Source organism: Crocodylus porosus, unplaced genomic scaffold (assembly GCF_001723895.1).
Source record: "Crocodylus porosus isolate Cpor-Errol unplaced genomic scaffold, CroPor_comp1, whole genome shotgun sequence".
Lineage (NCBI taxonomy): Eukaryota > Metazoa > Chordata > Crocodylia > Crocodylidae > Crocodylus > Crocodylus porosus.
Genome location: NW_017728950.1, coordinates 12,558,632 through 12,630,720, shown reverse-complemented (window position 1 = coordinate 12,630,720; position 72,089 = coordinate 12,558,632). Strand labels below are relative to the sequence as shown.

At 42.0% G+C, this 72,089-nt stretch overlaps 1 long non-coding RNA gene across 1 annotated transcript; it reads left to right on the top strand.

Moving 5' to 3' along the window:
• The first annotated feature begins 36,679 nt into the window (after positions 1–36,679).
• LOC109323360 lies at positions 36,680–54,001 on the top strand. Its single transcript, XR_002104636.1, has 3 exons — positions 36,680–36,690; positions 38,721–38,723; positions 53,931–54,001. It is a non-coding gene; the product is annotated as an uncharacterized LOC109323360 (long non-coding RNA).
• Positions 54,002–72,089: the final 18,088 nt, after the last annotated feature.

Sequence of the window (72,089 nt, the reverse complement as noted above, 5' to 3'; positions counted from 1 at the left end):
ATTAGGCTAGTAATAAAAAAGTTGGGAGTTTAAGTCTGAGCATCGGTAAGTAATCTCTGGTATGGTTCACTTTAAGCAGTGGGTTGGACTAGATGACCCCTCACCCCTGGGTTCTCTTCCAACCCTAATTTGCTGTGATTCTATGAAGTTGGAGATATACCCATCCCTGACCTAAAACTCACATTCTGCATAGACATGAACTCTCATTACATAAAAGTCATTTCGAGAGTTTGCAACATCCTTAAACTTCTGGGGTATTTTTTTCTGTTGTTTAAAATAAAACTAGTTCCTCTCAATTTATATTTTTAAGACTCAGCTGGTTAATCTGAACACATTATTTTCCTCTCTTGCTTTCAGCCCTGAGAAAATAAGCCTGAAGGCAAATCCAGGAGAGCTTGCATGGGGAGAGCAAGTATTATAAAATTGCACTATAACGTAAACTCCATTTACAGCCCTACAATAGAAACAAATTTAAAAGTTTCTGACTAGTAGATTCATGCTTATACTGATTTATGAGTCAAACTTTTCAATGGAATTGGAAGGTAAAGAAGCTACATGGAGAGATTAATATTTCTTTGTATTTACATAAAGATTCCATCATCTTTCAGGAGCATCATCTCTTTCCTATGTTGTCTCAGATAAGTACATAAGAACAGGGAGGACAGTGACAGAAGAATCTTAAATGGAATGTAACTTTCCAACTTATGAGACAGAAGTATGAGTGATTTTCATGAGCTCTATATTGTACACATATATCTGGTAATATAGTCAAATTATTATGCAATGAGGTATATATAAAGGTATATATAAATGAGGTTTATAATAAAGCAGAATAAAAATGACCATATAAGTATACACCTTACCTAATATCATGTTTATTGACAAAAAAAAAAAGAACAGTGCTTTTGTTTAAGCACTGTAATAAGATCAAAGTTACACAGTAATGTCTTTGCTTTTTCAATACAGAACAACTGCATGCTTCAGAATATTCACAAAAGCAGCATTCATAGCTAATCTGGTATAATGAGGCAGCACATTGTATTGCAACAGGAGACCCAAGTCATAATTTCAACTTCAAAATAAATCTAGGATCAAAGCCCTGATCTTTTGGAAGCAGAAAAGGTGAACTGAGGTCTTTGGGAGATGGGGTTGATTCTGGGCCAGCAATATCTCGGTATTGCCAAAGAAAGAACAAATATAGCCACAGCCCTGCTGGAAGAGCGTCTAGCTTTGAGACCCAGGAATGAGGAAAAGAAATGCATAAAACACATAGTGGTGGTTCAGGACAATTTTAAGTGAAGGAAATTGAGGTTTGAGGGGTTTTTAACAATAAGAATTGAGATAAACTAAGTCATGGAATCATAGAAAATTAGGATTGAAAATTGGATCTCATGAGATTTCTTTTTGGTCCAATCCTCCTCTTAATCCTATCCCTACCCTCCAGTGTATCTATTGCTTCTTCAAGCTTGGCGTCATCTGCACATTTGCAGAGGGTACATGTAAAGGAGCGAGACAGAACTTAAAACACGGAGGGCCGCCAGGGTTGCAGCTGCAGCCCAGAAAGGAAGAAAAACACCCACCCAACTTCCGGATCAGCATCTCACTCAGGAATGGCAGAGGGAGGCTGCTCAAAGGTATTTCCAGCCCCGGAGAGGGGCAGAGAGGGGTCAGTTCCCTGCAGGCCGCAAGAAGAGAGGAGCGGCTGAGCATCTCAGCAGGCAGAAACTGCAGAAGGTGCCTGAGGAACGCTGCGGGAGTGACCCTGAGGCAGGTGGAGGCCTGCAAACACGCAGCTAGTGGTTATCTCTGGAGCGGAGCGGAGCTTCAGCTGAGGATCCAGAGCGAGGGAATCCACAGGGCCTGAGAAAATCTCCAGTGTGGAGTTTTCCAACAGAGGATCCAGAGGAGGGCCTGAAGGAAAAAAAATCTATAGCCACAGGTAAAGCCTTCCTGCACAGGGGGGAAACCCCAAAGAGACTATGAACATTAATGGGGTGCAGGGCAGGCTAGCACACAGCAAAGAATGGACTAAGGGATTGTTTGCCTGAATTATGGTGATTAGAAGGTTGAACACCTGATCACTAGAAAAAGGGACATTGCCAGAGCCTGACGAGAAGACTGAGAAGCAGCCAGGGTTGTTCTGTGATTTCTTTTGCTGTTTATTTTGATTTTTTTTGAGCACAGACCAAGACCGGCCCCTGGAAGGGTGTACCCAAAAGAGGCACTAGGACACCCTGGGGTAGGGGCATATAAGGTTACAACAGGCAGCACTGCAACCTGGCTGCACAAGAATATCACAAACAGCATCTGGAGAGGGTAGGCTGGGGTAAAGGGGAGGTTTGGAGCCCCACAGAAGCCCAGGGATCAAGACCAGGCAGGATCACCATGGGCATTGCCTCCCAGGAATATTGTAGAGGTCATCAAAATCCTGGCAGGCTAGAAAACATAAGATCCACTTCCTGGTAGACCTGGTGATCCAGAGTCAAGGTCTACCCTGTTGCCACCTGTAGGCAGACAAGCTCAGGACAGTACTAGCAAGCCCTATAATACCTACAGACATCACAGAGAGTCCTGTGACCAACCCCTGGGGCACTTCACTTGATACCAGCTGCCAGCTAGACATCAAGCCACTGATCACTACCCTTTGAGCCCAGTGATCCAGCCAGTTTTCTATCCACCTTACAGTCTTACTTCATCCAACCCATACCTCCTTAGCTTGCTTGCAAGAATGTTGAAAGAGAGCATATTACAAGCCCTGCTAAAGTCAAGGCACATCATGTCAACTGCTCTCCCTTCATCAAGAGACAGTCATCTCATCATAGAAGGCAATCAGGCTGATCTGGCATGACTTGCCCTTAGTGAATCCATGCTGACTGTTCCAAATCACCTTCTCCTCTGAATGCTTAAAAATAGATGCCTTGAGGACCTGCTCCACAGTTTTTCCAGAAAGTGAGGTCTGTAGTTCCCTGGATCCTCCTTCTTCCCTCTCAAAGATGGGCACTAGATTCGTCCTTTTCTAGTCATCTAGAACCTGTCCTGATTACCATGACTTTTCAAAGATGATGGCCAGTGGCTCTGCAATCACATCTACCAACTCCCTCAATACCCTCAGATGCACTGTGTCTGGTCCCATAGACTTGTACATGTCCAGCTCTTCTAAATAGTCCCTAACCTGTTCTTTCACCACTGTTGGCTCCTCACTTCCTCCCCAAACTGTGCTACCAGGTGCAGTAGTCTTGCCTATGAAGACAGAGGTGAAAAAGTCATTGAGTACTTCACCCTTTTCCACATCATCTGTCACTAGGTTGCCTTCCACACTCAGTAAGGGATCTACACTGACATACTTCTTGTTGCTGACATACTTGTAGAAACCCTTTTTGTTATTCTTCACATAGCTTGCCAGCTGCAAGTCCAGTTGCACTTTGGCCTTCCTGGTCTCATCCCTGCATGCCTGAACAATACTCTTATACTCCCTAGTCATTTGTCCATGTTTCCACTTCTTGTATGCTTCCTTTTTGTGTTTTAGCTCACTGAAGAGTTCCCTGCTAAGCCAAGCTGGTCTTCTGCAATATTTGCTAGTCTTCTTGCACCTTGGGATGATTTGTTCCTTCACCCTCAGTAAGATTTCTTTAAAGTACAACCAGCGCTTCTGGACTCCTTTCTCCTTCAGACTGGCCTCCCAGGGGATTCTGCCCATCAGTTTCTTGAGTCAAAATCTGCTTTTCTGAAGTCTATAGTCCTTACTCTGCTGCTCTCCTTCCTTCCTTTCCTCAGGATCCTGAACTCAACCATCTTGTGGTCGCTGCTGCCCAAGTTCCTATCCACTTCAACATTCCCCACCAATTCTTCCCGGTTTGTGAGTACCAGGTGAAGAAGACCATGTTCCTAGTTGGCCTCAAACCCCTGCACTGGAAAGTTGTCTCAGACAATCTCCAAAAGCTTTCTGGATTGCCTGTGCACTGCTGTATTGCCCTCTCAGCAAGTGTCAGGTAGACTAAAGCCCCCCCCATGAAAACCAGGGCCTATGATCGAGAACCTTCCACTACATGTTTGAAAAAAGCCTCCTCCTGGCCTTGTCATCTATAGCAGACACTTAAGCTTTATTTTCTCAGCATCCTCAGTCAAAAAATATAAAAACTATCACTGAGCTTCAGAATCCAATATTCCACAGTAAAATGAGATGATTTTTCAAAATGGATCAAATGTTTATCAGCTTATTTGTTCAGTAAAAGCACTAGCAATCTAAGCATCTCTTACTAAATAAATATGAATTTTATTGTTTAGAATCATAGGACAGTGGGACAGGAAGGGATCTCATGTGGTCATCTAGTTCAGCCCCCTGTTCAAAGCAGCAGCATCCTTGACTAACCATCCTAGGCCAGTGTCTGCTTAACCCTCATCCATTCTCATGAAACCATAACCACTGTCGTTTTCATGAGGTAACTCATTATCCCACAATTCAACATTGTTGGTCTCATGAGTAACTCGTTACCCCACCTGCATGAGCAAAATGGAACCACTGACAACAGTATAAATGTACCAAAAACTATTTATTAAACATACAGATTGTTTGAAAGAGTATGTATGACTATTTGAACTCAAAATATTAAATAATTAGAACTATGAACAAAATTTAAACTTTTTTTTTTTTTTTTTTGGGAGTTTCAAAACGTGAATGAACGATTTCCTAAATCTGCAGTTCACATTGTTTTCAAACTAACAATTACTTCCAAAAACATTTCTTAACTGTTTTAACTAAATATTGCATTCCTCACAAAGTAGCCGTGATGTACTGTGGTGCACACAAGCAAATCGCTTACAATCTTTGCATTGTTTCCAGGTTTTGTGGTCATCTGTCCTTGGACAAAAAGCATAAGGTCCGCTTGTGCTTGCAGACAGTTCTTTTGGGGTGCGTTGTGGCAATTTGTAATTTAGGGCAATCATACCAAACTTGACAGCTTAGACAGATTACTCGCGTCCATCATTCTTCATTTTGTTTATCCGTCAATCAACTGTTCTCCAAGCTCTGCAGAAAAAGCACTGTCTTCTTAAATATGGTCTTTGTTTCCAGTTTGCATTGTGGCCTAGCCAAATGATGAGGCTGGCAATGGCAGCCACATCCACTGTATTGAAAAATAGTGTCATTGGCCACTATTGGTCATTGGCAACCTGTTGATTTTCTATCTGCAGGTAGTCATATGGACTAAGTGGTCATATGGACTAAGTGGTACCCGGGAGCATGGCCACTTCCCCTTGTAGGGCCTGCTCCCTACTGGGGTCTGAGGAAGATCCACATAGTCAACCAAAGACTGCAGGGCTGGTGTCATTGGGAAGAGTTTGGCTTCCATGACCACAATCTGCTCTTTGGAGAGAGAGAGAGAGGCATTGAGCTGTTGGGAAGGGACGGCGTCCACCTCTCTCCATTGGGGAGGAGGCTCTTCTCAGCTAGACTGGCTGACCTGCTCCACCAGGCTTTAAACTAAGCCCACCGGGGGATAGGTGGACCACTGCCACTGCTTGCCCACTGAGTGGCCCTTGCAAAGCTAGCAGGCCAAGGCACATAAGGGATCCCACCCCTACCCCAGCCCTGGAACAAAATGTAGGCAAGGCAAGAGTCCCTAAGGGGACACTTGGGTGTCTATACACATATGTTCATAGCCTGAGGAATAAACAGGAGAAACTTCTTTTCCTCCTAAATGCAAATAACTATGATGTCATTGGGATAATGGAGACCTGTTGGGACTCCACCCATGACTGGACCATAAGTAGAGATGGCTATACCCTGTACAGGAGGGACTGAGTGGACAAAAGGGGCGGGGGCGTAGCTCTTTATGTCAAGGAAAGCTACACATCCCTGCAAGCTGACCTTGGCACCCACAGTGGATGACTTGAGACCCTCTGGATTAAAATCCATGGGGAACACGGTGCAGGGGATACTATGGTGGGGGTCTACTACAGACCCCCAACCCAGAGTTAGGACCTCAACTAGGAGTTCACCAGGGAATTGGCTGAGGCCGCACAATCCTGGTGTATGGTTGTCACAGGAGACTTTAAGTACCCAGACATCTCCTGGGAGGAGCACTCGGCCAAATCCGAGCGGTCGCAAAGCTTTCTCTCACGCATGGATGACCTCTATCTGATGCAGGAAGTGCATCATTTTGCAAGGCTGACAAGAGGTAAAGCACTGCTCGACCTCATGCTGGCCACCGGGGATGACCTAATTGGCAACCTAACAATCAAAGGGAAGCTGGGTGACAGTGTTCATGAACTGATCACCTTCACCATCTGCCATAAAGCTGGCGAGTCAGTCAGGTGTACAGAAGTCCTCGACTTCAGGAAAGCCGACTTTGACAAGTTAAGGAGTTTTGTCAGAGAGGCCCTAAAAGGCCACAACCCAATGGAGAGGGGAGTTCAGGATGAGTGGTTGCTCCTCAAGGGAGCAATCCTGGATGCGCAAGCAAAGTCCATCCCGTCTCAGAGGAAAGGCAGCAAAAGGGCACAGCAGCCCCCTTGGCTCTCCAGAGAACTGGCGGACCTCCTGCATCTTAAAAGGAGGACCTATAAAGGATGGAGGACTGGAATGCCACCCAGGAGGAATACTCTGCTTTAGTCCAGACTTGCAGAGAGCAAATCAGGAAAGCCAAGACCGCGATGGAACTCCAGCTAGCTACAAATATCAAGGAAAATGAAGTCCCTTTTTAGATATGTGGGGAGCTGGAGGAAAACCAAGGGCAGCATCGGACCCCTGATAAACCAGACGGGGCAACTGACAACTGACACCCAGGAAAAAGCAAACTTGCTAAACGTGTACTTTGTGTCAGTTTTTCATCAGCCCATGGGATGGCCCTGCCCACTATGGGTCAGGGGGCCCAGGCGAGGGAGATTCCTTGCCCTCCATTGAAGCTGACCTCATGAAGGAACACCTTGACAGGCTAGATACCTTCAAGTCAGCCGGCCCTGATGGGTTACACCCAAGGGTACTCAGGGAGCTGGCGAGCATCATAGCTCAGCCCCTGGAATGGATCTTTGAGAATTCTTGGTGCTCTGGTGATTTGCCCGATGATTGGAAGAGGGCCAATGTTGTGCCTATCTTCAAGAAAGGGAAGAAAGTAGATCCAGCAAACTACAGGCCTATCCCTCTATCCTGGGGAAGGTCTTGGAAAAGATTATCAAGGCGGCCATTCTTAACAGACTAGCTGAAGGCAATATCCTGAGGGATACCCAGCATAGGTTTGTTGCGGGTCAGTCTTGCTTGACCAATCTCATTTCCTTTTATGACCAGGTGACATATCACCTGGACAAGGGGGAAGAGATTGACATTGTATACCTCAACTTTAAAACAGCCTTCAATCTGGTATCCCATGATCACCTCTTAGTTAAACTGGCTAACTGCAGCCTTAACATCACCATGATCCGCTGGCTGGGAAACTGGCTCCACAGTAGGTCCCAGAGGTTGGTGGTCGATGGGAGTCAATCGTCTTGGTGCGCTGTGACCAGTGGGGTCGCACAAGGCTCTGTCCTAGGACCTATACTGTTTAACATCTTCATCTTCATCAATGATGTGGACGTTGGTATGAGAAGCGGACTGGCCAAGTTCACCGACAACACCAAACTCTGAGGTAAAGCATCCACACCTGAGGATAGGTTATCCAGGCAGATACAGACAGACTCATGGAATGGGCGGACAAGAACCTGATGGTGTTCAACACCGAAAAATGCAAGGTTCTCCACCTTGGGAGGAAAAACCTGCACCATGCTTATAGGCTCGGTAGTGCTACGCTGTTTAGCACTACAGATGAAAGGGACTTGGGGGTCATGGGTGACCACAAGATGAACATGAGCCTTCAGTGTGATGCTGCGGCTAGTAAAGTAAGCAAAATGCTGGCTTGCATCCATAGATGCTTCTCAAGCAGATCCCGGGACATCATTCTTCCGCTGTACTCTGCCTTGGTGAGGCCACAGCTGGAGTATTGCATCCAGTTTTGGGTTCCACAATTCAAAAAGGATGTGAAGAAGCTTGAGAGAGTGCAGAGGACAGGCATGATCAGAGGTCAGGAAAACAGACCTTATGACAGCAGGCTGAGAGCAATGGGGCACTTAGGCTGGAAAAGCGCAGGCTCAGGGGTGATCCAATGGCCACCTATAAGTTCATCAGGGGTGCTCATCAGGATCTGGGGGAACCACTGTTCACCAGAGCCCCCCAAGGGATGACAAGATTGAACAGTCACAAACTCCACTGTTACCAGTTCAGGCCGGACATAAGAAAAAACTTCTTCACTCTCTGGGCCCCCAAGGTTTGGAACAGACTGCCACCTGAGGCGGTCTAAGCACCCCCTTTGAACACCTTCAAAATACATTTGGATGCTTATTTTGCTGGGATCCTATGACCCCTGCTGACTTCCTGCCCCCGGGGCAGGGAGCTGGACTCGATGATCCTCCAGGGTCCCTTCCAACCCAAATGTCTATGGAATCTATGAAGATTATCCACCCCACACTTGTTTTTATTGTAGTCATGGATGATGTCCATCTTTCTTTGCTTTCCACCCCCTGACAGGTCATGGTGCATGTTTGGCAGCAACAGCACAACCTTGGACTTCTTTGGAACATAGGAAACTAGGGTGAGTTCCCCATCAAAAGCAAAAATGGATGAAAAACGTTTCCCTACTTCAATTTTCTTGCATTTCATTTGGGACATCGGCCTTTTTTTTCTGAATTGTACCCACAAACTGCTACAGCAGGACTTGAACTTTCTGCCAGGTCAAGAAAGAAATTGTCACCCACAATATTCCTTCCTGTCTTGTACCAGGGATGAAACACTTTTTCAATGAACCACTTTTTCAACAACCTGAGTACCAATATTACCTTGGCTGGAACTTCTGGTTGCTTGCCCAGGTAGATGTCTCCAGACAGGGGGAACAATGTTGCTGCATCACAGCACCACCAAATTTTCAATCCATATTTGGCATATTTGCTGGGTGTATACTGTCTGAAGGGACAGCAACCCCTGAACGCAATGACCTGCTCATCAACCATCAGGTATATTCCTGGAATATACCATTTCCTGAGCTGCTCCACAAATTGTGTCCAAATATTTCTGAAGGCAGCAAGCTTGTCCACAGCTGTTCTTTCCTCATGTGTCAGTTTGTTGTCAAATCTCAGATAGCTGGTGATTTAACAGAACCATTTTAAACTCATGGTGGCATGGAAGCAAAAATACCCACAACTACTCCAGTGCCTTGTGATCACCATGGAATAGACCACTCAGCAGTAGGAGGCCAATGTAGGCTTTCAGCTCTGTTTTGTCCAGCTTTTTCCACTACTTTATATTTTCAGGATGGCTATCATTCTACTCCCTGAATCTTCTTTCTGCCTCTCCATTTAGCTTATGATAACAGTCAGGATATCTTGTGAGAGAAACAGGTGGAACATTTCTGCCACTGTGCCTTTATTACTTTCTCTTGTTGGCCCAGCACTTTCATGGACTATGTCTTTGGCTGTTCTCCGATGATGCATTAGCGGTGGACTTTTTCCCTCCACACTCTGCCATTCCTTCCTCTAAAGAGGTCATCATCTGCAATGTTTTCTGGGGGTAGTGGCAGTGGTTCTGCTCCACTTCCTGCTGTACCACTCTTTGGTCTTCCACAGCAGCCCTGGGCTGGTCCTCTTCCCTTTCCCATGGGAAGTGCTGGCATCAGTTCAGCTTGTGACACCAACTCCTCCTCCATGGATACCTGAAGTGGATATGAATCGGGTGTGAATGAATGCCTTTCAGACGCATCCACCCAAAGTGGCCAAACAGGTCTAGGCCTGTCATTTATACAGAAATTGCATTACAAGTTACTCCAATGCCTTAACATGGGCTTGGGGTAAGCTGTTACCCCATATGGAAAAATACATTCCCACCTGGGGTAACATGTTACCCTGGGCAGTTTTTCACCCACAGAGAGAAAACCATTCATGTAAGCTGGCTGTTCTTTGAGGATATTGTGCACTGTGGTGCTAGTGACAATGTCCTAAAAAGAAAAATTTTTAGAATTAACTTTAAGATACTCACAAAATATGCATTTGGGGTAGGATATTACCCCATGGGAATGTATGAAGGTTAAATTGTTCTTGAAAACATCCAAACATGGAGATTCCACAATTTGAGTCTCAACATGCTCGACCACCCTCATAGTCAGAAAGTTCCTTCTAAACTACAATCTAAATATTCTCCACTGAATCTTGAAAACATAGTCCCTAGCCCTGTCCTTTACAGTCACAGAGAAAACTGCAAATCCATCCCATCTATAATCACCTTTCAGGTATTTGAAGACTATCCCCCTCAAACATCCCCTTGGTCTTTTCTTCTCCAAACTAAATGTACCCACAAGTTAAACAAATAACCCCACAGTAACCCCAGGTCCTTCTTTACATTATTACAAATCATTCCCCAGTCTGTATTCACATATGCAAATATTCTATCCCAAGTGCAGGTCTTTGCACTTGTTCCTGTTGAATCTCATCCAATTAATTGCAAACCATTTTATTTAAAAAGGTTGAGTTTCTGTGCTTAAGAAAATTATGAAAATAGGCACAGAGCTATTAAGCTGCTTAAGGTGTATGGTCAAGGAAAAATAATAGGAATTTATTATGGCACCATTAGTTCATCTTTATTTACACACTTACATAAATTCTCCATTATTTTCTATACACACATCAGTGCCTTTCTGATCTGCTTTACTCAGTACTAAATTCCACATTAGAAAGAAGGTAAGTGCAGAGGAAATTTAGAGTTTAGTATCAGTTAATGTGAGAATTATGACCCAGGAGTAGATAGACTAAAATATTTAGGGATTTTTACATGAATTGGTTTATTAACTATTATTGAAAGGAATGTCTATTGCCTAATCGACAGAGCCTAGAGAAGGGATTTGAGAGACAGGGTGCAGCTGTTACCATTGACTATTCACATAGGATAAATACATTTAAAATGCCTCAGCATTACATTTAGTAAATAGAGTAATAATATATACCTTTTTCCCAAAAAATGTTTTAGAAAACAAATAAGTGCTACAAGAATTCAAATTTTTTCTCCAACATGCCTAGGCACACATTAGATCTGAAGGATCCAGTCCTATTCAGTGGGATAGCAAAAAAAAGACTCATTCATGATGCCAGAATTAATCTACTGCCATATTTCAAGTTCCTACACAACACATTTAGGTATTAGAACCCCTCAACAAAATGGTTATAAGAATTTGTGTTAATGGACAGCAAGTGTATGTTTCTTTATTCTTGTTTTCAGAAACAACTGAACTATTTTATATTCTCCCCACAAAATCAACCTGAGGAAGACAACTGGCAACCAGCTGGTAAAGAATGCACACAATAAAAGTAAGGATATTTTGTATTGCCAGCTATTTATGTGACCTTTTTTACAAGTAAAAAAACTCAGTGACCATGGATGCCTGACTGAAAATTTCTGATTGGCTATAAGAAGTACATGCAAATGGTAGTTTCTAGGAAAGTTACTTTGGCTAGGCACAGCATGAGGTTTTGCATAATTTAAAATATAAACTGCAAGTCTTCAAGATTTGATTTGGTTTAAAAAATATGCAAGATATTCTGTACCAAACTACTTAATGATTTATATTAGCCTACAGTGCATGAATATTTACCAGCTGGTCCTTTTCCAGTACAAACTTTCTAGCTCACTAAATCTAAAAAGAAAAATTTAAATGAGTCATTATGGCACACATTTTCAACACAGTGGGTGATGAATAAAAAGTCCCATTACTGTTAATATGAGTTGTAGTATAGATCTAATTCCCAAAGACACAGGGAATTTATCATTTGCATTTTAAAAGTTAATGCATTTCTCATCAATACAACTTTTTTGCATTACCTTCTGTGACACCTAAAAAGTTGCTCATTTTTTTAAATAAAAGGTGTTTTCCTTTACTTCTGCTGAAAGCCACATATTTATTAAAAACACACTAGAATGCCTATACTCATCTAACCTTTCCAAAAACGTGAAGGTAAATTATTTTTCCAAAGTTGCCTTCCTTTGAAAAGTTTGCCATTTTCTGTATATGGTAACTAGCCTTTTATACTTGGCCTCCAAAATGTATATTAAATAGGTTTGGTAAGAAAAAAAATGTTGACAACTGTGCAATAATTTAAAACAACACAAAAATGTACAGAGAACTAGTTAGAGGCAGAATTATTATTTGTTACAGTATTTATGGTAAACCACAATAACTTAATTCCACTGTACTAAACCAAATATGTAAATTACTTGATGACAAAAAACATTCCCTATATCTAGAGATATCCAAAAGCCACAAGAGTTTTGATATACAAAGCCTACACAGTTTAGTTTTAAAAAAGACAAATTGAGTCAAAAAATCAAGTAATCCAGGAGAAAGATGTAATGCAATGAAGAAATTCTACTGACAGCTTACAAACCTACAGTGGCTTCTCTTCCATTTGCAAATAATCAAGGCTTTTATTAAATACCATCAGTCATTCTTCTTTCTTCATGCCAAACCTGATATTAAATGACATACTTTCATGTGCTATATATAATGCATGGTATTACAAATGCTATTAGTAGTAAGACTTCTCTGTGTGTGAAATTTTAGGTGGAGTAATTAGAATTGGAAAATGCACGCTGTTAAAAAGGAAGATCTGTTTTGCAAGAACAGAATATTTACAGCCCATAAGCAGGAACACACTGCTGCATGGAAAACAAATTAAAAATTAACCAAGGCCTCTGTCATCTAAGATCATGAAAGTACAAGAATATCTAGAAATAGACCAAACTGATTCACATGCCAGAAGCAGCTTATGCTATAATTTATTACATGCCACAATCAGACCATTTTCTCCTACATCCGGGATATGAGAGAATTGTCCTCAAATCCTACTGGTTACAGAATGAGTTGCTTGTGCTCTAAGATCAGGAAGTTAAAGCTGCTTCAGACTAGATCCCCAAAAGTTGATGCAATACTAAACACAGTAGTGCCTAAATTTTAGGTGCTTTGAAAAATCCAAGCTCCAAATTTGGTTCCTACATTCTCTATGGAGTGGCCAAGGAAGACTCATGCAATTAAGAATAAGATCTGCAAGAACCTTCATACTGAACATGGAGCTGAATAAAAGCAAAAGGAAACACTGAGAAGAGATGCATCTCAAACTCAATTCTCTCTGGTATTTAGTATGCTATATCAGATTTCAAGGAAGCCCCTCTCTTCAGTTGGCATTCAGAGGCTTGAACCTCATCCTGGAATCAACCAGTTTTTCCTCATGAAACCTACCTGGAGAGTGCAAGGGAGGGAGTGTAATGAGGGGCTAGTTCAGGGCCTGGTCTCAAGCTGGCCTGCCCACCTATCTCTGCCATGACTTTACTATTACAATAATCTGGTGGTAAATGAGGTAGGCTGCCTGCTACATGCCCCACTGCCAGGGGGCGCTATCCATGGCTCCATACCTCCCCTACACCATGGCCCATGCCTCCCAGGTGGCATCCCAAGATGTTATCATACTCCCAGCCACAAGCCAAACTAACCTAGTCCTCGGCTAGGTCTCTCTCTCTCTCTCTCACTCTCACACACACACACACACACACACACACACCCCTCCCCCCCCACAGGGTCTCTTGCTCACTGCACTATACTGTGCCCCTTCCACTCCGCCCTACTCTCTCGAGTGACCTTTCTGGCCCTCAGACTTATCTGAATCACGCCTTGGCTGGTGACATGCAGTCTCTTGGGCCTGTTTCATGACCCTCACCCAGGTAAGTGCCAACCAATTCACCAAATGGAGGGATAACTTCACCCTAGCTCTTCACCAGGCCTCTTACACCTACAAACCTGATCTTGTGAGGATTGGCCCACGTGCTGCCCTTCTGGCCATCTTTTAGCAATATGCCCCCTAGGGCTGCTCTTTAGGCCATCCCTTCAGCCCTACTCAACTCTCAAATTACACACAGTCCTTCAGGCCATAAAGACGAACCCTACTCTGTGCAGACCCACCAACATAGTTACCTTTCCAGGGTCTCCACAACTGCCATCGCTCTAGGGCTATATGACCTCTGGGGTCTTGCACCCCTGTGGGTTCAGGTGGCCACAGCCATGCCTGGCCCCACTCTTGCATCTTAGTAACCCACCCAAAGGACAGGGCTGGGGTTTAAGTTCCCTGACCCACCTTACACAGGGGAGGGTCACAGTCCTGGTACTTAAGTGGGGCTGCCACCCCACTGGCAGTCCCACCAGGCCTCCCTATCCCAGCAGGGTACAGTTTCAGGTCATGTCCAGGACCAGTTAAGCCATCTCCGTCCCCATAGCCTCACTCTTCTCTCCAAAGTGTTCCAGGAGTAGCTCAACCCGATGTTGCCTCCTTGGCTGCTCGACACAGACTGATAACTCTCTGGCCTATGTTTGAAAATGGCCACCCTCATCAGGCACCTGGTGGCTGGCTGCTTCTGCCCTTAAAGTGCTAAGCACCAAAGGGCAAATTGATCCAAAGGCTCACTATTTAGAGCATTCATTCAGAACTTAGGTGACCCAAGTTAACTTCTGCCAAATTCTCTTCCATCTGGAGAGAAAATGGGATCACCATTCTTGGGTGCCTAATGCTTCCCAGGCACTAGGTCAGGACCTAGGTATGTAATACAGGGCTCTGGATTTCACACTGTGGGCCAGGTGCCTGTGCTATAGACACCAAAAATATCCTTGTGGTGGGCATGCAGCAACCCAGTGAACATGTTCTTTACCAAAAAGAGGTCAGTTATGGGGTAGATGAGGGAAACAAACTCTAATATATGCACCGCAATGAAAATATTATGGGATCAAATTATACTGGTACTCCTAAAAGACAGGCTCCTTTCTTTTTATTTACATGAAGTTTTTCCATCATTTTCAATTTTGGCATGAAACAAGCAACATTTTCACATGTACTATATTGAGCAAATGGATATACCAATGTCATTATAGGTATATATTATACCTATTTAATGTATCTGGCTACATACTTAGGATATAAACCCTGGTACAAGTCAAAGAAACCTCTCCCACTGGTCTCCTATACATTAGTATTTAATATATTCCTTCACAACTATTTGAAAACAAGATCGTAGTAATGGTGCAAATTAAGGAGTGGAAATAAGCTTGACCAACAAGATAAGTGAATCCCTTAAGGTCTTCACATTGGATCATTCTGTTTCATCCACTTATCTGAAAAGTCAGTAAGCCCAAAGAAGACATAGTTTATTCACTTGTCTCAGAGATTAATAATTTTAGAAACAGAAAAGGATAAAGTGTCTTCAAAATCCTCAAAATGAGCCTATTAATGAGGAAAGAATGCGATACTATTGAATAATGCAGTGATTAATTGAAAAAAGGAATGTGGAAAGAGAGAAGTGAAGAGGACAGTGGGAACAGCCCTACATGATTCATTTTTATAAAAACACAACAGCATCAGTGACACTATTAGACGTGATGTGATTCCAAGCAGCACAAACCTATTGTAAATGCTAACCTCATTGTTGGAGAAAACCTAACTTGTTACTATGACAGCATGCTTTGACTATGACATTCAGAAAGGATAAATCATTTCAATTTAGTCTGTCCAGTTGCTTTGTTATTAAAGCTGACAAGGAAGCAACAACGAGCATCACCAGAGAAATCACAGCAATATACATCTGTCACATCATAATATGAAAGGATCAGAGATCATCCAGGGGTGTCATAATTGTAATTTCAGAAAACCAAATACTGTTTATGTGATAACATCCACCTGTATCTCTTTAGCTTGTATTTCCAATTTGCTGCCTGTTTGCATCTATTCAGAAATGAAGTATTGCATGTCATTAAATGCAGTGTAAATAAGTTAGGCCTGACTGTGAAAGATCAGCATGAAATGAGAAGCTACAAGGTAAACTGCAGTGGTTGAGATAGTAAGTCCTTCCATGCACATGGTCTATGAAGCATACTCTGCATTCTGTAATATCAGTGTTCAAGTTTTATAGAGATTTATAAAATAGATTTTCCCAGTAAATGGAAACATAATGGATAAAGATGTGAGATTGCTTTAAATGTTAATTTAAAGATTTAATAAAGAATTACACTATACTTTCAAAGTAATTACACTATACTTTCAGTAAGTGCTCACTGAATTTGCCAGCAATGTTAACACTTCTGGCCTCACCCTAGGTTCACCAAAAAAATGTCAACAAGGTAACTTTCTTCTAATAACTGGCATAACTAAGCATTAGAAAGGAGAAGCAGGAATGGAAAAAGAATAGTTCTGGAAGTTGCTCTGTGATTCTGTTACTAACAGTGTTCCTTCTGCATTGACACCCACACATGCACATGCCAGGTTCAGACATTACACATAAGCTGGTATAAGTGGCCAAAATCCAGTCTAGACCCGTAATAGTACAGAATTTCGACACAAATAGACCAATTTAAAAATGGCAGAACCCAGTTTAAGATACACCTGTATGGATGTAGCATCAGATATAATCAGTTTAGGTTAGACCATTCTACGAGGCTGGGGGCTGTGCTGACAGCCAGTCACAGGCAAGGGGGTGGAGCTGGACAGAAGGGCCATGCTGGCTGCTCAGCTAAGCTTGGCATTGTCTAGCATCCTTCTGGGAGGCATGCGGGAGTGTCCCTAACCTGCTGGCCTGGCCAGGGCATGCATCCTGCATGTTCTCCCCTCCCACACCAAAGGGCAGGAAGGGCGAGTATCTGTTCTGTCCATTCCTGACCTAATCTAAGGTCCTTAGAATAAAGTGCAAAACTTAGACTTCCTCTGCCCCAGGCTTTTTGAATATCTGTACTTAGCCACACACACACACATACACACACACACACACACACACTATAAACTACTCCATTGCCTTTATCTCCTAAACGTACTTATTGTGATAGCAATATTGTAATTAACACTTTGTTTGCATACAACATATACCTTTTTTCCAAAATTCAGCTGCTGGAAAGTGGTGTGTGCATTATAGTAACAATAGTGTCTGACACTTAAGCAGCCACCAGAGGAAAGCAAATGTAAAAATGCATGTGCTGTATGCTGGGTTCCTTAGGTAGTGGCTGTGGACACTTTCTCTTTCTCCCTTGCTTTTCCTGCCACCACAGCAAAATTTTTGAAAGTCAGAACGAAGAAAAAAGATAAGGTGCATATTTTATTCTGAGGTATGTTATATGCAGGAAAATACAGTATTCTAACTTGCAGTAAATCCGTCAATGTTTTCATGGTGGTGTATATTAGTTTGTTTGTTTCCCTCATCTATCCCATAACTAACCTCTTCTTGGCAGCTGGTTTGGTCAAGCCCCAGCCCTATATGGTTCATCTTTGTGCCTAGTTTTTTGCATCTAATACTTATGTTTTAAGAAATGGACACAGCGAGTATATAACTAGGGAGCCTTTAGCTAGCTAACAGTGACTGTACCATGCATGGGATAGTTCCATCCTAATTGCAGGACTTTGCATTTTTCCTTATTGAACCTCATGAGATTTCTTTTGGCCTAATCCTCCAATTTGCCTAGGTCACTCTGAATCCTAGCCGTACCCTCCAGCAGATCTACTACTCCCACAAGCGTGGTGTCATCTGCAAACTTGCTGCGGGTGCTCTCTATGCCATCATCCAGGTCATTGATGAAGACATTGAACAAAACCAGACCCAGGACCAAACCTGCTTGATACTGGCTGCCAACTAGACATAGATCCATTGATTACTACCCTCTGAACTCGATGAACCAGCCATGTTTCTATCCACCTTACACTCCATTCATCTAGCCTATACTTTCTTCACTTGCTTGCAAGAATGTTGTGGGACATCATATAAAACACCTTGCTAAAGTCAAGGTATGCCACATCCACTCATCTCCCTGCATCCAAAGAACCAATCTTCTCACCATAGAAGGCAATCAGATTAGTCAGGCATGACTTGTCCCTGGTGAATCCAGCTGACTGTTCCTAATCAACTTCTTCTCCTCAAAGTGCTTAGAAATGCATTCCTTGAGGATCTGCTCCATGATTTTCCAGGGACTGGCTGAGGTGAGGCTGACTGGTCTGAGGTTCCCTGTATCCTTCTTTTTCCCTTTCTTGAATATGGGCACTATGTTTGCCCTTCATCCAGGACCTCTCCCAATCGCCATGAGTTTTCAGATGATGGCCAGTGGCTCTGTCACATCAGTCAACTCCCTCAGCAGCATCCCATACAGCCCCATGGACTTTTATATGCCCAGCTTTTCTAAATAGTCCCCAACCTGTTCTTTTTCCACTGTTGGCTGCTTATGTCCTCCCCAGGCTCTGCTGCCAGGTACAACAGTCTGGGAGATGATCTTGCCTGTGAAGACTGAGATGGAAATGGCATTTAGTACTTCAGCCTTTCATGCATCCTTTGTCATTAGGTTACCTCCCCCCGTTCAGTAAGGGACCACACTTTCCCTGATCTTCCTCCTGTTACTGACATACTTGTAGAAACCCTTCTTGTTACCTTTTACATCCCTTGCTACTGCAACTCCAATTGAGCTTTGGCATTCCTGACTTCACCCCTGCATGCCCGAGCAAGACTCTTATACTCCTCCCAAGTTGTTTGTCCAAGTTTCCACTTCTTATAAGTTTCCTTCTTGTGATTTAGTTCACTGAAGAGTTCCCTGCTAAGCCACGCTGGTCTTCTGCCATATTTCCTAGTCTTCCTGCACATCAGGATGGTTTGTTCCTGCACTCTCAGCAAGGCTTCTTTAAAGTACAGACCCCACAGCGTACGGGGGGGATATCGGAGACCGTCTGCTGAAGGCAGAAGCGACGGCCCCAACCCAGGGAGGCCCCTAGCTATAGCATTTGTGTTGATCTGTACATTTCCTTCATGGACAATCTGTGTGGTCTATGGACACATGGCTGAGCCACATAGGCAGCCACCTCCCAGTGGAACAGGTGAGGGTGTAGGGGTGGCGGAGCCCTCATCAACACGGGACCCGCGGGACGCTGAGGAGTCTCATATTTGGATGACACGCGCCGGACCATCTGAACCAACTCTAATATCATCAAAGTCGTGGCAGGAGAGGCAAGCATGTATAAAATGCCCAACCCAAGGTGAGCCAACACTTGGTGACCGGTAAGCGACCCCAACGCGGGGAGGCGGTCGTGGCCGTACCCTGACAGCTTTGCCTTTAAGTGCCCATGGCCCCTAGCTATAAGGGCCTGCCTATCTGCCCTCCTCACCTTCACCCCTTCCTTCAGGGCAAACATACAAAAGGAAAGGTAAACTTTCAGAAGCTTCTCTTCAACTTCGGTCCCCGGGATACATGCCCCTTTCTCTGGGGTGACTAAATAAATGGACCGACAAAATGCAGAATACCAGGTCACTCCCTACCCTCTTACTAGCCTACCCCAGACACTCCTTTGGGTTTCACTCTGGTCCACCCCAGACCAGTCACCTCCAGCATTCTTCTCTTCTGCTCGTCACTCCATATGGGACTGGCAACGATGCCCGCCCCGACTGCACCCCCTCAGGGCTCTTCCGGGGTCTTCCCTCCCTGGCGTGGCCTTCTCTGTGCCCCATAGTCCCAGCACCCCACCTGTGGGTCATGTTGCTCCTGGATGCCACTCCAGCCGTGTCTTTGGATACCGTGCCTGCTGCTCCCACGTTGTCCGATGTGGACTCCTGTTGGGATGTTTTGCCTCACGCCATCAGTGTCCTTGCCAGCTTGCCAGGCTCCATGGATCCTGTGGTGAAAGTTCCTCCTGTCGCCAATGGCAGCTGCAGCTCCTCGCCCATGCTGTCCGCCCTCTCTGCAGCAGCGGCTGCCATTTTTATTTCCGTCGGCTGGCGTCCAATGCTGATGTCATCAGCTGGCTATAATTGAACAAAAAGTTGGCTAACGAGCCGCACGGGTTCCTCCTTCCGCCCCATGTGCGTCCCATCCTGAGCTGCTGGTAAGTGCCACTTGTTATTTTGACTCCCGGGACACTGAGATTAAAACAGTCTTAGCTTCCAGGCTCCATCTATAACCACTATAATAGAGGATTTCCAAAAACAGCACTACTTTATTCCAATTTTTACTATGTCATTAAAATATTCAAACTTCATGCTTTGTATTTGGCAGTTTATGTTTCTTTCTACATTGCTATTACCATTCCAGGGTGGATTTTTGTTAAATATAGTAATTGTCTTGTGATGCTTACATGTTGTTGTTGAACACTTTCCCTTGGCAAGAGTGTTCAGAAAATTAAAATCATCCCCATGATTTCTGAACAACAACACACACAAAGCACTGACCAGAGCAAGATTACTTTTCTAGTACAAGCACAGCACTAAGTAAATTTAAAGAGGAAGAGGAGGAAAAAGAGGGGGAAGAAGATGTATGAAGTTGCAACAAGTCAACAACTGAAATTCCAACAGTATGAAGTATTATTTACATCACTCTGGTAACCAACCACGGGTTTAACTCGTGTAACAGAATTCGGAGGTTAGGGAAACTGACATGACACCTTCTCAAGGAAAAGAAACTCTAAGGTTAATATATCCCAAATGTTTGAAACATAAGATGTTTTCACTGTGGTAATGTCCTTTTTTTCACTATGTTATTTTTAGCCTGTCCTAAAACATTACATGATGCATAAAGGCAACTGCTATATTTTTATGACCAAACCATCTGTGTGAAGATAAGGTGTGATGAATTGGCATCAGTAAAAGAAGTAAAAGGACCTTTTTAAAAAGAGGAAACATTATGGTTTTTTTAATTAAAAACATGATGAAGTAGAGCCTGCTACTCCAAAAACAAGCAGCGGATCCAACATCAAGCCCTGACTAAGTCTACTAATGTCAAGCAAGACACAAAGCATGCTGTAATAAAGTACGAGTCCCACTTAAAATTAAATTACTCACTCTGTTAATGCTAAAGATATTTTAGACTTAGGGAACTCGATCTCAAGGAAAACAAGGCAAAGTAATAATATTTTGTGTTCATAATTTAAAGGTTAGTCTGCACATATTTATTTTCTCTCTTTTTTTTTTTTTTTAAAGAATTTGTAAAAAAAATCTAAAAACCACAATAGCCAAATTCAGTACTAAATATTTGTGTCCCCTTTTGTGAAATGTTTCCCAAGACTAGGCTATATCAAACCCAAATTCCCTTAAAATTTATTTACCCACAAAAATAAAAAGAATGTAATTTTCCTATATATAATTCTCACCAGGAGAATTCTCATACCTTCCTGTTACGGGATGCACACATTCAGCTAGAAATACATCATCCTTCCAAAGTCTGGTGATTAACTTCTAGGACCACTTTTATAGGTTTAACTCATAACAAGGCCTGTGGTTTATATACCAATGATAACATTTCTTGTCCATCTTTGAACATGCATGTACTACAGTTGTATTTGAATCTTCTGTCTCTGATTTCCTTATAAATCCCCGTTTCATTAGCTTATTTTTGCCAGATTTTTCTGTTAGAGCTAAAGTTTTCCAGGATAAGAAAAAGTCTATTTATTATCTGATCAAATGATATAGTGTGCACGAAACGTTCATACCCAACCGATGTGCACAAAGTGGAATGTGTACAAATAGATATCCAAAGGGGGCCTTTTCCAAAGCTCAACCCTGGAGAAAAAAAGGCAACTGGAGTCAACAAGGTTTTAATGAATAGAGCATGTGGTACTCAATGTCTGTTTTTATTAAATGTTTTAACTGCTTAGTAATTTATTACAAGTTTCAATATTATGTTAAGCACTGGAAATATATAAAGGCTAACATGTCATTCCAGCTTATGGAAGAGCTGAACGGTGCCATTAAGTGGGTTTCTATTTCTTATGTGCATGTTTCTTTCAACATGCGTTTTTCACGCATTTTAATTTGATTGTTTGATATCCCATGGAGTCTGACAAATGGTTGAATTAAAGGTCTGAACCATTTCAAATGACGGAGGTTCAAAGGAATCCAGAACTAATCAGAACTGCCTCCAGACATTTGCAAACTAAGGAAAAAAATCTTTAATTTTGCAATTCTTCATTTTCCTTAATGTGACGCATCAACTCAAAAGAAACAAATCTCCAAGCTGATGATGGAAACAGATGGAACATTTACTACATGCTTACCTGATGTGTTACACTGAGGAAATAATAGTGGAGTTAACCTCTAATGGAAACATAAAAAATATCAATAAAAGTATATAATAGATATAAATGTTCTGTGCAATAGTCTTGGGCTTATTTATCTCAACAATAATTGAGATGGAGACATCATTCTAATTTTCCACACACTAAGGAAAAAAATATTTAAGTCATAAATGAATGCTATACTATCCCATGGCAGCTGTACAAGAACCACTAATCTAATGCAATAAATCAATTTATTGCTATATTGGGTAATACAAAGGAAACATGCTCCCAGTGGAAGATATAAACCTCCAGCATTCTCTTTTGGATACTTTCAGTACTAACTGAACATAGACCAGTGATATTTTACGCACCCTTCTGAATTATCCTTTTACCAAGTTCTCTAATGTGATTTGTCTATGCTTGACAGGTGTAAAGAGGCCCTAAACTGAAACCCACCACTTAAATGAAAACATTGGGGGGGAAAACTTTAAAAAAAAATAAAGAAATCACACTCTACCAACTTCAGTTTGACTTAAATCTGCAAATAAAAAGGATGATTAATAACAGCAGTATCATATGCAGATAATTACTTATTCTATTGTTAGTGGCTGAACTGAATAGTAAAAATACACCAGGGCTAAGTACAGACAGTCAAAAACCCTGAAGCAGAATCAATTTAATCTTTTCAGCTTTCTCTAAGCTGCATAGATTGAACCGATAATCAACTGAATTGACGTTCAGTTTCCAATTAGGAAAGGCAGGTGGAGGCCTGCACTGACCCAAAGTCAAAAGGCAGGGGCACTAGAGCACACCTCCCAGCCTGCCCAGCACATGCCCCCAGCTCCCTACTGTCTTGTCCCCCTTTCCCACCCCCTGGGGATTGAAGAGCCCCCCATAGTGGGGGGAGCCTCTACCTCAGGGGGTTTCCCCTATCCCAAGCTGGGTTCCTCCAACCCAGGGCAGCCCTGGGAAACTGAAAGGAATCCCCCCTTGCCCTTTCAGCTACTGCCCCAGGTGGGAGAGGGAAGGAGTCCCCACGGGCTGGTTGCCTGCCTGCATGGCCAGATGTGAGGACTCCTCCCCCCTCCTATCTGTGGCAGCAGCTGAGACAAACCACCTTGTGGGGGTGGGGAAGGAAGGGAAGGGCAATTCCTCTCAGCCCCATGGGGCTGCCCCAGGCTTGAGGACCCTGGGTGGGGACTCCCCTATGGCCCCACACCCACACATCAGGCCTGGGAGACTCCTTCCCCCTTCCAGCTGCAGCAGGTGTAACAGCCTGGAGGCATAGCTAGCTAGGTGCTGGGCTGGAGCAGTGAGTGAGCTGTGTTCCAGCAGGCCACCCTGAAAGAGGGGGGTTGCAGAGCAGGTGCAAAGCAACCTGGGATGCTGGGGCAGTGGAAGGTAACTTGAGTCTGGAGGGGATCTGGAAGAGAATTTTGTTAAATTGGTTTAACTTAAATAAGTCTGATAGTATTATCCATCAAGGTTCATCTTAAACTGGTTTCAGACCCTTTGAATCCAGTCTATGTGCACTGAACTTCTGTTCAGTTACAGGTTTAAACTGGGTTCTGATTGCTTATACCAGTTTATGTAAGTTCTGCCCCTAGCCCAAAAGGATTTCCATTTAATTGGAAAATACATTATTAGGAAAGAGATGCGTTTTCCCTCCATTTATTTCTAAATAAACTCTTTTTCTTTTTGGATAAATTGATACTCCTGTTAGCTACAAATCTGTATACAGGCAACATATAGCCCTGAGAGCAGTGATCTCAGGCAAGCTGAGCTACTTCACTCTGTTGTATGAATTCCTCCTTTCCATAATTTATCCCCCCTTTTTTTTTTTTTTTTTTTTAGCTTAGAAGGAAAATCAGAGTCACCCAGGCCCAGAGGACTTGCCCACATCATACATCTCTTACTAAGAAGCTCTGATCTACTTTCAGTAAGTGCCAGTTAACCTGAACTAACCTAATTTGCCCAAACATGCAGCTCCACACACTCTCTGCTCCATTGCTTCTGGTTTAGGAAGCAGCTCACCCAGAGCAATGGAGCAGCTTTCAGGGCACTGCTGTCAGGGAAAGAAAGTTATCTATATAGACATAATCCAAGACTTACAAAGGCTACATTTCTACAGTAGGGGAAGAAAAACAGAGGCTTTTCTTAACCTGCCATAGCACAAAAACAGCCAAACCAACCTCACTTTTTATGCCCAGAAACAGTGGGAAGAAGTTATTACAAGTGCAATTTTGTGGGCACAATTAAAATCACTAGCATGACTAAAGCTATGTTTACATTTCAGACTGCACTGCAGCATAGAGAAACTCTGGCTAGCTTGGGTATTCTACGCAGCCTGATCACAGCAGCACACAGCTCTGTGCCTGCTAATTTAATCTACTGAGAAACAGGGACTGAACCAGGTACTTCTAAAGCTAAAGGTATGAAGTGCTACCACTTGAGCTGAACAGAAGGACTGTAACTTTTTGTCCATATACACCTATCCTTTGTGGCTTAGCACAGCAGAGGACCTGTAAAACACTGAATTACACTTCCACCATACTACTTTGTCATTGAGAAACCTATTTTTATTGAAAAAATAATCATTTCAGAATACTTGAAGTTAAAACAGCTTTCCCACTTGTTTTTGTAGTGCAGCTACCATATGTTGTACAAAATTCCTGTGTGGTTTACTGCAGTCAAATCAAAGGTAAAACTGGCCTCTACATTAAAAGAAAGAAAAAACAAACAAAAAATCCTGCTGTCTGCTTCACTTACAAATAGGGGAATTGAAAGAAGTTCTGCACGTTTAACACATTTGAGAACAAATGGAGTGTATCACTCATTTTAAAATCCAGTCTGAATTTCATCATTTTCCATTAAAATATTATGGAAACCAACTATGATTAAAGATCCAGGTTTTGTAAACATGGGCAATGCCTACTTGAATGAGCTGAGAGTAGTCGTGAAACGCAATACTTAACAGAAATCAAAATCATGCCATAAAAGGAGAGATGCTATGAAAAACTAATAGAGCAATCTTTCTGTTGTAAAGAACACAAAAACCACATCAGGTCAGAACGCTTTCAACACTGTGGACTCCCGTTTGAAATCTGTGGGTTTATCTAGCGCAAGTGTGGACAATTATTTGAGCTGGAGGGATGCTTAATGAGTTTTGGTGAGCTGCCAAGAGCCACAAAGGTAGCCCCACCCCTTGACTACCAGCCTTGCCTGCTGGTTGCCATCTTGCTCCCAGAAGTCTCACTGCCTGACACTTGACCTTTGCCACCAGCAGTCCCTCCCCTTGCCTCCCCCCCAAAGTATTCCTTTTGGGAGGGAGGGTTGCCATTGGGGGTGGGGGGGAAGGGGAAGAAACAAGTAATGTGCTAAAAGTCAAACACCTACCATAACATTTTAATTTTATTACAAAAAATATTTTGGTCATAATTTGTGTTTGCATACTGTATATCAAAGTAATTGCATAATAACTAAAAAGTAAAGTCTTACTCTTGCATATTCTTTGGAGGGGTGTGGTTGGGGTGGGTATGGTACACTGAGGGTGTGGTGGGGTTTGTCAGGGGGTGTGCCTGTGGGGGAGGCAATAGGGTATGTTGGGGGTGTATATGTGAGGTCTGTGGGGGGCAGGGTGTGAGTGTGTGGCATTTGTGGGGTGTGAAGGAGTGTGGAAGGTGTGGGTGTTGGCTACAAAGCACCAACTCACAGGATCATCATAAAATTCTAATTTATTGGATGGATGCAAAAGTCAGACCATAAACCTTGGTGCTGATCACCTCAAACACACACATATTCATGCGCACACACACACACACACACACTCACTCACAGTAGCTAGCTCTGAAGATTAAGCACTGATGTCAAGATATACCTATCCCTAAATGCTGGAGTCTGCCATCGATGGCCAGTCAAGGCTTCTTTCAGTGCGATGTTGCTGCAGAAGTGGGTTGCTGGCTGGTCCTTCTGGCTGGGCAGGCAGGGTTCTGGTCAGGTCAAAGAGGGCGCCATTGGGGGTCATTCTTCACTGCCTTTTATCTCTCTCTGGCAGACTTTGGTGACTCCCCAGTTCTCAGGCTTACCCAATCCAGAGGTCATTGACCTTGAGGGACATCCCACTTGATAGCTGCTGGATGGCAGCTGTCAGCCCCAGGGGTCACATCCACATGTACGTGCAGCCTCAGGAGTCCGTTAATGAATTTTGATTGATTCACTTCCCTGACGAATAGAGATCTGGAAGTGGTTGATCAGGGGTATTTCACCCCAAGGATCTGTTTCCAGCATTGATTAGTTCAAATGGGGGCTTCTGTACCTTTAACAATGAAGTTTCTGGGAATTCCTGGCTTTTTAGATTGATTCTTTCTTCTCCTTAGTCTCTGATTTTGTAGGTGTTAATTGCCGCTCATTACCATACTTATCCAAACTAGCTACTGTGTTATACAATCAACCATGATTCATTCAGGGACCTGCTCCATACAAAGATTCCTGCTCTTGCTAACATTGTTACATGGTACAACTTACTTTTAAAAACTTAAAGTACATTTGTAAAAGCATCTACAAGTTCTATTTTTCAGTACAAATACACCTCATATAAAAATAATGCTATGATAGAAGAAAGAGAGAGGAAGGAAGAAAAGGTAGAAAAGAGAAAGCATCCCCAAAAGGGGGCAAATACTAAAAGAGGGGATTTTGCTATATGGAGGAACTTCACATTTGAGAGGGGGGCAGACAAAAGGGTCTCTTGCTATATGGGGACTCCCTACGCACTCGCTCCACGGCAGCAGCAATCGACAGGTTCTGAGGGTGCTCGTGGCCCATGCAGGCACTACTGCCCAGAGGAGCACAGCTCTGGCCAACGCTGCGCATGGAGGGAAGGAGTGCAGCCAGGCTGGCCTGCCTCTATCATGTGGGGCTCTGCACAGTACACATGCAGCTCCTGGTACTCACACACCACTGGGGGAAACTTTGCATGATGGAGCCAGCTGCCTTTCCCGCTCCCTACTGTCCAGGTCCTAGGACTCCATCAAGAAGTAGGGGGTGGGGCTCCCCTCCACTGCTGGAGGAGTCCCAGGACCTGCATGGCAGGCAGCAGGGAAAGCAGCCAGCTCCATCGCATGGCTGCACATGTGTCATGCAGAGCCCCACATGATAGAGGTGTGCTCGTTGCCCCCACATGCAGCAATGGCTGGAGCCACACACCACTGGGCAGCAGCACCTGTGTGGGCCACAAGCACCCTGAGTGCCCACAACCTGCTGCTGCCTCTAGCAGGGGCTGTGCACCATGAGGGGGAGTGTGAGGGGGTCCCCAGGGGGGGTCCCCCCCACACCCCCATCCACACCCTGCCCACCCAAGCTCTATGCTCCTGCTGCCACCCTGGAAGCAGGCTCCAGTCTTCTGCCAGCACTAGCCCCAGCCCCAGCCCCATGCTCCTGCCCAGCTGTAGCTCCCCCTCCTGCCCCATCCCTGATGCTTCCCTACCTGGTGCCCAAAGGAAGCAGGACACCAGGGAAGCAGAGCAGGTGACCCAGCAGCTGCAGCAGTGGCAGCAACAGCCTTGCTTAGAAGCTGCATGCTGGCTGGGCAGGCCCTTCCATGCACGAGGGTGGGAGCAAGGTATGTGGGCTGGGTGGGGTACAATTAGTTGGTGGACACTTGCAGGCCAGATGAAATTGCTTGGTAGGCCATATTTTGCCCAGCCCTGATCTAATGAATCATGTTTGCACACTTAATATTGCATGCCATACCATGGCAACCTTGAAAGGCACCCTCGAAAAGGCACCCTCCAGGGCACCTCTAGAGACCTGGTTGAGAATCACTAGTTTAGGATATCCTCCCAAATAAAACAAAGATATATACTTTGACTGCACTTCTTTGTAATGATTCTCCCCACCCTCTACTGATAACTTTATTCTAAGATTGATATTCAAAAGAAAGTTGTTGGCTTTTTTTTGTGGAAAGTAAAACTTAACAGAATGGTATTCGTTTTTCTTGCAAACAGAAATAGTTAATTCATACATTTTGACAAATCATCCCCACTGTTAATGCTATTCTCTGCAATAAAGTTACAAAAAGATTATTTCACCTCTGTGCACATAGGATTTCTTTATCTTTTCTTGTCATATGAAAGTCACTAGAAACGTTTTGATGAGTGTGTCTGTAATGGGTGACAGGTGCTATGCGATTCAGATTCAGTCTATACAGCTCGCTTACACTAAACATCACTGTGCTAAAGCAACCCATTCTCTTCTATACGAGCCACCTCCTGAACCACAGGTAACACAGCTGCCTAGTGCACTGTGGCACTTGGATAATTGTCTCTGCCTCTCAGCAAAAGCAATTAGACCAACTGCCCCACAAACCTGCAAACAGCTATGCTGAAACTTGTTTCAGAGGTGGCACGTATGAAGCAGCCCTGCATGTTTCAAATTAACATTGCCTGGTATGGCAAATGAGAGGTACAGACATGCTTTGGTTCCAATAGGATAATGATTTATAGCATTAAGAGGCTAAATATGAACATTATGTCAATCAGCCTGCACCATTTGGAAAACCACTAGCCTGTTTTTTAGATCCAGCTCATTCTTGTCTTTATGGAATAACGAACACCATCTTTTTTCCCTTGAAAATTTACAACTCATTTTCATGAACTATTCCACTTTGACTTGCTTTCTCAATTTTTCCTCCAAGAATGAAGTGGAGAAAGAACAGTGTGGCTCAGTTACACTTCCAAGTATATTTGTTGGAAAACTCTTGTATAGAAACTGCCTTTCCCACTGGGGTTTTACATCATCTAAATTTCATAGCTGCGGTAGATCATTTTGTGCAACCTCAAAATGAGATGAGTATAATTTAAGTAGACAAAAAGCAGACCACTAAATCGGCAAAAGAAAATACAGTTCCATTTTTGTAGGCTTCCTTCCCCCTTGCCTGTTTTTACAGTATCAGTCACATTCTGGTCGTCTTACATGAAGGAATGCATCAAGTTGGAGACAAAATAGTGGCATTTTTCAAAAAGGTTTACAATTACAAATATTAAGCCAGAACAGCTGTGTTGACTTGTAATCTCTTTTTAGCCAACAAAACTGACAGAATCTTACAATGGACCATTTGCATCTTTAACAGTTTAAAGAGAACACATTTCTCTAATCAAACACGCACTTTTTGCGGGGGGGTTGTTGACATTTTTATTGATTGAAAGAAAGAAAGAAATACAGGCATAGAGGAACAAAAACACATTCTCATATCCATATTTCATCTTTGTGCCTTCATTTCTGGCATTTATTTACTGAGAAATTCTGGTGTACTTTCAACAATAGATATGTGATGTGGGCAAGTCCCTCTGGGCCTGGGTGACATTTGATTTTCCTTTTAAGCTAAGAAAAAGGGGATGAATTGTGGAAAGGAGGAATTCATGCAGGGAGACATATGTTTTGGATTAGACCAAGGAAGGTTTCATTTATTTGAGAGGTCCCTGAAAAAATGGAGGTCCCGGCAGTTCAGAAGAAGACATGTTGAGATGCACAGCATTTGGATTCACCCAGGAAAACTGAACAGAGGCCTCCCCGTCTTCTAAGGATAGGATCTATTATATACAAGAAATGCTTACAGCAGATGTATGAGCAGCAGTGAGTTACAGGGTTAGGGCATTTGTGTTTTCTCAACCCCAGCACTGTCAGAAACAAGCCCATCCAGAGATAAGCTGGACAGAGAAAAGGAGATAGAGAAGGAAATACCACCCCATAAAATGGCTTGCAGTGTTGTTTCAGTCATCACCATGACCAACCTATTCATGGTACAACTGGAGCTGGCAGGAAAAACAGGATCTTTTTTTCTGTGAAAGTTTCCATGAAAAATATGTCCCTCTTTTCCCACTGATGCATGCGAAATCCAGCTTTTCTGCCCAGCTTCATCTGCAAGCTACTTACACCCTGTTCAGCTGCTTATATCATTAGATTTAAAGTCCTCCTCATAACCCCTGAAGATTTTGAGTCTTAATATTCTGTAAAACAATTAGACTGAGTTTTTAAAAAATGTGTCTCATTTGTTTTGCACCACATATTTAAAAGTTATACATTTTCCAAGAAGCTTTTTTATTACAAAAAGCTGGCCCCAGAAATCAGTCTCTCTGGTCATGGTTAGTTTAATATTTGGCTTGCTTTGTTTGTATGAATAATCTAGTTAAACACAATTCTTGGCGGGTAGCTATATTTAGATCACTCCTAGGAAGAGTTTTCCAAAGTGCAACCCAGAAACATCTGATAATTTGCTTCTAATGTTGCATGCTGTGTAGTTAGAGGGATTCCCCCCATTCTGTCTTCATGCCACTATATGAAATGATTTCACACCATAAACAGTAACCGTGCTACATGTTCAACAGATGTATGGCTCCGTGAAGTTGCAAACCAGCCACAAAGATATTCCACAAAAAGATGTGGAACATTTTTTGTGGGTCATTTGTATGGCGCCAGAAATTGAACACATTGTATGCCCCCATGCTGATGCTGACAATCACCAGATTATCAGTATTGGCATCAGCACCAGGACAGCCCCAATCCTAAAACCAAAAAATGGTCTGTGAGGGGTAATGAGTGTTTGAAATAGCCCAAGCTCTACATGACTTTGATTATAACCCCTCCGCCACCCTGGTGTCAACAAAATTAAATGCAACGTTCAGATTTCAAACACCAGGTTCCCTGGTAGGAGGAGCTAAGGGACCAGAGAGCCTTTCCTGCCTTGCCCAGTGGCTTCAGGGCAAAGCATTTCAAAATGCCAGGAGGGATGGGGAGCTGAACAGCAGATGCAGTTCTCAGATATCCTGGCACATAGAAAGTGGGGGGATGATATAGGATTTGGACCCCTCTCAGATGCAGCTGAGAATTAAGCTGACATCCTAGGTAAGTATTCTAGGCCTTTGTATAAGAAGGATGTCCCCTTCTTTCACTGTGTTTTTGCCAAGTGGCAGCAGCTGTGTTTCATGTAGGACCTGATCCTCTGGGTATGCTCAGTTCACATCTACCAGACTGATCCCCTAAGGAGACATAAGGAAGGAAATGCCTAGTTCTAAAACTAAAGCATGAGCTGCTCAGCAGCATGAAACCTAAGTGCCTGACTGAAATGCTTTTTGAAAAACACAAAAGCAAAACATTAGGCCTCTACCAAACTTGACAAGTAAAAACTTAGGTCCTGCAGGGTTAGTTGGCAGCAGAATAGCTGTTCTGAGGATTGTAATTTTGGGACTTGGATACCTGGGCCAAATCAATCCTATTTCACATTATGCACCTAAAAGGCAGGTACGCAGCTGCAAAACTATAGCTTTCTGCACTGCACTAATTTCAAACTATTTTGCCCCGTGGTGAAATAGCATGACCTGCACACCTGCATCTTCTGCTTACCCGCAAAGTACTCCAACAACCAGCTCCACAGGATGGAAATTATGCAGATTTCTCTTCGGCCTTCTTCAATCTATCCCACTGGCACCTTGCATTCCATATTCATTGCATAACGTGGATATGCTGCACTGTGAAAGTTTCTACTCATTTGGGAGCAAGGGTTCAAGGTAAAAATCAAAGGATCCCCTCCCACCCAGGGCAGCAATCATCTCACAAATTATACCCCTTCTATTTTGTTCTCCTACTCCTAGCCCCCCATTCCTTCATCTCCCAACTGCCCTATTGATTGGCTTGTTTACCTGTAATATCAATGCCTAACTACAAGCTTTGCAACACAACTTGACATCAAAACTTAATGTGACGGACTAGCTGGCAGTGACCTAGGTCAGGGGTTTTGAAAGGGCAAAAGATGATTGGAGGACTTGGGATTCCCTTTCCGCACCAATCAGGCCCTAAAGACTCACCCCCCATGTCCCCTGCTTGGCCCCTTGGGTCACCTGGAGGAGGATAAAAGGGGCCATATGGACTGACTCAGGAGAGACCAGTGAGGGACAACAAGGAAGGAGCTTCACAGAGCTGGCAAGAGCAGAGCCAGTGGGGTGGGAGCAGTTGCCCCAGAAGAGCCTGAAAGAGCAGGACCTACAGGCAGCAGTGCGACCCTCAGCAGTGCGGCGTGTGGCTGGCAGGAGAGGCTCCCCACTGGGCTCTAGGATACCCTACGAGAGGCTGCAGCCAGCAGGAAAGGTTCTCCAACTCCAGGAAGGATCTGAGCAGCGACCTGAGAGGTTCCCAGCTCTGCTTCCAGCTCCTCCAATCAGACGCCAGGCAGCTCAACATGAGGCCAGGGCTCCAGGAAGCTCAAGACCCCTAGCAGCTTGGCACTATGCCAGCAGTGGTGGCTGTGTGGCAGTGTTTCTACCTACTACCTGGGAGATCTGAGTTCAAATCCCAGCTGAGGTGACTTGGAGTCAAATCTTGCAGTGGAAAGGGGCTGTTGTGTTTTCTCCCCCTCCAGGTACCAAAGCCCTATATTTCCTTATCATTTGACATTTTGCACCTTTTCATATTTCACCAACCCATATCATTTGTTCTGCTGTTTGTGTTTTATATTTTATTAGCCCTGTTTTTTGTCAATGATTGTAAGCATCTAACCTTTGTTGAATCCTGCCCCCTTGGGGCATTGTAGTGTCCACTATACCCTCTGATTTATGCCTGTTATGTTCCCAGTATTAAAAAGGTATATGGTTAAGTCCCAAATGGTGGTCTGACTCTGCTCTATAGGGGGAGGAGAGTCCCTACACCTCCCACAGCACTTGTGCACCTGCTTTGATCCCTCCAGTTGGAAAGGGGGTACCTCTTGGAGTACCGCCCCAGTAACATTAATATCACAGCATATTCAATATATTTCTGCGATTAAGAAAAGTTGTCTTTTATTTTGATCGGGCTATAAGTTACACAATCTGTTTCTTCTTTGATTTGATAAAGTAATTTGGAATCAGTTTCCTGAGTAGTCAGGATCATAAACTTGAAGTTTGCTTCCCATGAATCTTCAAGAGAAGTCATTTAAAACCATTCTGTTGAATTGCAGAAAAACTCTTTGCTAGAATATTCATGGAGAAGAACATAAAAACTATGCATAACCTACTTGGGAAGTCAATTTATTCTGAAATCTAAACACATCCTCATGAAAAAATTGTTGGCAGGAGCCCAAGCTCTACATGACTTTGATTATAACACCTCTGCCACCCTGGTGTCCACAAGATTAAATGCAACGTTCAGATTTCAAACACCATGCAAGTCAACCAAGAGGAAGATGAAGTTGTGTTTAGTAGATAAAAACAGAGAACAAATGGGAGACCAGATTAGATTACTGCCTGTCAGCAGACCTCATGAGGCAATTGTCTGCCAGGTTTGGTAACACTAACTACAAACAGCTTGCAATACCGAACCATTACATATATTCCTTGCCAAGACTGCCTGTCAGCTGTACAACCGGCCATTTCCTGCCAACACAGTTGACACTCTCTCCTCATTTATTAACAGAAGCCTAGTACTTGTTGATGTAGAAAACTGACAAGAGTAAATCCAACCTCTAATGCTCACTCTACCTACTTAAGCAAGTTACCTAAATCACTAGTAGAGAGGCACTGACCATTATTATTTCCATCTTTTCAGTAACCACTTCATTTTTACAGTCATTTCATAGATGGGTATACACTGGAAGCTGCTTTTCCATACTTTTTTTTTTTTTTTTTTAACTGGGTGAAAATAGCATCAAGTAGCCATTCCTAGCCCACCTTATTACTATCCCCAGGCCATTCTGCACAAAAGCATGAGAAACAGGTTAACTTACATGAACTGACCTGGGGTTCTTTTGGAAACAAGATGGTTAACAGAATAGCAAAAATAGTTCTCTATATGAAGCACATCCTATGAAAAGTCAGTAACGAAGATGGATCAGTGGTTGGGTTAGACAAATGTCACCATGTGAATGCCTATGCAGTTTACTTCCTTGGTTCTCTTTTCTTTTCATTCTTGCCCTTAAATTAAGACAACCTAATCTGTCCTAACTAGAGCTGGCTAAAAATGCTGATGAAGTTAAAAAATCCTATATGGATAGTCCAACTTCTACCAGAAATCAACCAGGGTTTGTGAAACCCTGTCCACCAGGAAGATTTCTTATAGTGCTAGGCCAGCTAGATTCAATGTCTCCTCACCCAATTTACAGGCTGTTTGGCCTTGAAGCATCCAGCCATATAGACTGCCTGGCCAAGTCCAGATGAGCATAGACATGTGGTATGTGGCACCACACACCACATATGCAGGTGTTCCCTGTGCTGACTGGTTGATCCCAGGAGATCCCAGAGTCAAAAAAAACCCCACACCCAAAAAAGCAGGATAGCATACAGCAGTGAGCACCACCCAAAATTGGAGCCTGATCAGCTGGAGTCATACTCCAGCTACCAGCCAAGCTTCCTGCCATATCTGCAGCCCTGAAGCCCCCAGGACTCCAGGTAAGGCTCCTGGGGCCATCACTGTTGCTGGCCCCAGCCTCCTCTACCCCACTTGGGGTAACCTGCTGTGCAGCAGAGCATGCATGGCATGGGCATTCCCTGGGGACAAGTAGAAGCAGCAAAAGGTGTGCCACTGCTATTTGTCCCTGACGAAACAAACATCCACACTTATCTGGGTACATTCCCCACGTCACACGTACCAGGGCTTCTAGGATCCACAGCTCCTTGAGCAATCAGCCATATGGTCTGCCCCAGAGTTGGGAACCTCAGGGCAACCAACCAGACACCAGGGCTTTCCCTCTCACAGACCATTTCAAGGGTTTTGTCTTTAATTATAAATCAGAACAAAATCAGATCTCAGTATACAGAGAGGGCCACCAAATTATAAAATTACATTTTTTTTGTACAACTGCAAACCTCATGCACAATGAACTCTCTCTTCCTACATCCTACGTCACAAAGTAATGGTGTCTCCTGCAGATCAGTCCATCCTCAAATAAGCTTTAGTAATGCCTTTCAGCAGATTCCACTTCTGACAACCTCTGGGATCAGGACAAAAGATAGAAGCATTTATTTAAATTCTTACCAGCTGTGAAGGCTTAGAAAAAAATTAGAGCCAAGTCCAAACTGCCACTGACATTCAATCAAAAGACGCATACCTTTTGCAAAGCCAAGAAGATACTGTTTTGGCCCAGCTCTGTTTTCACAAGTAGCTGTTTTCTGAAGAAGAGAGTGAAAAGGCTGGAAAGGAAAAAGGGGATCCAATGAAAGATAATCTATGTTTTTGTTGAATCCTTAATAACTGCAGGGGAAAGTGTCAGCAACCTTTTTGGAATAGCAAGCTGCTTTAAAGGAGCTAGCTCTAAAAGCAGACATGCAAAAATACAATATGTCTGCCTTGTGAATGTCTTCCTTGTCTTTACCCTAGACATGCTGATCTCCTTCCAACCCATCTGCCAGCAACACTAATGCTGCCACTGCTACCACTCCTCCCTACCCCTCACCACCTCCCCCAGACGTGCTCATCTCCCACACAAGTGCCACAGACATCCCAACTGTGTAGTCTACATCTGCCCACGGGCTGCAGGTTGCCAACAGGCATTCACAAACTCAAGTGATTAGAACCACATAGACACCTAAGACAGATAGACAGGAAGAACAGATTTTGACTTGGAGGCAGGGAGAGAGGAAATACACAACTAAACAGACCATTAAGAGAGAATTCAACCATGGAATCTGGTATTTAGCTCCCAGAAAGAATTTACCTATCCCTCTTGGTGGAGTAGTATTGGAACCACATCCTGGATTAACTGGAAGGAATGAAATATGATAAATTTTATGTTAAAAATTAATAAATAAATAAAACCCCAACTTCCCCTGGTATCACATGAGCACCAGCTAAGAAGTTTCTAGTAGTGTTTGTTGAATTTAGAAAAACTGCAATATGGGGTCCAAGCATTAATTCCTGGGTCAGAGAGTCAATGGTCTTATCATTGGCCCATCTGTAGCAATAAATTCGTACTCCCTGAATTCAATTAATATAAAATGCCATCTTTGTGCTTGTTGATTTTCAAATCCTTCAGAAAACAACAGACTCACATGAAGCCCGCTGCACTAATGGGAAATGTGCCTTTATTTTTTCTGCTGTGCTGTATCTTAAAAGATAGCAGATCCACACAATGAAATCTCAGAGGTACAATTGAAGATGCTCTGAAAATAGCAAGAAAATATGTCTTATGGCCATTACGTTCTATTTTAGACCTTTTAATAGCTTGCTATGAACAGGTGACCCAAAATATTTTTGTACCTGCCCCAACAGCTATGGTGTTATATTTTCACATTCCAGCGTCTGACTCAATTCCCATCAGAATGTGCAGTGTTCTTGGCAGCCGCTGACACACCAAGCTCTACTTTCTGAATACAGATGTCTACAAGCCTCTTATCCAGTGTGAAAGTAGTTGACCTCTGCTCAGATTTAAAAAAAATGGCAACCTTTCCTTCTCACTATATCCCAGGCAAAAGGTAGTCACTGTAGGTCAAATCTATATAATGATAGCATTCTTCTCTATCAATACACAATACATCACTTTTTTCTTTTCTAGTGGAAGAATAGGTAAAATGAACAGTTAAAAAAAAAAAAAGAATGTCTTCAAAAAATAAATGAAAAAACTGAGTGAGCATAATATAGAAAGATGATACACATGGAAAATGCAGGAGGGGAAGTGGAATCAAGAACTATCTAGATTTAGCAGCTTGCCCTTCTTTCCAGCGTGCAAAAGCCAGCATTCTCCTTTTAACATGCGAGTGACCCCTGTTGTCAGATGTTACAGTTTTTCAGTTATCCGTAGAACTGGTTGGAAATGTTTTGTCAGACTTTTGTCAATGCAAAACTGCCCCTGGAAACAAGCAACACTTTAACATCTTTTAACTGAATAATTTCAGACTTCCTCTGATCATTTTTGCTTCAAATAGATTGTTGTTGTTATAATTGCCAGATCAAATTGAAAAAGAAAATAATGTTCCGTTTCAAGTTTAATTGGCGGGGGGAGCCACTGTGTTTTGATTCGTGTATGAGAGGTTGCCTATCACATCACCTCAAAATATTAATAGATCCTTTTAATGCTAGAAAGCATTGTGTATGTATAAATATAAAAAGCTTCATATGGAAAATAATCTGTTAGTAAAAGCGGTTTCCCATCAAGACAACTTTTATGGAGGAAATTTCAACTAGCTCTATCCTATCCACTGAGGATGAAGATGGCCTTTGAATTCTAGTCCTATTGAATACTATGAGCAAAATAAGAATAAGAAACATAAATATAAAGTTTAGAAAGTAAATACTTAACAGTGAACGAGAGGAAATAATATTTAAATAAACTTAGTCTATTCCAGAATCTCCAACTTCAGAAACAATACAAAGTATGGATTCTCACTTAAATAAAGTTAAGTAGCCTTAACCTGAAATGAGGTTTCACTCAAAGATTCCTACAAAATGAGTAAATACAGGAATTCATCATCAGTTTCACCATTTTCTGGTGGCTGATCACACAAAATTGGGTGTATAGAACTGTTCAGAACGTTTTCCATTTGATTCTGTATGTAATAAGGGCAATTTAATCAAAACTGTACCATGTCAATGAAATTTCATTTTGGACAACAAAAACTAATCAGAAAGGAGAATTATAATTAGATCAAAACATTCTATTTCAACCTTTTCAAAACAGAACATTTCAAAGTTTTTAAAATAAAACAAGAAAGGCATTCAACACAGACATTTTATAATTTCGTGTGAAATGTTAATGGTCTTCATTCCATTTCACAATGGAAACAACTTTAAATTATCATAATTTCCTGCAGAATGAAAACTTCAATCTTCGACTTCGTCTACATATGACTGTTCTGGGACCTTTGAATTAACAGAATTGGTTTTGTAACTGAGGCAGTAGTAACACATACATCTATGTCAGAAGCCCCAGCTTCTATCCTCAATTTAACAGCCTTATTATTTCTACCAGAAACCTAATTTTGAGAATGTGTTCTTCCAGTCACTCAGCAGATACTATGTGGTCTATATAAGTGAAATCAGAATTAATTTAGTTTGCTTTTTCCTCTTTGTACACTCAGTTTGCTGCTAACAGCAAACAATTTGAAAATTGTTATAGAAGTGATTTGTATCTTGTTATTATATAAAATAAAAGTGCCCAATGATGGCACTCAAGAGTATTTAGCATAGCTCCTCCTCATTGTGTAGTACAAAATAGCTTTCCCTTGAAACTGCTCACCAACACAGTTGGATAATTTACAAATGCCAGAAGTAGTAAAATTTAGCAAATAAGCTGTTTGTAATTACTGACCCAATGCTGGTGCCTGAATACATATTAAGTACGATCTTCATTCACTAAGTATAAAAATATAGCAGCAAACACTTGTTAAAAGTTTTCCGCAACTCCTGTAAAAAGATTGCTCCTCCCCCATATGAGCTTAATTTCTTTATCCATTCAGCACAAATATATTTCATATTCAACAACTGTTAAATAATCCACTTATTTACAGATTTCTTGATTCATCATGCAATAATCTGGTAAAACAAACATCCTATAGTAAAGTGGGAAATAAATAGAGTCAATACCTCTTTTTTTCTCATGGATATCTGCTATTATTTTTCTACTGGTAATTTTTAAAAAATGTTATGGGTGAATTTAGTGAGTATTAAAATGAGGCAGTAACAGAGACTGCTTGATCCACTTGGGTAAGCCATTTCTCCAGATAGAGGTCAGCATGGATGTGTGCTGCCTGAACGATCAGCTTCTATTATTCTCCTCCCACTCCTGAGTAGGCTGCCAGTTGTGCCATGCAGTGTAGCAGAGATGAGTGAAAAGCTTATTAGAATTTATATATCATCAATCCATGGGAACTTTAGTCGTATTACAGTTAAAACCTTGGATACAAATAATCATTCAAATGTGGGCCTTCCCTTGAGTATTCCCCAAGTAGTTCAGGCCCACATTCCTTCCTAACCTTGACATTTGCTTGCATGAAAAAGGGGGAGGGGATTGGAGGGGGGCACATTGTTGGCTTGTTTGTTTTGCATTTCCAGGTAGCAACTGCATGTGCTTGCACATCTGGATCCAGCCAAATTGTTTTCCTGCCACACTGTACACTTAGGGAGATAAGCAATTTTCTTAAAATCAGATGGGAAATACAGATTCCAATCCTTCCTCATCTTGTAAGGCATTTCTAAAGAAGAACAGAGAGACAGATGTGTAGTGTAGAAATCAAGACAGCTTCAATATCGTTTTCCCTTTGAAGGTCAGTAGGGACAAGAGCTACCAATGGGATCCTCTCCACAATTTCTATAGAAGGACTGTGGAAAGAGCATTTCAGTAGTGCTCATTCAATATAGGAGGAGAAGAGCAGCAAAAACAGCATATTCGGTGCCCTCTCTCACAAGGGGATGGTTGAAGGGACTTGGGGTCAGTATTTATGGAGTGCTGGACTTGTACATTTAAGTAAAATTTGGTCTACCATTTTCAGTACTTGATGACTATGATGAATACAAAAATCACAAGATTCCAGAATAGTGTCCAAATAATACTCAAGAATATTATTAGAGAAAGCAGGGAGAGGCATAGAATTAAAAGATACTGCTCTGAAGTAACTGGAACCATCTACTAACATACATACTATCAAGCATATGTAATATTCAATTTCCCAATTCACAGAAATCCCTGGATAGAAAAGTATTTGTTCTGTAGCATACTAATGGGTATTTTAAAATACCCACTTTTCCTTCACATAATTTTCCATTCTTCTCTTTCATGCTGTAAAACACTTTCTTAAAAATAGAGATGAGAAAAGGGCTGATCCACATATCCATAAAGATTCAGACAAAATGGGCCCTACATATGAAGCAAAACCCAACTCAGATTCTGCAAAACTGTAGCCAACTTTGGTTTGGCCATCCCTGCCTGGAAAGGCTTTTGATGAATTGATTGAAAGAAATGTGTTTTTAAATTAGTAAATGGGCAGGCAAAGTTCCTGAAACATTTGCCAAGCATGAATTGATGGGTTTTCTCTGTTCTCCTGCAGTTCACAATACTACACAGCCTCAATTAAATTAGGTTGGTTAAAGGCATTTCTCTTGCTATAAATGCTTCTCAGTTGTGGAAACATCTGTAACTAAAACCAAATTACCTATGATTGGTATTTATGGACAGCCTTACTATATTGGAAATTGAATTTCAAGGACCCAGAGTTGCATTTCTAAAAGGTTTGACTTTCCGTACAAAAGGAGATTTGCTGAATGAACATGGCTCCCATTTGACAGCTGTTTAATAACTTATATTCTCAGCCCATTCCCATATCTTTAAACTACCCATTGCAATCAATAGCATAATGTAATTCACCCTTCCAAACTTAAACAGTGGAATAAAGACTTAAAGGTGACATATAGTCACTCTTTTATATGTTTTGTGTTTACAGAAGTAATCAAAACCTTCAATGAAATATGGCCCTATTCTCATTTTATTTGACAGTTCCAAGTATCATTCCACTTAAGGAAGTATTTCTAAATTTACATCTGTGCCACTTACCAATCTTAGAGTTGACGAAGCTGAAAGTATAACATGGCAAGGCACTTAATTTATTATTTGACCACTCTTCTTTCTCAGTAAAGTCAATACTTGGCACCAAGGCAAGAACAAAAGTCCACGGTGCTACAAAACAATAAAATTCACATCATAACAATAAGGAGATAATATGGGTACAAGCAGGGACACTAGCCAGAAAATAAAAGCAAAGTAGTGGTACAGGTGCTTATATCATATATTTATTTGTCCAAATTGGTATTTGTAGAGCACTAGCCTGCTAGCTATCTATGGGATACTTAATGGGTGCTTTCAGAAGTTCCTAGTTGAATTATATTCCCCTTAATTTCCATTACAAATGAAATGTCACTGATTTTTGTTTGCCTGGGCAGGCTGTGCAACAAATGTGAGCCCCTTTACACCAAATAGATCACTGATACAAATTGCTGCATATCTCTGGGTACAGATTTTCTGCACTTTGCATAATTATTGTACAACTCAACAGAAACAGAGATGTGGGTTGGCTGAAGCATTGTATAACATTTGTATGCTCCACAATACATGAAAATAAATTAGTCCTAGAAAATGACTGCTAAAGAGGAAGCTACATCTCACAAAAACCAGAAAAAGCTGTGCTACAGCTGCTTTAATACCCTTCACATAAGCATGCACTGCATAGGCAATACAGCACAGACAAAGCGTTACAGCAAAGTTGTAGCACTAGAACTCACCAAAACTCAGGAATCTGAAATTTAGCTTAGACTTGGCTCTAGAGAGAAGCTAAATTTAACTCACACAGTTAAACTCACACATATATGCATTAAGACAGCATTTTCAAGCTGGTAGTGAGCTGTTGAGATATTTCATTGTATGGTTCCCTGTAATACAGTCCTAAAGTACCAGATTATATCACCCACTTCAGTTGGCTCTTGACATAGATATTAAGAAACAGTATTGTTTTATTACATAAGCACACAGGATTTACTTAGAGATACACACATGCACATACACATGGCTAATTTTATTTATTGATTATTACATTCTGGCACATCTTCATTTTGAAGCTTTTCTGGAACATGTTCAAATGCAAGGTTTTGAGTTAATATTTTCTTCCTCAGGCCTCTCTATGTTCCCATTTATTTATGGACTATGAAAATCATACCCTTACCCTTTCTCCTGCAACTATACCACTACCTGACAGTCAGACAAATACACCAGTGAATTCTGGAACATAAATGAAAGTGCTGGGGTTAGTTTCAAGAAACATAATGGAGAAGTGCTCATTGACTAAGCCAGGAATCAGGATTTTTTTTTCTTTTCTTTTCTTTTTAATTAAAGAAAAAGCTAAAAATAAAAAAATCAAATATCCTAAATCACTAAATGCGTTTCTTTTTCTCTATAGCGCAGGTGGGGGAAGGGCAGGAATAAGATACTGGGACCATTTCCAGTATGGCCAGTATTCAGATTGTATGCATTCATGTATACTAACTCCTAAGCAGGTATAATTTGGATTACAATCTACTACATTTGGGTGATTTTTTTTCTGAACAACTTGTAAATTTTCATTGGTATTATGAAGTAATAGCTGTCACATGGAAACTATTGTATTATGAATGCCTCTGGCCATGTTCATTCCCTTTGCTGACAAGATTTCTGATACTTTCCAAAACACTCAAGAAAGTGAAAAGCATTTAACTTAATATATCTGTTCTTCACCAACAATGTGCTTTTTAAATAGCCAGAGTTGGAAGAGCTAGTTTTTTCTCATTCCTCATACTTTTTCACTCTTAACAGACAGGACATAGTATTGTCTACATGGCATGGTATGAAGATCCCCAAACTAGGGTCAAACATGTAGAGAGCTGTACTGCTGTACTCCTTTGTGGGGCTGTTTGTTTTCAAGTAAAAAGCAATGGTGCCTTCAGAAATGCTGTACACGTTTGCTTACAGTTACTAAGTGATTCCAGCAGAGTTCAAGCTGGAAATCGGAAGACTCATGTACTTGGCGATATTCTGGTAAAAGGTGTTTTAACTGTGTGGCTGGAAGGGAAAAAGAGTAAAAGGCCTCTCAGGAGATATTCTGGAGACAAGAAATTGGGCTGCAAGTCCTAGCCCTTGGGAGAGGATGTACAACCCAGGAGACTGCTGCAAGACCTCAAGACAAGAATGGTTTCTGTCCATTCAGATTCCAGAAGCTTAAGATACACAGGAATTTATCTGCTGTGTCCCCAAACAGCAATCTTGCTTGTAGCCCAAAGGCAGCACTCAGCTAGATTCTGACGCCATGCTTTACAACACATTTGATGCAAGCACGCAATTACACAGCTCCTTAATACAACTAGCATAGCTCGTGTGACTACCCATCCCTAACTGGGTGGGACAGTCCCAAAAATGTGAACACCATGTCCCAATCCTGGGCTGAATGACTCTGGGACAGCATTTATTGTGCTAGGAGTTAGCTTTTCCGTTTGCAGTGGAAAAATGCAGGAAACTGCAGGTTCCCCCTTACAGGCTGGCAGAGTTCCAGCTTGCAAGGGGTTGCCTAGGGCTGGGGGAAGCAGGATGCACCACAAGCATCTGTGCGTGCACACACATGCATATGGCTGGGAATACAGCCCCAGGCAGAGGTGGAGAGCAGCTTCCTACAGGTAAGTCTATGAGGAGGGAGGCAGGGGGTGCAAATCGAGACCCCCATGGTGAGGGAAGGGAGTGAAGCAGGGGCTGGGGACACTGCCCAGCTGGGCCAGTGCATGGAGCCTGGGGCGAGATGGAGCCACGGGCAGCTCGTCCAACAGGCAGCAGGATTTGGGGGCTGGCTTCCCAGTGCTGTGTACATCCCAGGGAAGGGGACACAGGGGAAATGTGCTCCTCCAGATTTGTGCATGGGGCAGGGGCAGGGGCAGATTCAGGCTGCCCCCTGCAGGCTTGGGGCTCCCCTGCAGGCAGCCAATACCAATACCCAATACCAGCTGTTCTGCAATGGTGAGGTGTCCCCTGCCCACCCAGTAGCAGTTGGGGCAGTGGCGGCAGCAGCAGCAGCATGGAGTTGTGCCCCTCACTGCTGCTGGATGGGTAAGGAGTGCCTTGCCATGGTGTCATGGCCCATGTGGGGCTTCCAGGGGGAAGGGGTGAGGGAACAGCAGGGCAGGAAGCCCCGAGCCCACAACAGGCAGCCGGCATCCTTCTGTACACTCAGCTCTGTTCTCGCCGTGCACTTGCAGCAAGGGAGGCAGGCATGTGTCCTGTCTTTCCGTTTTGAAAAAGTGGTCACCTTAAATATAGCTAGCATTATCTCTACTGGTTAGAATTTAGCTTGACCTTAGCAGACCCAAACATACATCCCTCTGAATCATATCCATGCAAAAGGTAATTTGCATTCAAACTAAAACTTGCTCCGGTAACAGCCTCAAACATCAGGTATAAATTTAAACTAATAAAAACTTTTTCTGAGGTTTATAAACCTTATATGTTCTCCCATTCCAGCATACTACCTGATCTAAGCTAGGGCTGAAACAGAAGTACAAAAGGGCTCTAAGAAAAGCTAGTCTCAATGCCAGGAAATACTGAGCATTTTCTGTAAAAGCCTGCTTTCCTGGTTTTCAGACTAAAAAAGGGCATAGAAAAATCCAAACTCTTGGATACTCATTTTAATAGAATCAAACTTTTAAAAATCTGGGCTGCCTTTACACATGTTCAGGAGTCAGGTGGTGGGGGCGGGGGATTTTTATTAGAGTAAATCCCAGAGAACCGCTCTCATTGAATGTTGCAGCATCACATGTATTAAGCCCCTACACATTTAAAATTGGCCCCAGAATGCTAAATCTCATCTAATAAGCTTTAGTCAAAGCACCCCAGCAACCATTTTTAAACATGTGGGAGCTTAATACACATAATGTTGTGGCAATGCTTGAGTGTTCTAATTAGAATGCATCAGAGCACGTGTATAGGCCCCCCCAAACGACCTGCCTAGCATTACTGTGTCTGCTCATCTTCCTATGAATTAAAACACACATTGGCTAAGTACAGACAGTCAAAAGGCCCGAGGCTGACTTGATTCAGTCTTTCCAGGTTAGTTTAAGGTGCAGAGATTAAAATGAAAAACAACTGTACAGACATTTAACTTTGATTCAGAAAACAGAGTCACATGCCTGCAGTGGCTCAGACAAGAAGTCAGGGGGCACTAGAGCATGGCTCTCTGGCATGTAGCCAGTATGGACTGTATGTTCACTTGCTCTTCCTGCTGCCCCCAAGGTCTCTGGCATTTGCAGTCCATAGTCACAGCAGCAGGACTTTGCAGGTTTGCTCATCACTTCCTCTTTCTGCTTCCAGATACCTCTGGGATTTGTAGTCCACAGTTGCAGCCAGTAGTAAGTTTGGGTGGGGGAAAGGGTGTTTAACCCCCTGTCCCCAGACCCCAGCCAGGGTTTGCCAAGAGGGGAGAGGGGCAGCCCCCACCACAGACCAGGCTGCATCCCAGCCAGGTTTGCTACCCCTACCCCCTTGTCAGTCACCCCTCCAGGTAGGGGTGGGGCCAGCCCTGCTCTCCGGAACAGACATCACAGCCCAGCCCAGCCCAGCCCAAAACTGGAAAGCATGCTGGGATGCTGAGGATCTGTGATTTAACTTGAAATAGGACAAAGGTCCAGGACAAAAGTTCCATAAACCAGTTTGGCCCAAAATCAGTTAAGCCTTACGTTACATTCAACCAGGTTCATCTTAAACCAGTTTCAGTCATCTTGAACTAGTTTATGTGCACTGAGCTTCTTTTGTATTACAGATTTAAGCCAGTTTCTGATCAGTGATCACTTAAATTGGCTTATGTGCCATTTCTGTCCCTAGCCTTTGTGTCCACTGCAAACATACTTGGTTGCTGAGGTACTGAATACCATCCCAATTAACCTTCCAATTATAGAGCTAGGTAGCAATTGAGCACAAACCAGTCCAGATCAATTGTGTCAGTACTCATGTGGATAAAACATCAGGCAAAAAGTAACATAGGGCATGGCCAAATAAATAGATTATAGCAAGTTAAGAGAGAACAGGGACTGAGCATGTAAGAGCTGAGGTAGTAACTGTGTGCCCACACTTCCACCAAAGTAAAGAGCAACCCATTGACACTTAGCCTTCAGTTCCACTTTAAGTTTTTGCTATAAGAGCAGGCACATACATAGTTTCTGCAAGTCAGCTGCTCTCTGATATGTCCCTGTCCCCTGTTATATCACTGCAATTTATTCATATGTGTACTGCTCTGGTGCTCATACCAGAGAGGGTGAGCCCAGAGTAGAGCCTTCCAGTTCTGCCACAGAGATTCCACATAAAGTAAACCCTCTATAGTACAACAAAGTATTTAAGCATATCTCCTCCATCCATGGCCCCTCAAAGATGTCCCCTCACTCATGCCCTCAGAATTAACCCCAACACAGGAGTGGTCCCCCTTTCTCAACCCATACCTCCAAACGCAAGTTTTCAGCTAAAAACCCTTAGCCTATTTAGATGACAGGGGCATCAGCAGCAGCTGTGGATCATTTTTTAAAAGAATAATATTGGTAATCTAATCAGGGACATAATTTTCCCTCTCTTTCTGCAAGGGTTAGCAGAATACAACACAGATAAGGAACCAAAATTGATGTGTAGAACCACCGATTTACATGGGTGGGAGACGTTTTAAGTTCTTTACTAATGTCCATGTCTGCCTTAGTGAATCTCATGATTAGTCTCAAATGTTCACCTATAATATTATTATAAATCCTTCATAAAATGCACAGTATGCACACCTATCTTCCATTTTCTCATTTCAGTAAGCATATCTATGCTTGTGTTTGGGCACTCCTCCAAGTGGGATCGTTCGAAAGCAACTTAGAATTAATTACTTTAACCTTCTAAAATAATATGCAATTCCTCTATAAAATGGAAACAATTTCTCCAGTACTGACAACCACTTCAGTGGACCAAAGCATTCAATTTGCAGAGATAATTATTTCTCAATAAAATAATATAAATACAAAAGTTAAGGTATTCTACTACCTTTCAGTGGAAATCTTCAGAAATAGCTTTTGTATCTTTTTAATAGTGCTGCTTTCCCTCCTATTTTCCAAAGTAAAAATCCCACCCCAAAACTGCAATGAACTACCAGAAACAGGAGCAAGCACAACAACATCTTACACCAATTCTAATCAGCTACGTAGTTCATGAAACTGGGTTGGTCTAAGGACATAGGCAGGCGGGGGGGAAGATGTGGTATCTTTTATTAGACCAACTGAGTAGTTGGAAAAAGGTTCTTTGCAAGCTTTTCGGTGCAATTGCCCTACTTCAGGCATAGAGAGTCTCTGCTGTTCTGAGACTGAGCTGCAGTGTCTCATATCAGTGTCCTCACATTTCAAAAGAGCTGTGGGGGCACTTGAACTAAACCTCGTTGAATGAGCTTTAGTTAAAGCATCTCCACCACCATTTTGAAGTGTGGGGACCCTGATACACAAGACATGGAGGCTGGCTGGAGCACACTCCAACAGACTTGATTAATCAAGTCTGCTCTGACACAAATTACAACGCATCGGAGCAGCCTCCCAGAACGTGTGTACTATAGACACTCTCAAATACAGTAATTAAACTGAAAAAAAACCAAATAGAGGTAAACAATAGCCAATATTTCAACACATGGTGAAAGCATGACCTTTTTTTTAGTTAATGGTAAGATCTATCATGGTCTGTGGTTAATACATCAAGTTGAATCTTTGAGTTTGAGGAAAAGAGAAAGGGTGAAAAAAGGCAGGAAGGACAAATAAAGAACAAGTGCCCCTCACCATGCGCCCTGTGATATCTGTTGTCAGGGGCTCCTTTCATGAACTCACTACATTTTACCAGCTGTCCTGGGGTACTATCAATTAGAGAGATATTTCTTTCCTGTCATTACATGGTTATTTTCCAAGTAGTTTTGCACAGTGGATGTTCCAGGGGATGTACTGGGTACTCTTTTTTTTTTTTTCTCTCTCTGACATTTATTTACATGAAGAGCAGATTGCACTGCCTCTGTCTAATGGATATACCTGGAAATAGAGGAGGAATCTACAGAATCAGTTTTCTTCCAAGCTCCTCAGCAGTGATGCATGTTCTTCCTTGACTGCTTCTTTACAAATGGTCTCATGATTATTTGAGCTTTTCTCCTTCAGTTCCTGCTTCCCATCTTTTGAAAAACCTGCAAATCTTTATAAGGCAACTTGACTGCATAGCCAAAGGCATAACAAAACAGGCTGGAGCAGCAGAACATGGCAGGGGAAGAGGGAACAGGAGGGCAATGAATACTTTTCCATTCTGCACCCCCCAAAATTGCCATCCAGGGCAGCTGCTCCAGTCTCCCCATCATAGTTATATTACTGGAATGCTCAGAAGTAGACATGAATACTGAAAAACAGACCTGCAGAAGCCTTGAAGCTTTAAACAACAAATGGAAATAGCACTTCACTTGCAAAATTTTCCATGTGCAAAGTATGTGCCTGCCTCCTTCTGGGTCTTTTTAGCTAAACATTGCATGATCTACTGCTGCACATGAGCTGAGGAGCGTGTCTTAAGTTTCCTGATTCCATACATAGTACTCATAGCAAGCATAAAAATATAGCAAAGCTTTAAATCTATTTACTGAAACAAAAACATCTTTCATATCCAGATTCACATGGAGACAGGGTGAGCATTCTCTCAACTAGTACTAAAGCATTACATGTTTCCGTCTTGGTTTTGAGTAGCTCCAAAGTGCAAGTTCTGCTCAATGGTCTCTACAATTCATCCATTCATTTCTATTTTATTACTAAAACTTTTATCCATGCCTTAGATTATCATGTCAACAAATAAAATATCTCCCTCCTTTCTGCCTCCTGCTCCCCCGCATAATCAATTCAAATCTAGAGGGGGACAATTTTGGGGAAATATTTTTCACCCTCCACTCACTCAAGACACCATGCACCTCAGTGCCCCTCTCTGGATTTGCTCAGCCAGAGTGCAGTTGAACTTGCACTCTTTGGGGAGTAGAAGGCAACCAGGAATGACCTAATTGGCAACCTCGTACTGGCAACCAGGGATGACCTAATTGGCAACCTAACAATTGAAGGGAAGCTGGGTGACAGTGATCATGAACTGATCACCTTCACCATCTGCCATAAAGCTGGCAAGTCAGTCAGTTGTACAGAAGTCCTCGACTTCAGGAAAGCTGACTTTGAGAAGCTAAGGGGGCTTGTCAGAGAGGCCCTAAAAGGCCACAACCCGATGGAGAGGGGAGTTCAGGATGAGTGGTTGTTCCTCAAGGAAGCAATCCTGCATGTGCAAGCAAAGTCCATCCCGTCTCAGAGGAAAGGCAGCAAAAGGGCACAGCAGCCCCCTTGGCTCTCCAGGGAACTGGTGGACCTCCTGCATCTTAAAAGGAAGACCTGTAAAGGATGGAGGACTGGAACCGCCACCCCCAGGAGGAATACTTTGCTTTAGTCCAGACTTGCAGAGAGCAAATCAGGAAAGCCAAGGCTGCGATGGAACTCCACCTAGCTACAAACATCAAGGAAAATAAAAAGTCATTTTTTAGATATGTGGGGAGCCGGAGGAAAAGCAAGAGCAGCATTGGACCCCTGCTAAACCAGACAGGGCAACTGACACCCAGGAAAAAAGCAAACTTGCTAAATGGGTACTTTGTGTCAGTTTTTCCATCATAGACCCACTATGGGTCAGGGAGGCCCAGGTGAGGGAGAAAGTTGACCTCATGAAGGAACACCTCAACAGGCTGGATACCTTCAAGTCAGCCAGCCCCGATTACACCCAAAGGTACTCAGGGAGCTGGCAAGCGTCATAGCTCAGCCCCTGGTATGGATCTTTGAGAGTTCTTGGCACTCCAGTGAAGTGCCTGAAGATTGGAGGAAGGCCAATGTCATGCCTATCTTCAAGAAAGGGAGGAAAGTAGATCGGCTAACTACAGGCCCATCAGCCTGACCCCTATCCTGGGGAAGGTCTTGGAAAAGATCATCAAGGAGGCCATCCTTAACAGACTAGCTGATGGCAATATCCTGAGGGATACCCAACATGGGTTTGTTGCGGGTAGGTCTTGCTTGACCAATCTCATTTCCTTTTATGACCAGGTGACGTATCACCTGGACAAGGGGGAAGAGACCGACATTGTATACCTCAACTTTAAAACAGCCTTCAATCTGGTATCTCATGATCACCTCTTAGCTAAACTGGCTAACTGCGGCCTTAACATCACCACAATCCGCTGACTAGGGAACCGGCTCCGCAGCAGGACCCAGAGGGTGGTGGTCAACAGGAGTCAATCATCTTGGTGCGATGTGACCAGTGGGGTCCCACAAGGCTCTGCCCTAGGGCCTATACTGTTTAACATCTTCATCAATGATGTAGACATTGGTGTCAGAAGCAGACTGGCCAAGTATGCCGACGACACCAAACTTTGGGGTAAAGCATCCACTCCTGAGAACAGGAGGGTGATCCAGGCAGATCTGGACAGAATTATGAAATAGGCAGACAAGAACCTGATGGTGTTCAACACTGAAAAATGCAAGGTTCTCCACCCTGGGAGGAAAACCCTGCACCATGCTTATAGGCTCGGTAGTGCTACGTTGGTTAGCACTACAGATGAAAGGGACTTGGGGGTCATGGTTGACCACAAGATGAACGTGAGCCTTCAGTGTGATGCTGCAGCTAGTAAAGTAAGCAAAACGCTGGCTTGCATCCATAGATGCTTCTCAAGCAGATCCCAGGACGTCAATCTCCCGCTGTACTCAGCCTTAGTGAGGCCACAGCTGGAGTACTGCATCCAGTTTTGGGCTCCGCAATTCAAAAAGGATGTGGAGAAGCTTGAGAGAGTGCAGAGGAGAGCCACACGCATGATCAGAGGTCAGGAAAACAGACCTTATGATGACAGGCTGAGAGCAATGGGGCTATTAAGCCTGGAAAAACGCAGGCTCAAGGGTGATCTGGTGGCCACCTATAAGTTTATCAGGAGTGCTTATCAGGATCTGGGGGAACCACTGTTCAGCAGAGCCTCCCAAGGAATGACGAGATCAAACGGTCACAAACTCCACTATGACCAGTTCAGGCTGGACATAAGAAAGAACTTCTTCACTCTCTGGGCCCCCAAGGTTTGGAACAGACTGCCACCTGAGGAGGTTTAAGCACCCACTCTGAACACCTTCAAGACACATTTGGATGCTTATCTTGCTGGGATCCTATGATCCTTGCTGACTTCCTGCCTCTGGGGCAGGGGGCTGGACTCAATGATCCTCCAGGGTCCCTTCCAGCCTAAATGTCTATGAAATCTATGAAGACCAGGCCTGAAAGAAGCAGAAAGTATTTCCTTCCGATTCAGCTGATTCAGAGGGACGGGGATTCAATTTGGCAATTTGATTTGGCCAGTTCAGTTTCGGAGATTCGACACTGATTCAGAGATTCAGCCATAGACTATACAGACAGTCCTTGATGACACTGGGCACAGCTGACTCCAGCTGGTAAGTCTGTTGTGGTAGGCAGAGAGGGGAGGGAAGGGTCATGAGGGGGCAGATCAATGCCCCCACAAGAAGGGAGGGATTGAGGCTGGGACAAACTGCCCAGCCAGGGCAGAGGCATCCAGGACATGGAGAGGGCGGATCCTGCCACTCCCCACCACCATGTGCCACTGGTCCGGGAGCTGCTTTTCTGGTGGCTTCTCCAGCAGCTCTTGCCACCAGTCCAGGAGGGCATGAAAATGGGCATTTTCCCCCGAATCTGCATGGGGCAGACTGGGCAGGGCTGCACTCCAAGATGTTAGCCCCCACTGCCAGACTGTGCTCAGACTTACCAGCTGGAGGCAGCTGTGTCCAGCATTGAGAAGTCAAAACCTGAAACCCCGTTGGAACTTGCTGCAAGCTTTCCACATCTCAGAATCTCTCCGAATCAGTTCAGAGGTTTCCAATTCAATTCGGACCTTTTAACACATCTCCCAATTTGATTTGGATTTGGAGATTCAGCTGCCAAATCGGGCCAAATCTTCTCCAAATCAAATAGATTACTGAAGCTTCACACAGCCCTATAGAAGACCCCTTAGCTGTAGAGCTGGAGAAACACTGTCAGGGTGAAGTTTCACATTACAATTTGACCATATTCAGGATGCTTAAAATGCAAGCGTCTGCACATTAAAGCCCATTAACTCATGTTAAATGCCCTCCCAAGTGGCTCAAAATTATGCCACTTCAGGTGAGGGTTAACTCTGAGCTATTAGAGAAGCTTCAATCTGCTCCAAAGAGATAAAACCAGCAATTTTCAATCCTCCAGCATCCCAGGATGCATTGTTCCCAGCCCTTCCCACTAGTCACATCAGGGATAGATCCTAGGTGTCCCATCTCCTAGTCATGCCCCAGCTTACCAGCCCTCTAGTGCAACTTCACCTTCATCATTCTGTGGCTTAATAAATATTTAATTATTTAATGCACAGTGGAACATGACCAACAGAAAGGGTGAAAAGCCTACAGCCTTGCAAATATGGCAGGCTTGTGGAAGGTTAGAGGTGTGGAGAAGGGATGTAAAATTGAGTTTCACACATCCAGTGACAATTCTCTAACCACTGTGCTATTGGGGAGAGTGGGCTTCGCTGCCAGTTTTGAGAACCCAGCCCTTCATTCCTTCTGCCTTAATAGAAAGTGTCCACACACAAAACATTTTGTTTAACCCAAATGAAACTACTTTTGTTCCAGAGAAAAAAGTGGAGGGGGGGATATTATTATTTTGTTTTATTTTCCATCATTCTAAATACTTTTGTCTTTGTTTTTCAGTTTGATGGTTAAACCAAAACAATCAAATTATTCACATAGCCCAAACTAAACCACAGCTGCAAGAGCAGCCTAGCTTGCTTAATGCTGGCTCCTCCTTCTTATCTTTAAACAGATTCACTGATTTGCTCTTGCAACTCAAATATCCTCATTCTCTTTCATGACCCTACCTAACGTAACCCATCCAGAGTCCCATTCTCTTTTTTTCCCCTGCTCTGACCCCTTCCTTTATATCAAATGCCTATTTTATGACCAAAACAAACTTGGTGAATTTTTTCCCAAAACAACAAACTGAAAACTATGTTTAAAAAACCCAAAGGATCTATAAAAAAAACCAATGTATTGGAATTTCACCCCCTGCCATACTGTCCCATAACATGAGATAAGTGACACCAGCTACAAGGCTCCAGAATAGAGTGGGACCCGAGTCGCGATTCTGGGGGAACAAACCAAATTAGGAGAAGGTCCAGAAGGCGATGTGGGTATGTGACCACAGAGAAACAACCAACCAGAGATAACCACAGATGAAGACTCATCAGGAGTCATCAAGGGGGAAGGAGAATACAAAAGCAGAGACTTGAAATTAACAAAGGGGTCCCTCCCTGCTCCTTCTCATCTCCCTCTTTGTCCCATGCCCCCCATCCGTGCCTGTTCCTTCTCATCCCTCCCTGTTCTTTCCAGTCCTCCCCAAGAGGGGTCCCCATCCCCATCCCTGTCCCCTGGGAAAGGTCCCTGTGACTGGTAGATATAGAGTCGATTGTTTGTATTGTTGTCATCTCTCTGCTGGAGGGATAGGCTGCATGAATGATCGGGGTCCTTTGACTCTAAGGTCCTTGGGAATAGTTACAGTCTTTTGTGGAGAGAGGACAAGAGCAGGTTTGTGCGTTTTCTGTGGAGTTTGTAAGATGACGGTTAAAGGTGCAGGTGAAGGTTAAAGGTGCAGACTGTTATCCAGGCAGGCCAGCTTTGGAGAGATCAGAGATAGAGGAATGAGAGACAGATACTCTGGGATCTTGTGTGCCCTGGATAATAGAGGCAGCAGAGGGCACAGAAAGAGACAGGATACGTTACTGGACATCTGCTCAGGCAGTGGCAGAGAATTTGAGATTGGAAAGTGAGGGAGAAAACTTGGTTCTCCCACCTGTCCAGGAACAGTGAAGAACCTAGATAAGAGAGTGTAACAGCTTGTTTTGGGAAACATCAGGGTACAGCTGTGTGAACAGAGATCAGTGCCCAGAAGTTACTCTTGGCAAGGAAAGAGAAATGAGCTTATCAGAGGCATGTTTTGTTTTTTCTCTCTGCAGAGGCATAGTTTAGGAGGTTTCTTTTTGGGGTAGGAAGAGTTTTCCTACAGGGGTTGTGTGTGGGGTGGAATTCGTTGCCCAGTCTTTCAGAGGGAGCTTTCTCGGTCCTGAAACAGAACTTGCTGGACTGTGCATCTGTGAGGCAGTGACAGATATCGTTTTTTGGTTTGGAGAAAGCAAGGTCAGCACAGACTGTGCAGCTTTACAAAAGAAAGAGACACCAAGATTTGCTAGATAAATTAGTTTTCAGAGAGCAAGGCAAGAAGGGGCCACTGATGAGAACGTATTGTGAAGCCTGTAGCCCAGAAAGAATATGGTTAAGATCTGTTAAAGGAAAGGAAAGCTAGAAGTTAAGTAAGATCCAGAGGAAGTGCGGTATTCCAGATTGCTGCTAGAAAGAGAGATCTGCTGGAAAAAGTATTGTCAAAGTTGAGAGAGAATTGCTAGACCCAGAGAGGCCTGCTATAAAGGGATTTGAGAACAGACTCACAGAGCACAGAAAGGAATTGAGAGTGGGTGCTGAAGAGCAGAGCCCAGTCCGAGTTTCTGAGAGCGTGGAAAGCCAGGAACTCAGTCTGAAAGGTGTGTGGCTGCACCCCCACAGCCCACAATAACATAACGAAGCAACATTAGATAGAAGCCTCCTGTCCTGGGCATCTAGTTAAAGTTATGCCCTGCTTTCCCATAGAATATTTATTTAGCCATAAGATTAAGATCAATTCAGGCAGACAACAGTTTTTAGCTGATCCGTATTATTTTGTATTGTGTTCTCCAACAATAGCTTTCTCTTCTATGTTCACAAGTATTAGCTCTATAACTAATAGAACAAGAGTGCCGTATGAGTTTTGGAGTTCCAATATTCAGCTGCAGTAGTTCAAAAACCCTTGAAAGACATTAAGAAATAAGCAATCTGTGGCCAAGTCCTTTTAGTTCAGTTGTTTGACAGCTGATCTTTGCCTGAGTTGCTTCACATTTAAACCTTGAAAACTAAAGAGTTCCTGACTCTAATACTTTAAAAATCTTTAAAGGGCTCATGAGAATTGTTTGGATGTTTTGTGCAAATGACAACAGAAAAATATCAAAATAACTCTAAATACAGAAGTATAAAGGCAAAATGTGAAAAAAAAGTTTTCAGTTAAAAAGCTGAAAATATCATTCATGAAGCTGAAATGCTGAGAGAAGAAAACATGAACATCTAAAAGCAATGAGAAAACCAAATGTGAAAACTACTTTTTTTCCCCAGGGTACTAAAAGTACTCAAGTTTTGAAAAAGTCAGCTTCAAGTCAGAATACAGCACAATCACCAAATAAACAGAAGTCAGAAAATGGATAATGGTGAAATAATGTATTATTAGAAATAATAAACTCTTAATGCAAATGAATACAAAATTAACAGAAAAGACCTTTTTTCTACCCTCAACAAAACCAGAGTGAAAGTGTGAAAGTAAATACATAGACAGAACTATACAGAGTTTAGAGACTATGAAACAGATCCCCAAGTGGAGTAACTGATACCAACTTAAGACAATTACACCAGATGAAAGTCTGCCCTTGCAGTCTTACCCAAGTAACAATTGTTCACATACTGGAATATCACATGAATTAAATATACAATAAAAGACTTCTTTTATAACCTGCAGCTATCAAAACACAATACAATACAATACTGAAATTATGCATAGTTATTCCTTCAAGGCTTTTTTAGCCTCATAGGACATCTAGGTTAGGGACAGAAGTTACACATAACCCAGTTTAAGTGATCAGAAATTGGTTTAAACCTGTAACAGAAAAGAAGTTCAGTGCACATAAACCAGTTTCAAAATGGCTAAAACTGGTTTAAGATAAACTTTGTTGAATACCAGACTTATCATAACTGGTTTAAGATAAACCTGGTTAAAGTATCAGACTTAACCGATTTGGGTCAAACCAGTTTATGAAACTTCTGTCTCAGACCCCTTCCTGGTTCAAGTTAAATCACAGATCCCCAGCATGCTTTCCAGTCTTGGGCTGAGCTGTCTGCTCCAGCCGAGAAGTGGGGAAGGAAAGTGGGAGGAGGAGAGGAGGGGAGGTAGGGACTGTCCCTGCCCCTCCCCCATCCCACCCCCAGCAAACCCTGACCAGGGTCTGGGGCCAGGGAGGGGGGTTAAACTTCCCTTCCCCCAAGTACAGAGCTGCCCTGCCCTGCTAAAAACTCACTGCTGACTGCAACTCTGAACAACAATTCTCAGAGACAACTGGAAACAGGAAAAGCAACCCTGCAGAGTCCTGCTGCTATAAGTCTGGACTGCAAATCCTAGAGACCTCAGGGGTAGCAGGAAGAGGAAGTGAACATAGTCCATGCTAGCTACATGCCAGAGAGCCATGTTTTACTACCCCCCAGCTTCTGGCCTGAGCCACTGCAGATATGTGGCTGCATTTCCTGAATCAAAAGTGAACGTGTGTCTAGTTGTTTCTCAGCTTAATCTCCGTGGTTTAGACTAACCTGCAAAGACTAAATCGATTCAGCCTCAGGCTTTTTGACTGTCTGTACTTAGTCACAGAGACATTACACTTAGACTGGTTTAAGTAAATGCAGATTGATCTAAGCCCATAACTGTATAGAAGTTTGGTGCACAAAAGTGGCACAACTGATCTAGAAAACCATTTTTCCATCTTCTTTATATTCTGCTTTAACTGCCTTTTCTGTAAATTAAAAATACTTCGTTCCTTCAAATTTTTTGAGAGGTTATTTTTAATTGTCAATGTCAAAAACCTCTGGATTTTTCTCCAGTTTCTCTACAACCTTCTTAAGATGTGGTGCCCAATAGTCTAGCTGAGACCTAACCAGTGTTGAGTAAAGTGGCACTATTGCCTCCTGCTTTTTGGACACAATACTGCCATTAATACAACTCAAAATTACTTTGGTTTTTACAGTAGTAGTACACACTGCTGATTCGTGTTGAGTTTGGAATCCAACATAACATATAGATGCTCTTCAGCATGGCTACTACCAACCTAGTTATCACTCTTTCTTTATTTGTGCCTGAAAATATAGTGGAAGTAAAGATGTATCATTCTGAAGACAAAACAGGAGGAGGAGGAGGAAGAGGAAGAAATGCATTGGAAAACTTTCATTTTTTTTTTCATTTTCAATTTTCAGTTATTTAATGATATGAAATACAAACATTTCTTTATCAACCCATTTTGCAAAATATTCTACTTAATTAATCTCTCTCCCTCCCTTCTTTACCCTCTCTCTCTTTCGCTCTCCCTCCCTTTCACTCATTCTGTTTTTAACCACTGATTTTGCAGCTAATGTTACAAGAAAATGACAAGGGCAATTATCATTAAAACTGAACAGAACAAAGCTATGGTAATGAGGAGAGCTACAATTCATTCACCAAGACTCTGTCAATGATGAAAGGAGTAAACTGAAACTACCTTTCTTTTATAGATAACAAAGCAATTACAACATGTAAAGTAATACAGAGAAAATAATAATTTAGTGGAAAATAGAGAGAACAGCAGACTCTAGAAAATACAAAGGAAAACAACTTGTATAAAAGATAATTCACTATATCAAAACTTATTAAGAATAGATGACATGTAAAAATGTCAGGATGCACAGCAAAAGAAAATGCATTTAAAATGTTAATCACCAAGATACAGAGAGGGAAAAAAAATAGGTGTTTGGATGTGAACATAGATCCACAGATGGGACGGGATTTTCCCTTTTTACCTCATGCTGTATAGAGCTGCTGGAACAGATCCAACCCCCCATCTCCATGCCTTTGATGCAGGCAGCCAGCCCATCATGTTGAGAAAGAGGGACAGAACTACACAATATTGCACTCCGAGAACAATAGGAAATGTGCCAGTGAATGAAAACCACTTTTATTGCCCCCGGCCTCCACGTTTTGCTAAAACTTCAGAAATGGAAAATTCCCTGCTGTAAAAGGAATCTCCCCACTTATCAGTGAGAAATAGCCAGCTGTATTTTACACTGGACATCAGCTGAGCCTGGGTCTCTTCAGCAGAGGGAATGCTTGGGTGAAACCTCATGTCAGATTGGTAGCTATTTCTTGTGATTTTGCTCCTCTTTGTAGTAATATATAAACACATGAAAACCCAACCCTCCCAAACAGTTACACTCAGAGGCATAACTGTTGCACCCTGAACAGTAGCAGCAGCAGGGACAATAACTGAAGCAAAGCCAGTTGGTGTCCCAGTGACCCATTGCTCATTTTGCTACTGGTTACACTTGAGGATTTCGAACAATTTGAAGCAGAAAGAAGTGGTGCCTTCTGAAAGCCATATCACATACTTAGTAATGGTTTTAGGAATGGCCCAAGCCACATCACGTACTTAGTAATGGCCCTAGGAATGGCCTAAGTTATGGCCTTAGGAATGCAGTGGTAATATAAATTGGCATATATATACATATTGCCATATGTCCAATATTACTTCAGAAACATAACTAACTTATACACAGCTAATGAGTGACCCTTGGACTTTCTGATGACTAGGTTTAATGACATGCATCTTTGACTATTTCTTAGAACCTGGACCAACTCCCTATAAAGGCAATAGGATTGTTTAAACTGGGCATGCTTTGGCTAGCAAGCCCTTTCCAAGTCTTCTGCCATGGTACTCACAGCTAGGTACAGATCTTATATTTAACATGCATTAAGCGTGCAGAAAGCACTTTAAAGCCATAACAGAACAGACATTCATGAGACTTAAAGCACTTTAAAAATGGCAGATCATGATCTAAGTTAACTCTTGATGGGTGTGTTATCAAAGGAAAGTGCTTAGGTTAGAGCATTTTTTACAATGCCTGTGCCTCATCCATTGAGCAGTAAGCTAGGTTGCATTTACCTGTATCCTAGGCCCCGTGCAGGGTAGCGTCCTTGCCTCGTCTGCTCTGCCTACACCAAGACAGCCTTGTCCCCTTGGCTGTCACTGACGCAAATCAGTTGTCACAGCCACAGCCTGACTGGGGGAGGGCAGAGAGCTAGATGGGGGTTTCTGTCCCCACAACCACCCCAGCCCTATAGTGCACTGCAGCTCAGGCAAGGGGACTCCTTCCCCCCCTATGGCTCCCTACAGCCAAGTCACAGTGCAAGTTCCCTGCAAAGCCCCCAACTGGAGGGGGCAAAGCTGGAGGGGCTACTCCAGCAGCCTCCTGGGAGGTGTTCAGGAGTACCCCCCATACCTGCTGGCCTTGGCCAGTGCAGGCAGGCAGGCACTGAGCCCTCCCCAAAACAGCACACATCTGTTTGGTTGAATCATGCTCTAACATATAGCATTTCAAGTAAAGTGCAGTAGCTGAAGCACTTTCTGCCAGGGGCTTTTTAAAAATCTGTACTTAGCCCATGTCATATATGCTGACTAAAACACGTTCCTTTAAACCTAACCTCCTGAATTAATTTATCTCCTTCTAAGAGAAATAGAAGCTTCTGAATCTTGAAAATGGACCAGTGACCAGTAGGCAAATAACATCTAAGAGGATAGGATTTAAGTTGTCCACAGCTACAAATAGGTGAGTATTGTTACTCGCATTTTACAGATCAAGCTTAGAAACCTGAGGGTCAGAAAGTTAATTGGCTTGTTTTGCAAAATTACTTATTGGCTTATACACAGGAGTAACAGGCAAGTACCTGGGATCCCATCCTGTCTCTGAACTTGCTTCATGAAAGAGCATTTACCTCTGTGACTGTTTTGGTTACTAAAAACTGAAATATTGGGCAGGGGTTGTGTTTTGTTTTGTTTTGTTTTATCATGAAGGGAGACGATTATACAAGACTTAACTAAATGATGTTTGCCAAGTGCTCTGCCAGAGCAAAAAAATGACTGAGGTCATTCAGTGACAGAGTGGAATAGAACTTAAGGCATCCTGGCTCCTAGCCTTACACTTAATCCACTGGGCTTTCATACGTCTCCCCTATCATTTGCACTTAGGCAACTTTATTAAATTAAAACATCTCCTTGATTCTCCACAAACATTCAGCTGGCAAAGTCTTAGACAAGAGCTGATTCCACAACTGAACAGACAAACTCAAAAATAAGAACATTTTGTTAAAGAAAAGACATGAGAAATGCCCCCCCCCCACACACACACACACACACACACACTTCAATTCCTAATAAAGATCTTTTTTGTGTAGGTCAGAGAGGAAACATAGTTCTGATTATCAAGGATTCTATTGTAGGGTTTGTTTGTTTTTTAACAGACCTAAAAATAGAGCTTGCCTTGTAAATGGCTGATAGATGAAATCATGTTCATCAAAAATACAGGCCCTAGGAATGCAGCACTTTCAATCTCAACTTCTTGTTAAAAGTCGAGTAAGTACTCTATATTTTATAACATGGAAAAAGTACTGGCTTTGCTCCGTTTATTAATGAATACATTTGTTATTAAGAAAAAAATCCTGCATTACAAAGTTTAAGTTTATAAATAGAGGTTAAATACAGCAGTAATTCGAATAAATATATTCTTAATAAACTCTTGACCTGTTAATGTGGAAGACTGCTAAGGAAAAAGGAAGAAGAAAAATAATTTGTCAAGCTGAATTAGCTCATAACTAAGGGAAGGTAGTATAGGCAGCTTTACAATTACAGGACAACATGATGGAACTAGCTGCTCTTTCCATATGCTTCATCTTCCAGCCTCACTGCAGTGAAGAATAACTAGCTTCTTCTATATAATTTAAGAACTGGCAAGATACAGCTCAATGCTGCTTCCATATCTAGTAAATATGAAACTGTCCAAAATGTTCTGAGTTCTTTCCACTGAACAGCAGTGCTTTCAAAACAGACAAGAATTTAAAACAATATCTGTGCTGCAGTATGCATTCATCCCATATGTTTAGTTTAAGAAATTCACTGTAATTTATGAGCATCAGAAAAGCTGTATCTGGGACTGTGCATGATACAAATGCTTCCCCAAAATGAAAACTGAGAAAAGTAGCATGGATATGAAATATTGAATAACACTTTTGGGAAAGAACTCTACCTTGTGAAAACCAACGATGCCACCAGAGATTCAGGTCCTATAATCCTTGCTTCCATCAAAAGGGGAAGAAATTTAGCTGGTGAAAAGAACTACTGTTGTCTCCAATACTGAAGCTCAACAGCTTTTTTTATATTATTTTTTTTTAAAGAAATGCAAGGTATTGAAAGCGTCCTGTGACACTGAATGTTGTTGCTTGATTTTTTTTTTTACTAACCAAGTGAATCCTTAATAGCTACTAGGAGAAGGTGGTAGTTAATTTGAAAATGAGGACAGGATTCACACACGTGCACGCGCGCACACACACACACACACACACACACACACACTTGATTTGAGCCAACTGAGCATTTTTGCTTCATAACAATAAGGAAAGCTTTGCTGCTGCTGCCAACCTTGTAACCAGACTTTTTCCCTGCTGATGGAATATAAAGCAGTACTTTTATTTATGGAGCTGGAAGGAATGGCTCTAATTAAAGTAGAGCATTTCATCCATCTTAAATCCAAACAGACTTTGTGATGAAGACATCAATTTGAATTTGATTTGGTTTGCTGGAGCAAAACCATAAGCAAAAATGCCTGCTGTATTTCTGAGAACAGCATACTAAAAAGATGCTTCAGGTTTTTTACGTTTTTATTTGGGGGGGGGGGGGCTATGAAGAAATGCGAAATGTTAAATGGAAAGAAAAAGATCAGGAATTGTCATTCCAAACTATAAAAGACCCTGGCCCACAACCCTCAGTTTCCAGGATGGTGTTAATTATTATACTTCTAACAATTTAACTCTCTCAAGAGGCAGAATGCCTGTTTCCAAAGCAGAGAGAATTGGAAACTACTTACGGTCTCTCTGGTTAACGAAAGGATACTGTATTGTATTAAAGTCACTTAAAATGGGGGGGGGATATTAAAAGGTAAGCAAATCTCAGGTTTCATTGCTAAACAAATATTTCAACCTTGGTTTTATATATTTATTATTATCCCAGTGAAGTACACCTGAAATCTGCTTACTGAAAATTAAAAGGCGTGTCACAAATGGTACTACCTGACATGTTGTGCACATCAGTCCATAGTCCCGGAGACTCTGTATCTTTAAATGAGAGAGCGAGTTTCAGTTTCAGTACAATGTCTGGTTCCTGTCTCCTTCCACATTCCATATGTCAGCTCAGTAACTATTACTTCAGCTAATCTAAAAGAAATAACCTACCTATTCAGGAAAAGTCTGAACATTTCACTTAAGATTACATTTCTTCCTTTCCATGTCAGGAGTGATAAGCAAAACCCAATACCCTGAACACAAAAATGATAATTCAAAGGGAAAGAAAATACTCTTGACATTTTAACAATAACAAGTTATTAATATAATTCACTTTGGTTGAAAGAAAGTAGAATACATTTACAATGCAAACTGAATAAAGGTTAAGTGTATTTTGTGTTTTGCTCTACATTAAATATAAATATCTGTCATATCAAATCCTAGACTAGTTGTAAGCACCCTCTTAAAATCTATGTTTCTAGCACAAGGGAAAGCAATTTGAAATATCCCTTCTACAAATGATAAAATCCAAATCAAGTAGTTCTTGTATGTAATAGCTCAGGAAAAGCTAACATAGCTATTCCTGGCAGGCTTATCCACATACTGGCAACTTCACAGCCTTTTTAATATAATTTATACGATTAAGACCGTAATCCTGCAGCAGTCCTATTAAGACCAACTCCCCGGGACTGTAATGTAAAGCAGACATTTGTCTTCCCTTTCCTAAAGATTTATTATTTGTTTCCAGTGGTTTCTTGCACATTCTACACTATGAAAAATGTATACATTTTTTTCATGAAAAATATTTAACTAGGAAAAACCTCACTGAAGCTAGATGCATAAGAATTTCATGAAGAAACACACATGCAGCGGTTCCTATTATGCTATTAAACCTACAACAGGAAAAAAAAACAAATATACCCAGCTATAAGCAAAATGGCCCATATTTTTGTGTGGTGAGTGTCAAAGACTATTTGCTTTGAAGAAATGCTTGGCTTCCTTACATTTGAAATTGAAACCTCTGGCCTCTTGACCCAGGTATACTCTGTCTACATTCATAAACGGCCCTCTTGACTCTTTCTTATGGCACTTGCGGAAAGGCAGCATTTGACATTCTCTCTGAAATATTGCTTGTTTCCTTAATTTTTCAATGTAATTTATGCCCAAGATATCAGTCCCCAAGAGGTCAGGAAAATTATTGGTTTTGGGTATTGCCTTTTATAATGGCCACACTTGCAATAGGCATTTGGCTCCAATGTTAGCGAACTAATCGTGTGCATGACCTGTCATTACCCAGCAACATCCTGACAAAGCAACTGCTGTGACTCATTGGGATCTTAAGTTGTTCAAGAGTCTGAGTTTCTAAAGTATTCTTAAGATGTTCTAACTCCAGGCGGTGAGCACTTTAATTAAAGGGCTGAACCCTGCCTACTACTTTTCACTTCATAGAGAGCAAAAATCTACACAGGTTCCCTACGCAGATGTCCAAGTTCCCTGCATCTGTCATCTGTATCCCAGACAGGCACTAACAAATGAATAACGATCACACAGAAATATTTTTTTCAGCAGCGTCTCTCTATCCATTGCATCCTTTCCTTCAAAAGATCAGAAAAATAAACCATATTAAAACAAGCTGTGTAAAGAAAAAACTTCTATTAGCAGGAGAATGTAGCAAAAGAGAAAGGGGTTGTGTCACCACTTTGTTGTGTGGAAGCAATCTATAAGCAGTATGGTGATTATGAGAGCATCAGGAAGAGAAAAGAAAAGGACGAGAAGGGAAAGAGAGGGAAAAACAATGTTTGTTATCAGAAATTCAACTGCAAAACCAGCACACTGAAAATGAAAAGTTATATTAAATTCACCGTGAAAAGTAGAAAAAGGAAATAGAAAGCAATGTTTAATTTTCTTTTATTCTATTAGCAGATATATTCCCTTGCATTTCCATCCTATCCTGTCTGTAGTAACCCAAGTATACATACCATAGTAACATATCTTAATTTGTTTATTAAAAGTACAGATCTTCTTTCTCTTACTACTGTACAATGTGGGGACTGTATTAAAAAGGATAGGGAAAGGAGCCAGCATTCACTGATGGAAGATGTATTTTGTGTGCTGCAGCTCTCCCAGAGTAACAGGAACTTGTAACATTGCCGACATTTGCAAGGTTTTAAAAGTCACCAACTCCTCTCAAAAAACATCTGCAGAAGCCAACTGCACATGGACAATGCCAAAGAGTAAGCAGAAAACAAGCCAATAAATTCTGCTTTTTAAAGCTAAGACAACAGACTTAAAGGTTGCTGAATGGCCATTTTTGGCTGGGAGAGATTCATGAAACCCCTTCTCCACCAAAAGTTAAAGAAAGGGGGTGCAATGAATAGCATAGGGTCTTGTTGAAATGAGTGGGAAACATGCACAGCTAAAGGAGGTTCAATGGGAAATGTGATAATGCACTTACAAGACAGACCAATTTAGAGAACCATTTTGCTAAAAGCTTGCAGATACAATCGCCCCATTTCCTACTGCTCCATGTGAAGTGAGAACTGATCACTAAAGACAAGTACAGCCTACTTCTCTGCAACTGAAGAAGGCACCTTGGCAGTAAAAACAGAGCTGTTCTGTTGTGTAAGGAGGACAAAGAAGAAGCTGTATGAATGGGCCATACAAGAGAACAGTGTATAGAGACTAAAGTGTGCTCCGTGAAGTGGCTTTGCAGTCATTTCATACCTTATAGAAACAGTATTCCTCTTCCACATGGCGATATTTCTCCCTGCCAGCCTAACCTCAGAGTAGTCACTGGGTCCTGGATTTGCAAAATTAATCCCTTTTTATTTAATTTGGTTAAAAGGTAATAATTTCCTAACAGCTGTAACATCACAACAGCTGAGATGATATTCCCTTGAACTTGTCTACACAAACACTAATATGCAGTTAACTAGAAGTTCAAATGCTCAGAGAAGGAAACTGAATGCGAGTCTCCCATATTCACCACGTGCCCCAACCAGTAGGGTACTGCATGAAGGAGGAACCTAATCACTGAATCTAGGCCAAGATTTTTTTTTTCTGACAAAAGTTCTTTGGCAAATCAAAGCCAACACAAAGGTTTTGGAGACAACTGAAACAAGCATTTTACAGCAAATTATGTTCCCATTGAAAAGTTGTACAAATCAGTGATTATCATGCAATAATAGTTAAGGGTTTGTCCACATAGGCAATGGAATAAACTACCTTGCATTCAGTGTAAGTCACACTTTTAGGAAAACAGAAAAGTATTAGACTTTGCATAGGCTTAAAGTTGATAATTGTTCATGTTTTGCTGCATGAGGACCAAAGGATATGTCTGTACAGCACAGGACTTCATGAGACCACCAGAACCAGAATCAGCATAGCCATGTTAATGTAGAGTTGTGTGAGACCTAATATACCCTGATGACAGATTTGACAGTTTGGCATGTTAGTCAATAAAAATTGCTCTGCATAATCCATTATCCAAAGAGAGCAAAGTGCAAGGTGGGGAGAGGGTGACAGGGACCCAGAAAAGTGGGATTTGGATGGTAAGCTGATCCACATTCTTCAAATGTCTTTGGTGAGAAGCAGAACCTACTGGGCTATCTACAGCACTGTACTAATACAACTACATATTGCTTCCAGTTCAGAAGCAAGCGTGCTGACCTAACCTGGGACTTATCCATATGGCACTGCCTTGCGACATGTCCCGTCTGAGGAATTTCTGACAGGAAATAGCTCAGAAGTGATTGGAGAAGCTTCTGTTTCCTGAGGCTTCCTCAGCAAAGTGTGTTCCAGAAATCTGCAATTAGCTCAAATTCAGGAAAAAGATCCCAAAGGTTTGCAAACGGTCTGTTATAATTATCACCATAATAATAAACAGTACAAAATTAGTGACCAAAACATGAACAGAGCAGAGATGAACGCCAGTTCCTATTGCACCTCTTTACAAACCTTTCCTTGCCTGTGATTTGACAAATTATCACTCAGGCATGACAGAGCTGGACAAGGAAAGCCCTGCACATGTCATTTTTACCAATGAAACATGATCAACTATATTGAAAGCTTCACGCTGTTCAATAAAAATTGCTCTGAATAAGTCACCATTACCTAAAGACAGCAAAATGCCAGTAATGAGTTTAACAGTAATTGGGATTATTTTATCATATATCATAAATAATAGAATAACAATGTCATCTTATTTGTTATAAGAGTCACCCTGCAGGGCCCTCGGTTATTCATACAATGATGCATCCAACTGCCTACGCTGTTCAATACAGTTCATTATGGTGGCAAAAGATTTCATGCCTTATGGTATGCCTACACTGCAATCAGCATGCGACTGCTGCTTGCATTGCTGTGAAGCTAGCTTTAAGCTATATGAACTCAGCTATTGATAATAATATAGTCAAAGCATCCAACACTCAATATTGACTGCAAACCCCCCTGGAGAAGCTGGGTATATGCTCAGGTAGTTAGAATGCAATGAGTTCCATACTTCTGTAACTACAAGTTACCAACACACGGGCTAACTAGTTTTAAGTTGACTGCATCTTTGACTACAATGTACGTATTCCCATATGGAATCCTTCTTTCAGGGAAATTACTATTTATGAACACTAAACTAAAACAACGTAATTATTGCAAGGACAGACCTGACATATCTCCATGCTTCTGAAATAGCTTGGGATCTCTTTGGCAAGGTACCGAGCTTCCTCTCTGCCCACTGATGACAACCATATTATTCTAAGTGTGCTGTAGAGAGAGATGCTCAGTACATTTAAGCAAGCAGCAATAAGCAGACATGGGACTGTGAGGTACACATAATGGTGAATACATATGGTAAATTTAGAAACTCTCTCAGCTGGATCACAGAAAGCAGGTTTATAGGTGACAGGGAAACTGGCAAAGAGTGGATTGCAGTAATGAAGATGGATTTCCAACCTTACAATATGCAAGGGGAGAGAGTTAGTTCTACTTCTCTCTGTAATTTCTCCTACCCTTTGTTTTCATTTTGCACCAATTTCTTTTCCTCCTCACTCATTTTGAACAGTGCCATTGATACCAGACTAAGTTCTGGGGACAGAAATGAGCAGCTTGTCTTTAAATCTGTAGCGACACCATTTGAAAACCATAAATACCTTTTTATATTGTTTGCAAGAGAACTGCAATGGAAAATTAAGTTGTGTGGTATATCTCTCCAATCTTGCAAGACTAGGGTGTTTTTTTAATGGTTCCTCAGAGATTATTACACAGAATATGCATTAAAATAGTCCTTTCAAAATTAAGACCAATTTCCCCAACAGCACCAAGGGCAGACAGCATGTACAAATGGAAGCAAAAGTAATATTATTGATCTCACCTAAATTCCCACAGGCAAAGAACCACTTTGTATTAGAAATAATGGTTGTAAAAATGTATTTAAAGTAACTAATGATTTGTAACTCCATGCGCTATTTAAAAAAAAAAAAAAAAAAAAAAAAAAAAAAGACTTCTTGAATAAATGATTGCTGTGTCATGCTGTGTGAAATACACTATTTTTTTTTTCTTTACAGCTTGGGGTCCCAAGTTCAAATGTCTTTTGAGCTCAAATAGGCCTTAGGTCACAAATATTTTGGCAGTCTCAACTGGAGTTTTGCAAGGCTGCGGGAAAACCTACAAAATATTATTTGGAATGATCAGCTATTCATTTTGAGGAACCTGAAAGTCTCCCCCCCCCCCAACATTGTGCCTGTACGTAACGTTTTGGCAGAAATTACTTTTTATTCCAATGAAACTTGAAAGCAGAATCTTGGGAACTAGGTCTGTTCTTTGGATCTTTTTTTCCCTGATGCCACTGATCTTAATAGCTTGTACTCGCATAGAAACATAACCATTCTGCTGTCTCTGGTGAAGATCCAGAAGAGATGGTTGTATGCACTTCTCTCCCTCCTCACCGTAGAAAGATACCAAGGAAAGAGAAAGTAAATCAGGGGCAAGAAAGGAATATCCCAGAGGTATGCTATAAAGGCCATCAGGCCCTTAGGGCTAGAGACAGAAGTTATGCACAAACCAGTATAAGTGATCAGAAACCAGTTCGGGTCCGTTTCTAACACAACAGAAGTCAAATCTGTCTTCTGTAACACAACAGAAGTTCAGTGGACATAAACCATTTTCAAAATACCCAAAACAAGTTTAAGATAAATCTGGATGGATATAGTATCAGACTTAACAGATTTACTTTAAAGTGGTTTAGTAAACTTCTGTCTTGATGCCCTCCAGATTCAAGTCAACTCACAGTCCACCAGCATCCCAGGATGCTTTGCACCACCACCCCCAAACCCTTCCTCACAGGATGTGAGGGCTAGCCTTGGCCCAAGCTCTTTGCTCCAGACAAGCAGGGAGGCATGCTCTAGCTCTAGTGTCCTCCCCCAACCAGGCTTCTGGCCTGAGCCACTGCAGGCATGTGGCTACATTTCCAGAATCAAAAGTAAATGTCTGTTCACTTGCTTATCGGTTCAATCCACAGAGCTTAAACTAACCTGTGAAGATTGAATCAATTCAGCCTTGGGATGTTTCACTGTTCATATTTAACCTAAGGGTACATCCTCACTAGGAAAATCAAGGTGCTGTTAACATGAATTAGGTAACAAAGTAAAAACCTAGTGGGGACAAAGACATTTATAGTTTTCATGACAGTTAATAAGTTGATTTAAAAATATAGGGCACACCTGCTAACTCAGCAGAAAATTATCAACTACCTACCTTCACTAGATTTTTACCCTACGTTAGCTATCTCATGCCAATTCCATACATGCCTTCCTTGTCACACAGGGCATTTAGCATATTTTATTTAGATAACAGTATTACCATGCCATATTAAAAGTCAGAACATATTCTGAGCAACTGCATGGTACTGTTTATTATGATCTTTGGATACCTGAAGATGTATAGCAAGGTTGCTCCAATACACTGTAATTACAGCGTGTCGGAGCAGACTCGATTATTCAAGTCTGTTGGAACATCCTAATTAGCATGCCTACAGCAGCCTCCACATCTCGTGTACCAGCATCCCCATGCTTCAGAGTGGCAGTGGGGGTGCTTTAACTAAAGCTTGTTCAATGAGCTTTAATTACATTATGTTTTAAGTTACTATGTTTAAGTTATGTTTTGCCTGGGCCAGAGCCAAAAAGCTTTTATTTGTTTCACTTTCATTAATAAAATGGAATACCGCGTCAGTCACTGTAAGCTATCATGTTGCAGGGATTTTTTAACACTGCTTTTCACCATTTTGCATAAAGTGTTTGAAAAAGAACAATGGAGGAGCAGGTGTTGGAAGAAGCGGCTGGGTGAGTGTAATGGTACAAGATCTACCCACCCCTGTTGGAGTTATAAGATTTAAAACCCACCCAAATATTCCATAACATTTTTCATAAGTTCATCTTCTTATTTTGCTGAAATGGCATATTGTTGCTTGGTTCTTTTGCATGAGAACGCTTCATCTATTATGCCATCCTTATGCAGCTGAAGGAAGACATCCTGAGACTCATGGCCAGCGTTCTCACTCTCTCCTCCCTGCCCCAGGTTTGGTTGTTGCAGGAGAAAGGGGAAAAAAAGTAGCGGCAAACCAAGTTTAAAAGCTGACACCCATTCCAGCTCTATACCGTACTGGAGTTCCATGTCTGAGGCACTGCACTGTCCAGCTCAGAAAATGTGGAGCTTCTTAGGACAGCACCCAAGAGAAGTGTTTTCCTTGAATTTCCGCCATCTCTTCCTTGCACTGCTGTCTGGTCTGATTGATTCTATGATCTCCTGGCAGCTTCCAAAGCATTTTCACTGAAGAGCTGAAGTTTCCTTTCAGAGGAGCTGAACTCATTGAATTTTTTTTGCTTACTTTGCTCTAAAAGTTATACAGGATATTGGGGTCAGCTTCCGGCTAATTGGCTGCATAATGATACAGGGGCATTTTAGTGAATGTTCTTCCACCAGCTTAGACACTGAAAGAAGCAAAGCTGGAGAAACTGCAGACAAGGAGGAAATGGGTTGTCTGAGCAGAAGACATGAGGCTATTTCAGTTCAAGGGTCAGGACACAGAAACTTGACAAGACTGTGTGTAGGACTGGATTGGGAGACTGTTAGATATTAATGGTTGTGATTCACCATTGCATTTTCATTGCACTTACCAAGTTAAAAAAAAAAAAAAACAACAACAACTCAGGATAAGTTTATTTGGTATCTTCCAAATCTTTCAAGTAATGCAACTACAGGGTTGCATTACAGATATGCGCACGCAAAAGAAGAAAACTCATGATTAAACCTAGATTAAATCTCCCATGATTACAAAGCCTATGGTATATCTACATGCCAAAATTTAGACCTACCAGCAGACCCTGCTTCTCAGCAGAGCAAATACATTTCCCACCACTGTGCTACACAGATTCTAGAGCCCTGCTACGTTGCTGTAACAAAGGAAAAAACAAAGGAAAATCTAGTATTTCAAATCTAAAAAACAAGCAGAAACCCTGCCCCCACCCATATTCCTTCTTCCTCAAAAGACACCATTTAAAGGCTCCTATAAAAAACAAATGAACAAATGAATGAATGCAATAAAACAATATTAGCAGAATCCTTACACTAACAAAAATTAATCAGCATAAATTATTCTTCTCATTTAGATATCTGATAATGTACTCCAGTATCCATTACTATAATATTATGGGAGTGACTCCCATAAGAATGAAGTTGAAATCTACACACAGAGGAGCAAAGAACATTTGTGTTTAAAAATATAACTTTTTTTGTTTTTGTTCATGAATTATTAACTAGGCAATAAATGTTTTAAGTATTAAAACAATACATAAAGCATTGTGTTTCAGCTTGCCAAGAACTGCTCCTATTCAATTTGATATGTCAAAGTCACTGATCCAAACAGCTTTTCAAGTCCACATTGGTCAGATTCCCATTCTCCCTTCTCTCTCGCGCTGTCATCTGAGATTCTGTCATCAGCAAGAAAAGTTGTAATCATCCTTCAGTCCTAGCCAAGCATTGTTAATTATGTGGATTTAATCTATAAGCTAGTCATAACTTGTTGAAAACATTCTTCCAAATCATTGCCTACTAATGAATTATCAGCTCTTCAACAATATTATATGATGTTATATGCTGAACCTTCGCTCCTCAGAGACTGCCATGGTACCAATCTCTCACTCCAATTTGAATGCTCTCATGGTTTTTTTCTGGCTTTTAGGTCTTAGTTTGGGCCTGTATTTTATATGGCTAGACTTCTGTATGTCTTTTGTAAAGCATGATGTCTTTGTATGATAAGGGTCTACATACGTGCTGAAGTTATTATAAAACTGAACATTAACAAGCCATCTGAGATAATGACTATAATCCTGAGCCTTCATTAAAACTTGATTCAAACAGTGACAAAAGAAGAGTAAGTGTGGTCTTGTGTCTAAGGCAGGGTAGTTGGCTACATGAAAGCCCAGTTCATTTCCTGACTATCTGCTAGACTTCTGGTGTGACCTTACAGCCAGATTTTCAAAGAGGGAGAGACAGGTCCCTAGTGGAATTCACAAAAGTGTCTACCTAGGTGAAGTGGGAAAAGTGCCATTGATTTCAATAGGAGTTTATATGACTAAAAAGCTTTGCCTCCTTTGAAAAATCCCCTTAGGTGCCTGTCTGCACCTCTAGAAACCTACATAAAAATACCTTTGAAAATCTAGTCCTTGTGCTTTAGATCTGTGGTCTCTATCTGTAAAAGGGGGAGGATAATACTGGCCTACCTCACTTCAGTGTTATAAAGATAAATCTACGAATATTTAAAAGGCTCTCAGATAAGACTGGGGTGCTCTTGTTTTCTGCATTGCTTCTAAAACAATGGCTACCAAGTTCATTGCCCAGCAAGTAGCTTGCTTCTATTACTTCCCCTTGTCTGAGAAACTGCTTCTTATTTTTAGTGAGCGTTTTTAGTTAAACTGCAAAGAATTTCTCCTCTTAAACCATTCTTTTCCTCCCCTTCAGATATAGAGGTGGAAAGATCAAAAATATACACACTGTTAAGGGAAATATTCTTCATAAGAAAAAACACCAATTCTCACAAGGAGTGAGGCTCTAGGTTAATGATCTGTATAAAATCTCTAAAATCCATCAGCCTCTGAAGCCAGTCATTTAAAAGTAAGTGGCTCCAATGCTATTTAAAAAATAAGTTAGTTTTAGGAAGTTCCAAATTGTCACAGGATGACTAAACCTTTATGTCAAGTGGATCCCAGCTCCCAATGACAGAACAGGTGCTCCCTATTGGGACCAATTTAGGAAAGTGGGGGAGCATTTGGGGCTAAAAAATAAGCTGAAAGTGGGATGCTTCAGTAATGGAACCAAACCT